At 39.1% G+C, this 72,089-nt stretch overlaps 2 protein-coding genes across 4 annotated transcripts; both read right to left on the reverse strand.

Moving 5' to 3' along the window:
• Positions 1–7,249: 7,249 nt before the first annotated feature.
• On the reverse strand, positions 7,250–29,238 carry npm1b (nucleophosmin 1b). The gene is made up of 11 exons (XM_066649299.1): positions 29,131–29,238; positions 28,534–28,616; positions 26,614–26,733; positions 23,810–23,903; positions 23,553–23,647; positions 22,639–22,718; positions 22,421–22,475; positions 18,533–18,616; positions 13,273–13,380; positions 11,380–11,454; positions 7,250–8,858 (listed from the first exon to the last, which is right to left on the reverse strand). The coding sequence occupies exons 1-11, from the start codon at positions 29,180–29,182 to the stop codon at positions 8,814–8,816; spliced, it is 891 nt and encodes a 296-aa protein (XP_066505396.1). The 5' UTR covers positions 29,183–29,238; the 3' UTR covers positions 7,250–8,813.
• A 7,525-nt stretch (positions 29,239–36,763) lies between these two features.
• tlx2 (T cell leukemia homeobox 2) lies at positions 36,764–55,570 on the reverse strand. 3 transcript variants are annotated; one of them, XM_066649383.1, is made up of 4 exons: positions 54,607–55,570; positions 44,813–45,050; positions 39,084–39,221; positions 36,764–38,446 (listed from the first exon to the last, which is right to left on the reverse strand). In XM_066649383.1, exons 1-4 carry the CDS (start codon positions 55,094–55,096, stop codon positions 38,389–38,391), a joined length of 924 nt encoding a protein of 307 aa, XP_066505480.1. In that variant the 5' UTR covers positions 55,097–55,570; the 3' UTR covers positions 36,764–38,388. The 3 variants fall into 3 exon arrangements, with proteins under 3 accessions (XP_066505480.1, XP_066505479.1, XP_066505481.1); XM_066649384.1 differs by having other exon boundaries at positions 36,766–38,446; positions 39,041–39,221; XM_066649382.1 differs by having other exon boundaries at positions 36,764–39,221.
• Between the last annotated feature and the right edge of the window lie 16,519 nt (positions 55,571–72,089).

Genomic DNA, 72,089 nt, shown 5'->3' on the forward strand with positions numbered 1-72,089 from the left:
CTCATTATAGATAACAATGATCCTCCTCTCCTGTGTTCACTAACTCAGTCTTATTATTAGCACAATAATGTAGCTACTTTGCCGTTCAATGGTGGCTGAAGTGACATTTTGATTAAGCTGAAATAACAACGTCGTACAAGCATCCAAACCTAAACATACAGACAAAGCACAGGGCAACTGAAACACGTTTAGCCCTCTGCTCTCTAACTTGTCACTGTGGCAATATTCACACAGTTAGAAAACAAGTAAACACATACGAACTACAAAATGAAATAAATATTCAATACATTAAAGTGGCCTAACGCTGCATATTTGTGTAGTTCCACTTAAAATGTTATATTTTTTAATAAGTTTCACAACTTCTTTAAAATTAAACTGGCTCTTTTTCTACTTTAAGACCTCGGTTCTGATTGGCCGGCCTATTTTGTGCCTTGTTTAAAAAGCAGCCCCTGCTGAAAAAGACTAAATTACTTTAACGTAAACAAGCTGAGCAAACATTTCCATGTTAATTTCCAAAAAAGGACTGTATGGATTGGAGAGTGGTAGCCTACACTTTGAAACTTTATCAGTGTTTACATAGCACATCAAATTCATTCATTTTAAAACGTGAAGTAATTTCAGTTTCCCAAAATATGGGCACTTATAGTCAGTATCTCACAGTTGTAACACAATTGCAGCTAATGGAGCTCAGTTGCAAACTTCACTGTGTTTAAGTTGCACCAAACAGAATGTGATCTTTTTAAACAGCAAAAAAATAAAAATCAGAAATTCTGGGTGGAGCTTTAACACCGTTTGGTAATATTTCCACATTTGAGCTCAAGTTGTGCATGTCATTAGTTTGGAAGTTACAAACTAAAAAATGTTTTACTGAACAACTCGGGTTTTGTAAATTTAAACAGTTCTCAACTTTGATGCTAATATTTGAATTTGATGTCAATGTGCAAAACGTTGGGGCAAGGGGAAAGAGTGAAAAATGTTTATAGAAAATCATGGCACGTTGTTTTGCCGCATTACACTCTAAGCACTATATTAAAGGTATAAAAGGAGCGTTCACTAAAAGCTCAGACATTGCAAGCAATAATAGGTCATCATTTTGTATCATGTACAGTTCCGGAATGATTGTTAAACAGTGTCATTAAAATGAAATGTGACGTAACAAAGAGGTAAACATATCTTTCCCAACTGCAAAATATCATAACATTTTAAATATGTGTATATTTACAAAACACATCAAGCTATTGGAGGGCGGCACGGTGGTGCAGCAGGTAGGTGTCGCAGTCACACAGCTCCAGGGTTCGATTCCCGCTCCGGGTGACTGACTGTGAGGAGTTGGTGTGTTCTCCCTGTGTCTGTGTGGGTTTCCTCCGGGTGACTGACTGTGAGGAGTTGGTGTGTTCTCCCTGTGTCCGTGTGGGTTTCCTCCGGGTGACTGTCTGTGAGGAGTGTGGTGTGTTCTCCCTGTGTCTGCGTGGGTTTCCTCCGGGTGACTGTCTGTGAGGAGTGTGGTGTGTTCTCCCTGTGTCTGCGTGGGTTTCCTCCGGGTGCTCCGGTTTCCTCCCACAGTCCAAAAACACACGTTGGTAGGTGGATTGGCGACTCAAAAGTGTCCGTAGGTGTGAGTGTGTGAGTGAATGTGTGTGTGTGTTGCCCTGTGAAGGACTGGCGCCCCCTCCAGGGTGTTTTCCTGCCTTGCGCCCAATGATTCCAGGTAGGCTCTGGACCCACCGCGACCCTGACTTGGATAAGCAGTTACCGATAATGAATGAATGAATGAATCAAGCTGTTGGAAAGCTTTTTTTTCTAACTTTTCAGTTAGAATTCTCTTAAATCACTCTCACTGGTGTGGCAAATGCTAAAATGACAGGTTTTACAGCATTCAACAATGGACATTATGTACAGAGGGTTAAATTAATCCAGTATTCTGTCCTTAAAATGTTCTGTCTTGTTCCATTCTTTTCAGAGCAGGACCTCTGCTTGTCTCAGGCTGAACTGAGCACTGATGAGCGAGCTGAGGGAGTTTTGTGGGTCGTGGAATGCAACTCACATCTTTGCCATAGCCAGCCGAGGAGGTAATGTGCTCGCGTGTTGGCACATGTCAGGGGAAGCGCACCTTCTCTCATATTAATAGAGGCAGCAGAGCCGTACCAGCACTCGGTGCTTATCTGTTTCAGCAGTTTGAGAGCGGACCCTGCACATCGCAACCTGCAATCAGTGCGCTACAGCTGTCCTACACTGATGTTTAGCTCATGATGACAGGGGATCTTTCAAAATATATCTTTTAAAATCATGTTTATTTTTTCTTTCTTTCTAGAGCCTGCTGTCTTAATGCGACTGAAATCTTGAGCTGTGTAACCGGGGGTCCTATACATCTTTCTAACAGATTAGAACAGGTTAGACTGTCAAAGAGCTGAGCCGTGAAAAAAGGAAAAAAAACCAAGAAGAAATCCCTGACAATGACAATGATGGCTTCCTCTCTGACTAATATAAACATACCAGCATGATCACTTCTTTCCCCCTCGGGCTGCGGTATTGTTCCACGTCCATTCTAAAAGCTCTCCACGAATGTTTGAAATGTGTCTTTGCTTTTTTTATTGCACTGCATTGAGGTGATGTGTTATGGTGTCAGTTTTGATGTACGTGACTGCTAACAGCTAAACACACAGAGCACACAGTGTCTGAAGAGAGAGAGATTATGCTCACACACACTTATTATACATTTACACAAACACACACAGGCAAAAGCATGCACTGCACTCTTAACAAGGACACATGGCTTGAAGCACTGAATAGCGCGCCTTGTTATGATTTCTTCCTGTATGTTCAATAACCATAATTTGTTTCTTTCTAATAAGACTTAGTATACATTCTTTAGCTTTTTTTTCCATTGACTTTGTACATGAGACATTTTTAACAATCACAAGGCTGGTTTTGTGTTGCCCAGTCCACAATGTTTTAACAAAATGGGTTTCCTCTCAGTAGCTGTAATATGATTAAGATCACACTCAGACAATTCTATGATTAATACATTTTAGGCTCTTTAAAATTAAATTCATTCATTATCTGTAAGCGCTTATCCAATTCAGGGTCGCGGTGGGTCCAGAGCCTACCTGGAATCATTGGGCGCAAGGCGGAAACACACCCTGGAGGGGGCGCCAGTCCTTCACAGGGCAACACAGACTCACACATTCACTCACACACTCACACCTACTGACACTTTTGAGTCACCAATCCACCTACCAATGTGTTTTTTTGGACTGTGGGAGGAAACCCACGCAGACACGGGGAGAACACACCAACTCCTCACAGACAGTCACCCGGAGCGGGAATCGAACCCACAACCTCCAGGTCCCTGGAGCTGTGTGACTGCGACACTACCTTTTAAAATTAAATATATACTTTAATTTATTTGTTTTTCCTCTGCTGGGTTTTTAATAATACTCCATTTTAAATGTGAATGTAAATATGTTCATTCATTATGTTACCCTTATCCAGTTCAGGGTCGCGGTGGGTCCAGAGCCTACCTGGAATCATTGGGCGCAAGGCGGGAACACACCCTGGAGGGGGCGCCAGTCCTTCACAGGGCAACACACACTCACACATTCACTCATAAATATGTAAATGTATAATAGAAATATTATAATATGTCAGTATGTGTCCCTTGGGACTTCAACAATTAATCACCGTGTGGTGAAATTAAGAACATTTGCAAAAGACTTAATCCAACTTCTGATTCTGTTAAACCATTAAACCCTAACAATAACCAGACTAAGACTGATATGAGATTCACTGCTAACTCTTGTTGGGTTGTGCTAGAGTGGGTTGCACACAGACATGAAAGATTCGCTTCAACGCTTTTGGGGCTGGTTGCCCAGACTGTGAAGAACAGTCTGAAAGCATATTCCACCTATGCCTCATATACTGCACGGCCTACTCCAGAAGCAACAAACGGGACCTTCACTAGGTCCATCGCTGCAACGTTGTGTTAATGTTGTGCAGCTGTTCAGCCAGTACTAGCTTTCCCACAGTCCTCTGCTGGGCCTGTGCTGGTGTGAAATCTCTCATGTAGCATGGGGCTGTGTAAGAGTGGATTGCATAATCCTTTCCCTGCCAGCAGAAAGTAAAAGAAAACTTGGAGAACGAGACGGATGGACTAATTATACTGTACATATTGCACTGGGAAGAGCACAGAGGCAAAGTTGGGTCAAGCTCTGCATCAAAAGGTTTGGAATCTTTACAAATCATGGCATCGATTCATCACTTCTTTTTTAGTTGTGAGGGGCGAATGGAAATTTGTTTCCAAGTAATTCGCATTAATATTCTCTGGAGTTCACCTGAGTGTAGCTAGGTTTTTAACTTGTTGCATGTGTTTACGGTTGTTGGATATTTGGTATAACTTCAGTCACCTTGAAAATAGCACTGTTCATGTTGTAGACCAAAATGAAATAAAATCTATGGAAGACTTTTGCCTGTTCCAATGCTCCAAGTATGACCAACATAAATGAAAGCGGCAATATATTGGACTAAACTTTGAAGGTGTTAGGAGCTGTAATAAAGATGCATCTATGGGAGTAAACTGTGCCCAATGTGCTAAAGGCCCATTGCTTTCTGGTCTGTCTCATGCAGCGTTCAAAGCCATTGCTGCACATAGTTCACATTTCACTCATTGCATGTCTATGGCCAGACAGGGTCTCAATGATGAGGCCGACTCCCTATTCACTCTATTAAACATGCCTACCTTGATGGTGAGCCTTGTAAAGGTGAAAATAGAGACTGCAGTTTGGGCATCAACAGTGGTCACAAGATGCTGTTGGCCGGATATTTTTTAGTTCTTTGACTGCTCTATAAGCCCAGCAGTGGCGATGAGGTGTTTACCACTCTAGTGTTTTATCCACTACTACCAGCACAACACACACACACCACATCAGCGCAGTAATGACAATGATTCACCATCCAAACTATGGCTGCTCAGTTTTGGTCCTAACCATTGAAGAGCAGGGTAAAGTATGCAGTATTGTCTGCAATTGCAAAACTACAAAGTACACCTACAGCAAATAGTAAGTGCAGCTGATAAAACGGCGATAAAATGTGAGAAAAATGTGGTTTTAATGTTATGGCTGGTTGGTGAACATCTCTGAGGTACGTTTATGGTTACAACATCCAGTCTTCTGAAGTAATGATCTTTCCACCTATGTCATTTACACATCAGTCATCATCAGACATACCTGATAGACAGTAAGACTTTAGAAAGTCTTATTAAACTCTAACCTGCTCCTTCAGGTGAGTCAGACTTCCAGCTTTGATGTTCAAATGTTATATGGTTCCTCAGTCCCAGGAGAGGAGGGAAATTCCACACACACCTTGCGGCCTCATAGAGATTCAAGTTCTCACACACACACGGGCACCATCTGCTGAGCTCACTTCCTGCACTTTGAGATACAGGAAATGGGTGTGTAGGCCCTGTTAACAGGACATTAGGCATATTAGGTAGAGACAGAAGGTATAGCCAGGTAAGGGTGATTAATTGTCCTTAAGCTACGTTGGGAATCATAAATCAAATCCCACCAACTTTACAAGCTATTACTGCCACCATGTGGTTACAACCAGATGAGGTATTGCATTTTAATTAGCCAGGCATTTCAAGAGGCCCTATTCGGGATGCATTTGAGAGCCTCAACACAGGGGTGGTTGGTTCATTAGGGCGACACACTACCAAAAGGGAAAGGGGGGTTTCCCCCCACCCCCCACTTTTCATTCTGCTACAGTTAAAAAAAAAAAATAGCTCTGTATTAACCAAGCTCTGCCTGACGGTTTGTCCCGCCTCACAGCCCAAACAACGTTAGGTTTTGTTCCGTACCGTCCCGCCTCTTTTTTGGGCAATTTCAAGATGGTGGAAAATTCCTCTCATAAACTCTCACGTTAAGAGTTTTTTCAAGTTGCAGAACCTTAAGTACATTCTCAGGGGATTCCAGGAAAGCTGGGCCCAACGTACTTTCTTCATATACAAGATGAGGGGTGTTCTAAATGGCCCCCTACTCTATTCCGTACATTATTATGTAGTGAAATATATAGTGAATAGGGCACTGATTAATTTTGGGCACAACCCTGTACGGATACCCGGAGCAGCCAGACCCGTGTAGCGAGAGCAGCTAGCGATCTGCTCAGTACGACTTCCGTAAACTTAACAATAATCTTTATTCTGGAACCCCTGCATCTAAAATAAAATATACGAAGACTTAAAAATGTATATAATATTGGTGGCATTTCTACATCAGGTGACCAAAACTCTTTAACATTAGACGACACGGTCGAGTTAGATTCCTGATTAATTTATACAGTGCAATGTGCAAGATGGCTAGCTCTTAGCAGTTATCAACAATTGCCCCCCTGAGAGATTTGGCAGGAACCACCACTGCGTAAACAACGTTAAGCAGATCAGCAAATATTCCATTTTATTTATTACAGGTCACAGACTTAGACTGTCTTAAATTATTTAAGATAAATAAATAAATATAAATTTTTCAAAATGTACAGAAAAGTATACAAAGTCACTCTGAGTGGCACGTTCCCCATTCCAAGGCAACTTTCAATCCATATTGGAACCAGCTGTCTCAAGTATCTGTACGGCTTCTTAAAGCCCCATACGTTAGAAATATGAAGCCTCAGAAACGTTTCTTGTGGTTTTGAAATAAAATGTTTTGACCAAACTATTTCTAGTCGTAGTGAAAAGATAAATGGAAGGTGTCAGATTTACCACTAGTTTGTCATTTTAAATTAAATATGTGTAGAGTTAAACCGAGTTTACGAATCAAAAAAATCTTTCCCTTTACCTTCAGTTTGAATCTGAATTTTCTGCACGGGGTAATTTTCCTCACTTTGTTAATGAATTTCATGATTGCACATGACAAATTATGCAATATAAGTATATACCAGCCTTAGGAGAACCCAGACAGGCTGTATTATAGCATGGTATAGACAGCACTTTCACGGTTTCATTTGAGTAATGAAATGTATATTTAGGCAAGTATATTTTAAAAGCTTTAAGCACATTAAGGAAGTAATCTTCATCCCAATCTGGATCAATCATCATGATTCTGAAAGAAGGTGTCTGTTGTGTGTGATGCACTTGGTCTGAGCCAGGTGCCAATGCAGAGAAAACGAGTGTGGTGAAGTGGCTGACTTTGCTCTATAAAACCCTGCTTTGTGCAAGACCCACATGGGGAAGACAAGTATGGCACTGAGTCTGGACTGGTTTCATTTTATTCCTTTCGTTCTTATGAAATATACATAAAAAAAACAAACAAACAGGCATGGATATGTAGAACAGCTGTTGCCTAATACAGTATCTACCATCAAATTCATATAATTCGAATCATTATTCACTCATCAAACTCAAAGCGTAATACATCTTACATGTACAATGCTGGAGCTACAGTTGAAGATGGTTTCTGAGATCAGTTTCACAGCACTGGCATTCATTCTGACATAACAGATAGTAGTCAGTCGTGACTAGAGCTTGTTTAAGCCATCTCTTAGACGGCATGCACCTGGACTCTAAGATTTTGTCCAGGTGTTTAGGTGAGTATGTGCATGTGCACATTCGTGAGAGCAATGGGAACTCATCAGGAAATGTATTAAAAATGATCTACCCTACATAGCTCTATAATTAGAAACACAAGCCACAATTCAATAGCTGGACCTGGGTATTTAAGTTTCTCAGGATGTTTCTGGACTATGAGCCACTTCATTCCCCCGTTACAAATACTTAAAACAAAAAAGCATTCATGTTTAAAATCCCTTTTGAAAGAACATGAGTATGTACTACAAAATAAAACAGACACAATTACGACCTGTTAAGGATTAAGGGAGCACGTTGAAAAATGATAGTATGGTTATTAAATGTTTCTATAATAACCTCATTATATATTTTAGATACAATTAGTTACTGACTGGAGTGCATTTTTTGTCACTTTTGTAGGATATTCCTGTAGTGCATTAATACAATTAAACACTACAAAATGCACACTGCCCAAAATCAAAGTATTATAGGAACAACCTAAATCAATAACCGTCTTTCACCGTCTTTTGCTGGCAATAAAAACAATCTAACCTCTTATATGATCACTTTATATGACTCCAGTGCCTCAGGCAGTGATTCTCAGCTCACCATCTTTTCCAACCTGCAGCGTACTAAAGACAGAGAGCTATGGAACTCCAGCCAGACGCCATCCTCACAGGTACAAGGCCCACTGTGAGCCAGACGGAATCCTCGGTCAGACGGAACATTTAAAGCCAGACGGAATGCTCAGGACCAGACAGAATCTTCAGCAATATTTCAGCTGCCATGTTTGCACATTAAAATGAATAGCACTATTTACAGAACATTACTATAATTCACAGGAGAAAAACAAGAAAAAAAAGGGGGTTAAAAAAAGTTGGACAGAAGCAAAAAGCTACCTGGGAGATAAATTCAGAAACACTTTTTGTTTGAATTTAACAAAAAAGCACCTTTGAGTCTTACTGATTTTCCAGTAAGTATTTCAACTGAAAAACTGCCCTTATTTTATAGCTGTCTTACCATGTTGACCACCTCTGCACAGTTCTTCAGTTGTAGATCAATTTAAAGTATGGCCATGATCTCCTTGTCACTATTCAACGTTTTTCTACTTTATACTGTCTCATTGTGGGCAGAATGGACGGATTCCATTTAAGTGGAAGAGGCCAGAATTCACAGCTGAAAGCAGTCATTGGATATCCTTAGTCTTCTGGTACATGAGGGGACGCAAAAGGAGGCGGGAGAGCTGCAAATGCTGTCATTACTTCTTTAGTGTTTGTACAAAGTTCCAAAGGTCTTTGATCACCTGCAAGAGAGAGGGAGAGAAAAAAACAGACAGAGAGGGAAAAAAAGGAGAAAAATGATGAGTTAGTGAGACTGAAAAAGGGTCCCTCTCATGTGGCGACTCATTAAGTTGCTTAATAATTAGATCAGCATGACTCAGTTTTGACTAAAATAAGTCCACATTAGTACATGCCCAGGGGATAATAGAGGCCAGGAGAGAGAGGAGGGGTGGGCAAGTAAGACTTGTACATACCAGAACGTATGACTAGTACCTCTCTTTGACAGACGTCTCATATCTCTGCCTGCTGCCTGGACCAAAGTGCTTCCAGAACTGGTCTCACACACTCTCACACACACACCACCCGTTCTCCATCAGAGAGTACACCTGCTCTACTGCAAGTTTGGAATGACAAGGTTCTGGTGCACTAATGGATGCTCTGTTACACTGAGGCCACAATGCATCATCACACAAACCTCATTATAGATGAAGCTGACTCAGTGTGTACCCCTCCTAGAACACATGCGCGCACACACACACATCAATAAATGCAAAACACTCACACACAACCAGATGAGTACTGAATCGATGTAACCAACTCAACACAAACAGGTCAAAACAAAAACAGATTCCAGCAGTTTCATATAAACAGGGATATTCTGACTAACTAGACTTTCCAAAAAAATACCCCTATAATAATAATAATGATGATAGCTGTTGCTGGGATTCATGCAATATGGAATTTAAAACAAACAGATCTACATAGTAACATTCTGTTGCATTCTACATTGTATATGAACGTAAAAATGTGGGTGGTTGATTCATAATTATGTAGTTAGCTAATCGGGCGCTTTAATCAGACAATTTGAGGTATGGGTATTTTACAAATGTAAAGTATTGTAGTAAAGTATTGAGAAAAAGGAGCTTTTTCATTTATGGTGATACTGGGTAATGTTTCCATTGGCTGCATTGCTGCACTGGATGACCTTTCTAGCGCACTTTGACGGCAGAAGCAGTCGGTAAAACAGGGTTGCTGAGAGAAAATATGCTCATAGCAACGTAAATTTAGCCAATCAATATCCTCGAATCTGACATCTCAAGGGCACTTCATCTATTGCCCCAAGCAGAGTCAATCATTGACTAAGGACATCTGATGGTTATTGGTGATCTCTCATGGCACAGGATCCAGCAGCCTACAAATTCAATAACATCTCTCTCTTCTTCAAAATGAGCTTGAGAGGATACACACACAGCCTAGTTTCCTTTGTATATAGATACACTATTATCTAGCACCATACAGCACAATACATTCCTAAGACTGTCGCATAGCTTTGGTGTCCTACAGTATTTTAAACTATGTTGGAATTGTTGAAACTGACTATGTAGCAGAAACAGCCCCAACGGTCATTTGGCCTCTCGAGTGAGTGCGTGTGTGTGTTAGTGTGTGGTTGGGGGGGCAATCAAGTGTGCGCAAATGTGTTTGGGCAGCCGGTGTCTGTGTGAGTGCGCACAGGTACGAGGAAATTGTTGCAAAGGAATTCAAAGTTAGTGACATCTTTTCACACCTTTGTCCCTTTAGGGGAACTGTACTAAATCATTTGAGAAGTTATATTATTTTATTATGCATTATAGAGAGAATATTATTATTATTATTTTGCTGAAATATGCAGGACAGCGTGGGTGGGAGCAGACGTTAACCTCTAAGCTGCGGGCGGAAGCGGGACAGAAGCTGTTGAGTTTTTGGCGGGAGCAGGCAGGTGAGGGACGAACTCTAGCGTAATTGGTCCCGCACAGACCTCTACTATCTTTAAGAACCGGTATTTAGACTCAACTTCAGATAGGTTGTGTCAGCTGGATAGTGATTTAAAAAAAGCTTGCTGCAAGTTTGTTAGAGAGCCATTGTTTGCACAAAAGAACCTCAACTTCCTGTATTCCAAATACTGATTATCTCTGATTTAGCAGTAAATCTGTGAGGCCTTTAAGTTGCTGACGTGCCTGGTACCAACAGCATACCTCCATTCGGTTCCTTCATTAAAGCAAAAGAACACTTTACAGAGAACAGAGATTAAGAGAGAGCGAGTGCGAGTGAGCGAGAGAGAGGCTAAATAATGAACAGAGATGTTAGTCTTGGCAACTCCCTCCTCCCTTCTTTCTGTGCTGTGAGAGGGGCAGCCTTGGGCATATTTCATCCACTGCTTCGTAGGCAGCGAGTTGCACTGGAGAAATGAAAAAAACAAAGAGAAAGGACAGAGGGAGGAACAGGCCCTGTCAGACGCTCTTTAGCTCATGGCCCCACTGACTGTGAAAAGTCAAGATGCTAATGCACTTGTTGCACTTTTGTTTGAGAGCCTACTCATCTTTAGTGTAGAAAGAAACTCGATCTTTTAAATGGAGCAAGTTAAGACATGCTTTATTTATAGACCTCTTTACACCTACAACAAACTCTTAATGTCAAATTTGTATGAGGAATACGTGTTTAACTTTGATAGTAAATACATTTAGGAACAGAACAATCCGTACAATATACAAGGACAACAAAACTTACTTGTTTGTCTGATATCTTGAAAGAGAATTTGGCATAGTTCTCAAACTTCTGTTCCGTCTTTGGAAATGGCTTACCCTGTCCAGAAAAAAAAAAACACATTTAACAAAAAGTTTAATTTTCAACACCACTGAACCTCCGCTGAGCTTTGAAATCTTGATGATTTTCAGCCAAGTCAACACTCTGCTGAAAAATAGGGTCAACTGCCGGCTGTTGGATTTCCCGTACTCAGTTCATATTCATGCTCTATCTAGTCTTACTCAGTGTTCTTTATCTATGACTGCTGACACAAACGTAAAACGTCCATATCTACACACACTTCCATCAACTCAATCTAATGCTGCATTTCAAATGAAAACATTTTCGTTGTTTATTACTGTTAAGATTTGTGGAATACGTGCACAGAAAATGAGAAAATGTTGAGTGAGCATATGTTCAAATAATTAGCTCACTTTCTGATAATCCCCAGAGTATTACACTGCGGGCAGATAAAATCAGCGTACAACTTTAGAGACAGGATTCCGTAATGCCTGACGAATTAGTTGGACTTTAGAGGGTCAAGGTGATAGTGAGGATGATTACGATGATTACAAAGATCTCAGTGCGCAGTTGTCATCGTCACCGTCACTTTGATCCTCTATGGAGACCACTTGGCCAGGGGCGTTAATGCCCTGCTCCATTTGAAAACTGAGTGGTAAGCGGTCATCAGAGGTCACTGCAAATTAGTTTGTGGGGGGTTGATTGAGGAAGTGACTTGGATGACCCATGCTAGTTAATCCCAAAGCAGGTCCGATGGAATGAAGCAATCTGAACAGCAAAACACAAGGTCTGGCTAATAGGAAGCTTTATTAACAGCAACTGACACTTCTGGAGAGCAAACTTATTTACATCAAGACAAAGTCAGAGCATAGTTCATGGCAAAATGTGGAAAAAAAGTCACAGAATCTTAGAAACCTAAAATCTGAACTCATTTTTTCCATCTCAGTAGATTCTAACACCTCTCATCTTTGTTCTGTACTTCTTCTGACTCTCATTTGCTCAGAGAAGGGATCATAACACATGATCAGAACCTCACAGTGAAATCTGATGTTTATACCTAAAAAATCTCTGTATGGAACTCTTAGTTTAACAAAAATGCCATTTTATAATGTTTAATATTGTGGCATGTTTTTAACATAGCAGCATTGTTATCTGGTGTGTCTTCTGTTAGGGGTTTTCCCTTGCACTGGAGAGCAGGTTGTGCTGCCTCTCTAAACCACCTTTCCATGCTGCAGTTGTGCTATCACAGCTGAGTAAAAAGTGAGTAATGCAACTTGCCAACAAAATACTTAACTACAACCACATGAAAAACTGCAATTGCTCTAATCTTTGTGACATAGTAGCAAGTGTGCAGGCCGTTAAACATGTCTGATGAGTAACTGATTTGCCATAATTGATGTACTTTAACACTAATGCCACAATTATGTCTTACTTATTATTGGCCAGCTTTAAATTTTTGACTAATTTTTGCATTTGGACAAGAACCGAAACTTGTAAATTGTTAAGTCTTTGGTTTCTCAGCAGAAGGGTGAAGAATGCTTTACAAACCCTTTTTAGCGCTACATTTTAATTGCTGATAATGAACTTAAAAACCAAGTTTGAAAATGTAAAAATATATGGAGTTGAAAAATCAAGACAGAAAAGATCAATCAGTAAATGCATTCTAAATCTAAACATTTATGATGACTATCATCAGTACTAAATAAATAAAATACAAACCCTACCAATAAGCTTTGAATCACAATCTTTCAGAGGAAATATCTTAAGGGGAACCAGTCATTGTTTACGTCTGTATTACAGGTGTATGCTGCCAGTACAGTCAGTGGAAGTGGATCATGAATTAGTGTATATGTGCACCTCCTTAGCTGCAGTTGCTAGTCTGTCCTTGACCTCACTTATGCTGGGTATGCTGGGAGATTTTCCAGAAGGCCCTGCTCCAGTCTTATCTTTCCCTTTCTCTGGAGCCTGCAAATAAAGAAACAATTTTAGGTTACATTTCATTGCATTGGATTTTCATGAAAAGCAAACAGCCCCAATGCAGTGGTGCATATTTGGTCAATCCTTCTTTATTTATTTTAGAATTGTAAAAAAATCAACAAATATTTAGGGAAAGTGAGATTACTGGACAATTCACCACTTTAATTAACCTTAAAATTTTACGTTTCTTTTTTTTAAATGGCTAATGTCCATTAAACTATATAACCATCATACAGACTAGCAGAACTTAAAAACTAATTATAAACGAGAAATAAATAAACACGAAAGTGACACTGCTGATCCATCAGTTGTGCTGTTCCATGCTTTGAAAACTTCACAGGAGAGATTGTATGTGTGGTGCTGCCAGGAATCAGTCATTAAAACCAAACTAAGTCTAAGAGCCATGCACTACTCAGTTCTATTAACTAATGGCCAAGTCAAACCCAGCAAGGGAACTGGAGTTGGATTAAAGAGAAAAAGGGGCACAGAATTCTCCACTAATGACATGACAGCACCTTCTGATAAATATGGCGGGGTACAAATTATCCTTTTATTACTTCCAAGCAGGAGAGAACAAGCCCAAACCATTCAGTGGCAGAGAAGGGAAGGGACTCTGCCAAGAAGAGGACTGAAAGGGTTGTTTTTCAGTGTCATCATCCTTGTTTCCCAACATCCCAGGTCAAGAGAGGTGACCTGGGGTGGTGAGAGACTCGATAAAAAAAATAAAAAAAAACCCCACACACAACCAGACCCCTGCGGAAACCATTAAATGTGCATATAATTGGAATGTTGTATCATTACAATATCATTTTTCCAGTAGAGAATGTTTATTTTTCTAGCAAAACAATTTAAGAAGAGGTGCTCTGCCTAACATCAAATAACTGTATGTCATCAATAATTACCTAGTAACAGGATGACCTAGCTTGAAAAGCAATAACTAAAAAAAAACATTGTTAGGAGAAAAACTTAGACTACACTGAACACACTGGTTGTTATTCTACGACCTGTTTGACAAACATTTTAGAAGTATTTACACTTAATATTGAGATGACTGAGAACACTGGCATTGCCCAGTTCCTACACACAAGCAAACATGCATATTTTGTGCATATGACAAATTTGACACTCGCTCGCTCACACACACACGCGCACACACACAAACACACACACACACACACAAACAGGGCTGTGTTTGACACAAGCAATAGCCTGTTCTTACATGCTACACAGCCTGGAATCCACTGATTGCAGGGTGATGGACAGAGCCTTGTTTTTCCAACAAGAAGATCAGGGGATTGAAAGAGAAAGAGCACGAGTATCGATTATGGGGAAGCAACTGGAACTTCTAATGTCCTGACTTGCTTTGCTAAACCAAAACATAAGCCACACAGTCTACACAGAGAAGTCTTAAACATAAAGGGTGAAGCAGAATCTTAAGTGACTAATGGCTGAGGATGGAAGGAGAGAGGAAAATGTCATCATCGTTGTCTATCCCTCATCTGAGAAAGAAATAATCCTCTTTCTCCTTTTAAGATAGACGCTTGTGTCAGATCAAAAGGTATCAAATTAAAGGACAAATGCACACATACACGCAGACACACATGCTCTCACAGTGCTGGCTATTGGCCACAGAGGCCCGGTGTGGTGTAGTCATTATAAAGCTTTTTTTTTTCCTTCTTAGAAAAGGACAGCTGTGGAGCAGAGACAGCTGATAGGCAGAGAGCAGCCAGCTTTTTAATCTGCGCCAGACGCTGATTACAGATGCCACAGGACAACACTTAATCACTAGCACGCCAGCATTTGATGTAATCGTCCATCCTCAGCACGCACACACACACACACACGACACGTCAGCATGTCCTCTTTGACACCGTTGCCAGTTTATGTAGGCTTTTTAGAGGATGTATCCGAGAGCACCACTCAGAGCCTAAACAACGGTTTCTTTACAAACCAAAATCTGTAACACTGACTGGAATAAGATTATGTGACTCTGCATATTTTAAGGGATGGGTAATTTTTAAACCTGCATCACACATTTCTGATTGAAACAACATTTTCAGAGATTTGCTCCCTGGTGCACAGTAACATAACCAAACATTAGAAGACTGTTTTGAAGCAAGCAAAAGTCAATGTTTAAGGCCTGTTTCTGATGTAATACATTTGGATTATCAGCCAGCTAAAGCCTACATGCGTTAGACATTCACAAATGCAGCAGAGTGGAACAGCAAGCTTAACCTGGAAATGTATACACCTGATTAATGTTAAGTTTTAATTACTGGACAATCAATATTTCATTAGATATTCGTTTTGCATGGTCAAACTGGGATTTATCCGCATTTTATTTAATCCATTAACATGTCGCTCGTGTGTGACCTGAAGAACACATTTTATTTCCAATATTTAGTTACAAGTTCTAATAGGCCAATAAGGATAATTTCACTTGACTGTCAGTGTAAATGACCCAAAAATGTCTCCTCATGACATGCAATGCGTTTTAACTACTACAGATCATGATAGACATAAGTAGTCTATATTTTATAGAGAGCACTATTGTTGTCTCAAAGTTAGGGGGGGAAGGAAAAAAAAAATGGCCTGCCAGTGACATTGGCTTCTGATCACAACTTATAATTAGCTCAAAATGTTGCAATCACAAGAGCACATGACATGCATTTTATGAGCCTACCACCTGTTCAGAAACAGAGACGTCATTCATCATCTGCTCTGCATCACCATCACCAAAACCATCCAAACCCAGATAGAGGCACAGTAAACCATGCTTTATGTTCTTAAAAATATGTTTCCCAGACTGTAGAAGTGCAGTATATTTCCAAACTGGTAGAGAGCATGTCATGCTTAAATATAGCACCTGCAGGACCCTACGCTTCACTGTTCATTGTACATTATTTGTGGAACATCATACAAACGATCTGCAATGGTCATGAAGCAGAGGGTGTTGAGTGTTAAGGAAAAGATTGTCTGTTGCTCTATAATCACAAAGCACTGCATTTCCGCTCTCCTCGGGGTTTGCAGAAACATCAAACACCCAGCCCTAATGAGGACTAATGGTAGAGGAGTGGCCAACCGGAAATGGGGAGGGGGTGTCTAAGGGTAAGAGTGTGAGTGTGTATGTTTGTACAAGCTTCAGATGTAAATGAATTTTCCCGTCACAGTTGTTTTAAAAACTACAACTTTTGTAAGACATTTTGAATAATACTACTGTTGTGATACAATGATCAAGCACGCCAAGTATAGGCTTTATAAGACGACAGTCAGAACTGTTATTAACACAGTCAACCTATCTTAGACTAACTTTATAAAAAATTCCAAAACAATATCACATCCTCAATTTGTTGTTGTTATTATTATTAGAACCAAACATTTTTCTTTCTATGATGCACTGCAGCATTTCACCACCATGTGAACGTGGAAGGAATTTCTGATTCTGTCGTGCTTCTCAACAGCTTTGTCAATCAAGAACTTAACGACAATACATATCAGACCTCTGCACTTTTATCAGTTCAATGATGATAATAAAATTAATTAAAACATAAATCAGTTAGAGTTCAGATTTGAACACTTCCCGTAATGTGTCCAACTCCATCGCCACAAAAAATAAAAATGGAACAAAAACGCAGAGCAAAATCTGTAAGAATTTTAACTTGAAATGTGAATCCCACTGTGAAAAACATTTGAAAAATGACAGTGAAACCCTTGACCACTTAGATCCCGTCAGGTCCGAACCAATATTTCAGGTTCCCATTTTAAAGAATAAATGGAAATAAAATGGTTAAACCTTAAATACCTATATAGTACATACATATACACTTTTCCTGTTTATAACCATTTATAAACAATTATAAATCTAATATTTCATACTTAGGATTCAAGTCAGTGACAGCACTTTACACAAGGCAGAATTGCAATATTTAATTGATCACAAAAAATATCAGCTGTGTAGAGGGACGACTGAATAATGCTGAATAATTTTCTGAATTCAGGTATCAGAATCATTACTGTGAAAAGACGGCCCCAGGCTTCACCAAGTAATTAGCACTCCTCACAACAAGGATCTAATAAGGTGCTTATTGTTAAGTCAAGTGAAGTGACACCAGAAGCAATATGAAACCAGATTAGGAGGAGTTTATTGCTGTGTACTTATGTTGTGTGGTCATGTGTGTACACAAACACATAAACAAAGTAGGTGTTAAAAGTGGTCTGAATGCCTCCAAGCAGATGTCAAGTCTGTCCTGAGGGAGTGACTTAAACAGGTCAGATCTGCTGATCTATGAGAGGAATTTATAGCCCTTTTTTGTGCGACAATCCTTAATTTCTACTTTCGTAAAGGATGTTAACTGCTTCATTGCAGGTAATTGGTGACCAGGTACCTTTAGCAGCTATAGGCTTGTTTAACATACAAAGCCTGATGGACATTTAGGCACCTTCTCACCTCTAAGGTCCTTAAAGAATTTTAAAGTCTTCATTACTATTGTGGAAATAATCTACTCCATCCTGCTATGTATATCCTCTAAAACAATGCTCATTCCTTATAGCATCCCCATCAACAACAGTTCATCCACACACCTAAATGTCTACTGGGAAAATGAAGTATAGCAAATGTATTTTAGATCCAGACAGTCAGTCATTCTGCCAAAGCTCTGGGGCTTGCAGACAAGTTTGTTTTAAAGAGCAGACCGCAAACGACCCTTTAAATTGGATGTTTTGGGATCTGAGCCACCAGCAGCTCTTTAGAACGTTTTGCGATTTCCTCGCCTGGGAAAAAAGTACAGGAGAGCCCCAGGTTTTTTCATGCACTCAAAGAACACTCTTTGTGCTGAAATGTCAAGACAGTTTCTGTATATTATAAATGATTATTAAAACTGTAGTTTGCTATTTTAAACACACGAAGAAAATGAACAACAAGTGGATTTGGGAACTCAATGTCCTGGAAGTCTCTGCTTGACGTTTGCTAATCAGTTTGAACACTGAATGCGGTTATTGTTTGTCAGTGGTATTTTTACTACTCTGATGTAGCTGCTGCTTTAGGGATTATTTTTGTGGCTAACATCTAACAGGCAATAAATTATTCCATATTGGTGAATCTCTATCTTCAAGAAACTGTAGTTTACAATATTCTACGCACCTGGCTTTGTGGCTTCCCTGGTTTGTTGTCTTTTTTCCCTGGTGAGCCATTCTGTTTACCTGCATCTTTGTTTTTCACTGGGTCCTGAGAAAAAATAGACAGCAGAAGACACGTCAATCTTTCTTTCCTGTGCTAAACATTTAACATGTGTCACACAGGGCTGAGTTAGTCGATAAATGTGTATTTGATTCTCGCAGATGGTCAGCTGTTTCCTCATTGCTTTTTAATATTTCTATTAGAGATGTTACAAGAACCGATACTACGGTTCTGAAAACAATACAGTTCTTGCTCCCTGTGGTACCGGAGGTACCGAAGATTTCACAGATCTCCCAGGCCACACGAGGTCACCATAAAAAGCTTACATTAAAATAACACCACCAACATGAAGAATGGCATTAGCAGAAGCCCACTGGCTGGGGGGGGGGGGGGTAAAATAAAATAAAATAAAAAAATTACATATGGAAATATTTAGCGTTTGAGTCCGAAGACCAAACAAAAGTGCTGTGTCACGAAGCCTGAAGAGCCCAGAAGTGACACTCACACAAAGCATGCCAGCACTTACGGCTGTTCCCTTCAAAACTAGACAAAATTTTTATCTTACCGGCAAACCATTCATTAGTAACACTCAAGTTTATGTAAAGATTACTGGCAAAAGGTTTACAAAAAGTAAAACAATAAGAATTATCCAGTGTAGCTTAGGCGCTCGGCTTTCCAGCGACACATCAACAAAGTCTGTAGACGAATCAGGGTCCAAGTTATGGCGATGCACACCCAAGGACAAATACAGACCCATGTTTCAGCAGAGCCTAACTAGGCAGCGCGAAAAACTAAAACCGGCAGCTAAAAGCTCAACAAACAATAATCAAGACAATAAATATGTTTTCAAAACTTAGATTTCTTTCACTAGCTGCCTTTCTGCCACTAAGACTATTTAAATACAGGGGGGATATGAGCGAAGTTGCCTCGCTCTACAGCTAATCAGGGTGAGGCTCCCACCTTCCAACACGTCTGACATTTAAAGGGGTAGAGTACTGTGTTAGAAAAAAAATTAATAAATTGCACCTTTTTTCCTGGAAAAAGACTTTTAAATAAAATAATTTATTTAATTGGGTTTTTTTTCTTGTGGTATCAAAGTTGGTCTCAAGAATCTTAGTGATTCTTGATAAATGTCTGGTATCGTGACATCCCTATTGTCTATGACACAGGTTACTGCCAACAGCTTGCAGTGCACTAAAGTAAACAGATCAAGCAATATGTCTCATTGCATGTAGTCACAACATACAAGAAGAAAATCACCTTTTGACAAAGCTTTGACAGACACTGATGCTGTGACAGGCAGAAGAGATGAGACTAAAACAAATTGTGATTAGTTGAGCAATCAAGAATAATCTATGGATTCACAGATAAAAAAACAACAACTGTAGTTTAAACACTGCAGCCTTTAAGTCTAAAATAAATAAGCCCCTCAGCTACAACACTTGTAGGTCAGAAAGAGCTTGTGACAGTGCCCTAATTTCCTGATGTTCTGTCTAACTTGTTCTTTATCTGTGTAACTAAACACTCTTTTATGATCTTTTAGGAAGGTTGTCGGTGAGGAGTGATAAAAGTGTTCAGTAATTTGTGAAGTGTGTAGCCTGTCGAGTCATGGCCTAGAGGGTCTATACACCACTGCCACTCCTCAGCCCTGTGGGGTAAGAAAGACTAAGAAAGGGATGGAGAGAAACTAACAGAAGACCAACACAAGGCATTCAGCAGAGAACAAGAAAATAACAATGGGGAAAAGAGCCAAAGAGGCATGCAAAAGACTAAATACGGGGAAATGGGGAGAAACAATTGGAGAGTGGAGAGTAAGATTATGGATTGAGGGATCAGAAAGAAATAAGATAAAGAATGGGTTAAATGAGTGTTAGACAGAGATGTTCAGCTGTCATTCCCCTAAGGGCAGGAATCAACACTCACAAAGCAGGTATGCACTTACAAGCCTTTGATCTCCTCTCTCTCTCTCACCCCCCCCCCCCCACACACACACACACACTTACCCCTAAACATTTATGTCAATTGTAAATCAGAAATATCCCTCTGAATTTAATTGAGGAACTAATTTGGAATAAATAAATTAATAAAACAACCCTATACAAATGCAGGACCAGAGCCATATATATGCCACACAAATTTGGTTCCTAGACTCCCCCCTACACAACCTAAACACAAAAGGCAGGTGCTGACTGAGACTTGGGGACAAGAGTGAATGTCTGGAAAGGTGGGAATGGATGAAGTGAGTGAGAGATGAGAGGAGAAGGTAAGAGAGGAGAGAAAAAAGGGTGTTGATAAGTCTCATGCCTTCTTAAGGTATAAGGTGCAGATACAGGCTGCATGTGTCTGGCTGGTCAATAGGCATTTAGCCAAATTACAGAGGACTCCGGTTGTTATGCTCCAGACAGCAGGCTTCCAGCTCAAAAACAGATGGGCACAGGGGCCAAATCTAAAGTCCTGCACCCCACTAAAATCACAGCCCTGATGATGCTTATAATGTTAAATGAACTGTACACTGATTAATTGCACAGTGCATTGTATTTAAGACAAACGAGCAAGAAAAAACATTCATAAAAACTGTGGTCTAATTAAGCATGTATAACATATCATTGTGGAAGTTATTTCTTGATAATTTGAGTTTACATTTTGTATATGCATATATTTTATATTAATCACATATTTTCTATACACTTAATACACATGTAATGCACACACACATATATATATATATATATATATATATATATATAAAAAATCATACTGCTCTGCTGTGTGAGAGCCTAGAGTAAGTAACAACTTGTGACAAAATATGTTGAGAAGCCTCACTGTAGTCTATAAGAAACCGATAGAAGAGCATGATGCAAAGAACATTTCCAGAACAAGGGCTCATATACAGTACTAGGGGGCGCCTGCTACGAGAGAATAGAGTTCAAGGCCAGACCTGAGTTTGGCCTTGAATTTAGCATTTAGAATTTAGCCTAACACTTAAAAAAAAATGCTACGTCCAGATTTGTAAATACTGGTAGATGTGTTAGGAATACAGTCACTGGTGACACAAATAATGAAGTAACACATAATCCAAGAAAACTATGGTGTTTTAATCTAAGATTGTTTTATGACCTAATATAAATCATGTGATTTGGGAATAATGGTGTATTGATCTAGGATTACTGTAGAGTTGGGATGGATAAGAAGGAGCCAGCTGTTGGCCATAAAGGGTTGAAAAATATGTGAACATTTCTGATGTGTTTAGTCATGCTTGGACAGTCTCAGGCCAAATCATGATTAGTTCTTTTTTGTTTGTTTTTTGAAAGGCTTATGTCTTTAAAAAAAAGTAATTTGTGACTTTTTACTGTCACTTCCTGGTGTTCCAAGTCTTGGGTTGCCAGGATTTTTCCAAAACATAAATGGTGCCATGACCCAGATATCACTGTGAACCTTGGGGACCACCACAACCCTCTGTGGCTTGAGCCTGGCACCATGGGCCCATAAGTTCTTTAAGTGTGCCTGGCCATGGCTGCCTGGTCTCTTGGGGACCCAGTGCTATCAAAACCAAAAGGAAGCATTCCATTTGAGCTGATAGCTTTTCAATGACAATGCTGAAAGTTGCTGTGAGAGGCATCATAAGGGCATAGAGATAAAAAAAAATTGTGTGTTAATGGAATAGCTGAGATTGTAAGGATTGTGTTTATTAAAATAAAAAAAAAAGTAAGAATGAGTATTTGAAACTCTTTTACATGTTCTCATACACTTTTTTTTGTCTAAAGCAGACACTGGCACCTACTGGCCACTCAAAATACTCATGTTCTCAAAGTAAAAAAAAAACAAAAAAAAACACAATAACAAAAAACTTACTTTCTTTGTGGATTTCAAAGGTTTCTTTGAAGCTGCTTTGTCATCTTCATCATCACTAAAATACACAAAATATTTTAGTATATGCAAGTGCTGAAGAGCATAATGAAAATAATATTTAGAAACCATAACAAATGCAGTGTAGTTAAATTGGATGTTTCATGTTCACAGCTATCAGCTATGCAAAATCTCTCTCAGTTAAATTCATAAACATATCTCACTCATCAGTGTCATCATCTTCACTGTCATCATCGTCGTCGTCGTCATCATCATCTTCATCTGATTCCATTTTAAGCTTTTTCTGTAGAAAGGAAGAAGTAATTACTACAAAAATGACTTAATTTTAAAATCTTCAACAAATGAATGTGCTGGCCCCTAATCACTGGTGAAGAAAAAAAACTCAGTGGTAATACTGGGCTTAGAAAGAAGAAACTATTTGACGTTGTTCACCACATGCCTTTAAAAAACATGCAGATTGTTGGACAATTCTTTCCTATACTTTTACCATCCTTGGAATTAACAGTTTTCATGATGCACTCTTGATAAAAGCGCACATGCTTTTATTGTAATACACTCATATAGTAATGTCTCTGCTTTTATTTACTGACATACAAGTCCGTTGACTCTGAACACCAATTCCTGCTGCGGCTCCTGCATACGTTTAATCATGTTTAAAATTTTGACCCTCAAGGTGACAACTGAGACAAGTCAGGGTGAAAGAATCCGAACTTTTGGAGATGACTCTCAATCACTACATTCATTTTACTGCAAGTTTAGTGCCACAAAATCATGTTTTCTTGGAGAGTCCACTGAGATCAAATTTATTTATCCAGTGTTCACTGCTAAATTAGCATCTCTCAGCTCACAATATTTTAAAAAATGTAACCATAGCTAACTTTATTCCTCAATATCATGGTTTTAAAAATTAAAACAAGCAGAAATTCACTTTCTGTACCCTTTTTTGTAAACTCAGCTAAACTCAGCTGTTTTGTTGCCAATTGCTTGTTCTCAGATTTAAAAATAGCTGGTTGTGGATATCCTTAAAACAACGTGAATGTTTGCTGTTTATCTGCGATAAACACAGTACAACTAACCAACATTATTTAGTCACACACGCAAACACACACTTGTTTACCTGTGGCACTTTCCCAGGCGCCATGCTGGATGGTCTCTTCACCGGGGATGTGTTATTCTCCTCTTCTTCTTCCTCATCATCAGATTCCTTCACACCTAATAATGATAAAGGTCACACCATGCTAATGTACACTTACAAAATGCAAGTTACACGATATATCAGTCAAATCATGACATATTTAAACTACCACTTAAAATATAATAAGCATGAAGCATATAAACATTAACTGTTCAATGTAGTAGCGAAACACAACTTACTAACAAAATGTTGCCCGCTGATGTAGACTGGGCCAGCACCAGACTGCAATCGAAATGAAACAGGAGGCGTGACTTCAAATCCCCCTAAACTTAACTGGAGAAAAAAAAACCTTGTTAACCAAATACAACATAATGTCTCATGTTCACAACCATAAGCACACCTTTTAAATTCAGCAAAGCAGAAATATCAGCAAAAAGGCATTCGTGAAATGAATGAAACAGAAGACACAAATAGAAGTGTTGGCTTCATAGGATCCACAAGGCATCAATTAAAACAAAGTGAAAAACCTTAGCATCCTTAAATGTGTCAGTATATTTATCCAGCAGTAACTCTTCAAATATTCAAAGAATCAACTGACGTTTGTTTATCTAAAGATACCAAGAACACATTTTAAAATCCTGAGCGTATCAAAAATAAGACTATTGGTCTTGGTGCATTCTCATTATAACATACCAGCAATTCTCAGACACACAGAGCAAACAAACTGTTCCTCAGAACAATGTTGAGCAATCCTGGAATTTCAAGGCGAAGCCAGATTGTGAATGAACATACCGCAGTGTCAAGTATGAGTATTTGTTTCCATAGCAACTGGATGTAAACAGCTGATGGCATGTGAGGATGTTCTGGCTAATGTTAATATGATAGCTATGTAATTACATAAAATGGTAAGACACCCAGTGCATTCCTCCAAAATCAGCACATAACTGTTTCGGTACAAAGGAACTAATTGTTTTCTGATTACAAGGCGTGTAATTAAAGTTTATTAAATTCAAATTATTTTTTTACCAAGTATATTTAAAAGAGGTGTTTCTCTATATAGTGAGATATACTGGCTCTTACTGTGAGGGGTTATACAACACTGTGCAAAAGCCTGCAAAAAATCTGCAATCCAACTAAAAGGTTTCTGCTCTTCTCAAACCAGTGGACAGGCCAACACATATTTCCCAATATAAATAAATAAATAAATACGCAAGCAGAATACACTAGTACACTACATAATGAAAAGGTTGGTATTATTAATGCATTAATGCATCGTTTTCTGTTAAATTAACTTTTTTTTTTAAAGAGTTAAATTAAATTGACATTTTTGAAAACTTTGCTCACTGAACAATGACCGGTCCACACACTCCCACATAAGTATGTAAACTCTGATTTCTGTCAGTGCACAAACATAAGGCATAGCATTCTTTCCTATTATGTATTCAGATGTTCGCGTTAGCTGATGTTAATGACGTCATGGAGAGTGTTCACTTCTGCCCTTATGATGCCCTGAAATGATCTGTCAATCATGACTCGACCAGCTTCAGCAGAGCAGGAATTTTTATGAGGCACATTCTTCCAGCATCATAAAATGCATTTCTCAACAAGCAGACATGGCTTTGTGAAAACAAAAGTGGTCATCTGCAACAGGGCCAGATCTATGTGGTTTAACGTCAGATCATGTTTAACAGTTAACGTGTTAACCATTAAAATAACAGCTGTGTTGCCACCACCCACAATCTAGAGTCTGTAGGTAGAATTTTCATTAAGGAATTTTAAGGCTGCCCCCTACAGGGTGTGTTCCTCCCTTGCGCCCAGTGATTCTGGGTAGAATCCTCCTAACCCACCACAACCCTGAAATGGACAAGAGGTCACAGACAATGAATGAATGAATGAACGAATGAATTAATTAATTAATTTTAAGGCTGCTCCTAGTTTTTTGTTTCATGGATTTAAGTTTTGGACAAATGTGTAGATGTGAGTGACAGATGACAGATTTGGCATTTTGAAAATATTTACTGGTATAACGATAAGTTATGCTACAAACTGGGCACAGCCATGGCCTAATGGAAGCCTAAAGGTTAAAGGAGCAGGTTTGGGACCGGACATTTGCTGATTCGATCCCCACGGCTGACAGGAAAATTGTGAGTGAGGCAAGGCACCCAACCTCCAACTACTCCATAGGTGCTGGGGATGACTGCCCACTGCTCAGAGTGAGTGTTCATTGCCACTAGTGCACTAGTGAGTGTGTGTGCATGATGGAGTGAATGTGTTCACTTCCACAGATGGGTTTATGTGGAAGACATTTTGTGTTGTACTTTGTACAATGAGCAGTAATTTCACATTTCATTTTATTTCAATGACCAGTAGTTTCACATTTAATTTAATTTTATGAATATTGTGAGTACTTTAACACCCCAACCAACTGCATGTTTCATTTTAGAAAGTGCATATTTAGGCCTGTATACCCGAATGGTGCAGTTCACCTCTTAAACGCTAATAAAAATAAATGCATTGTTGAGTTTCACAGTGTTTACAGCTGGTTACAGCATGGCCCAAGCAGTCCATGTCAGAAACACTACATATGAATACGAATATACATAAATACATCAATTATCTAATTTTGCTCTGTTGCCAATCACTACAGACGAGGAAGTACAAATTACCTCAGTTTAAATAAAAAAAAAAATCAATTTCAAGACCTAAGAGTCTTTTTTTTGCCTTTTATTCTTTAATGTAAACTCAGTCACACATCATACACTCATTGTGCCATATTTTACAACCCCATTTTCCTATAAGGACAGCAAAGCTGCAAGGTGTTGCAGTTTTTAAACTTATGCACCATTATGCGCAAATAATGTGGCTGAAACTAAATTTGTAACAGTTTAGCACGTCATGAATAACTTACAACAATAATTACTTAACTAATTTTAAAACCATTCAAACAGAAGCTACACAATATCCACAGAAAGATAAAATTAAAAAGAATCAAGTTTTATTTAGCATGCACTAAATTGATGCACCAGCAGTAAATATCACTTACAGAAGGCAGAATAGATGGCTTCAGCACAGCAAGAGGGATTTTGGTTGTCTTGCCATCATACGTGACTCCCTCTATCTCCACTGTATGGAACTTATCCTCTGCTTCTGCACCAAGGCACACCTGAGATAACAAATATGCATTGGAATTACATAATGCAAAATAGTCAAAAATAGGTAAAAGCACACTTTAGACACAGTGTTATGGCATATCGTGACCCACAATTTTAATGCCATGAAAATTAAGCAGCTAAAGAATGTAAATTAACCAAAAAAATAATTATTTTGCTGTCCATACATACACAAACACACACACATATATATATATATATATACACACACACACACATACATACATACATACACATACACATACACACACGGGTTGGACAATGAAACTGAAACACCTGTCATTTTAGTGTGGGCGGTTTCATGGCTAAATTGGACCAGACTGGTGGCCAGTCTTCATTAATTGCACATTGCACCAGTAAGAGCAGAGTGTGAAGGTTCAATTAGCAGAGGGTAAGAGCACAGTTTTGCTCAAAAAATTGCAATGCACACAACAGTATGGGTGACATACCAGAGTTCAAAAGAGGACAAATTGTTGATGCATGTCTTGCTGGCGCATTATGTCTTTGTGATGTATCAAGAGCCACGGTATCCAGGGTAATGTCAGCACACCACCAAGAAGGACGAAACACATCCAACAGGATTAACTGTGGATGCAAGAGGAAGCTGTCTGAGAGGGATGTTCGGGTGCTGACCCGGATTGTATCCAAAAAACATAAAACCACGGCTGCCCAAATCACGGCAGAATTAAACGTGCACCTCAACTCTCCTGTTTCCACCAGAACTGTCCGTCGGGAGCTCCACAGGGTCAATATACACGGCCGGACTGCTGTAGCCAAACCTTTGGTCACTCATGCCAATGCCAAACGTCGATTTCAATGGTGCAAGGAGCGCAAATCTTGGGCTGTGGACAATGTGAAACGTATTGTTCTCTGATGAGTCCACCTTTACTGTTTTCCCCACATCCGGGAGAGTTACGGTGTGGAGAAGTCCCAAAAAAGCGTACCACCCAGACTGTTGCATGCCCAGAGTGAAGCATGGGGGTGGATGAGTGATGGTTTGGGCTGCCGTATCATGGCATTCCCTTGGCCCAATACTTGTACTAGATGCCATGTACTGAACCACTGCCAAGTACTGAACCATTCTGGAGGACCATGTGCATCCAATGGTTCAAACATTGTGTCCTGAAGGCGGTGCCGTGTATCAGAACGACAAGGCACCAATACACACAGCAAGACTGGTGAAAGATTGGTTTGATGAACATGAAAGTGAAGTTGAACATCTCCCATAGCCTGCACAGTCACCAGATCTAAATATTATTCAGCCACTTTGGGGTGTTTTGGAGGAGCGAGTCAGGAAACGTTTTCCTCCACCAGCATCACGTAGAGACCTGGCCACTATCCTGCAAGAAGAATGGCTTAAAATCCCTCTGACCACTGTGCAGGACGTGTGTATGTCATTCCCAAGACGAACTGACACTGTATCGGCCGCAAAAGGAGGCCCTACACCATACTAATAAATGATTGTGGTCTAAAACCAGGTGTTTCAGTTTCATTGTCCAACTCCTGTGTAAACACACACACAGGGAGAGAGATTAAGAAAATTCTTTACAGAAATATAAAATTAGAAATGGGGTGACTTTATCTTATAGAAGACCTAGGCTTACACACAAAGTACAGTACAGACAAGTGTCCACTAAGCTGCTCAATTCTGACACCCATACGACTAAAACAGTGATACATATTTGTATTCAATAAATATTCTTTATTCCGCAGGAATATACATAACCAACCCTGACCATACAATTACAGGTTTAGAATACAGTTATGTAAAGAAAAGATAAAGTTCGAGATACCGATTTGAGTGACAGCTGGTGGTCAGCTTCATCATCATCTAGTTCCACTTTGTACTCCTTCTTATCAGACTTCAGAACACAACCTATTACAACGAAAACAGAACAAGAGAAAATAATAAACTTAAATATAAAATCAAGCACAGCCACGTAAGGACTATGGCCCATATCTGTCTGTTTTAATGTTTTGTTTCACACTGAATGTTTCGTTGTTCTCCTAATAGGCTGTGGGTATAATAATCCATAACGTCAGTTTTCTTTAATAACCACATTCTACCTCATTCCACAAAGTAGTATTTCAGAATTAACTGATAACTTTTGATAACTAACTGTTACTTATCGCTCATTTTAGACAGGCTTCATCCTTAGCTAATAACATCTGCTTAAATCCTCGGTGGTAGACCCCTCTGGTCAAAACAGTACACAAAGGCCCACTGGAATAATACGATACCTAGCATGCTAGCTAGCAACAACACTAAGAAGTTACATTTCTCTCCAAATATCCTTAAGGCATAACACCGGCTCCTATACTGGTGAAACAGGAATGATACATAGCATCATACGGTTATGCTAATAATAATGTATGTAACGCGCTCTCACCAAACAAAAACATCTGAGGTCTGCTGAGGTCTGGGATGCTGTCTTCTGCCATTTTTGCGCCAGAAACGATGACTTAAAAAACGTCATGGCTGCTATTGTGATTGCAAGCTCCATCAACCAATCAACAGGCAGGACAACATGCCTCAAAGATATATTGTCCAATAGAATTGTGCCTCTGGTATAGGACCCGCCTATGTAACTTATATTTTATTTATTTTAACACATACGATTACAAAGATACACTTCAAAACCTTACAGATATATACATGTACCGTTACCACCCGTCATCAAATCATCATATTCACCGTCATATGTTGAAAACATGTCTGTTGAAAACAAGAATAATAAAATGTAAGTTTACAGAATAAACTATGCTTTACCAAAGAATGCACGATCCTGCCCAAGATTATTGTTAATGTTTTAATGTCTATTTAAAAAATGGGTAAATATTCTATCTATGAGTGTTATCATTTTGGTTTTTCTTGGGTCACAGGTAAAACGGGTGTCCACCAGGTGGCGGCAGTAAAATACAGATGTTTCTCCCGCGTCCTGCAGTTTCTCCACCATTCAAAGACAAGCGCAGTGGACATACTTTGTTCTGTAGATTCATTTGCTGTTTTAGATGTTCTCTGTAACTGTGTAATGTGGAACAGATTGTGGTCCCCACAACGTGAGTGAAACACACATGTACCCATCACATATACCTAATTGTTTGGAGGCTTACCATTAACTTTTCCATATGTACTACTAGCCTAAATTTAACTCAGCCTTAAAACATGCATTCACCTTGTAGTATAATGAATTTTATTGCAGGGAGAAGTTACTTACACTATAATTACACACAGGCGCGGGCTCGTTTGTTTCTATTAGTTGAGGGACATTATTAACTTGATTAATTAGCCCCAAACTTATTCTCACATTTTAGCTTTTAAAATTTTAACATCCCCCCAGAAGCAAATCCACACAACACGAGGGTGTAAAGAGTCCCAAAACACGGCTTTAGTGCTTTAAAAGGAGCATTTTGATTTGCTGAATATCATTCTCCTGCTGATGTGAGCCTGCACATGTGTCCATATTAGAACTGGCAGAAAAGTTTCGTCACATAATTGATTATGAAGATTTGCCATTATTTGTCATGAATGATATATTCAGCTTGTTGTTTAAAGAAAACACATATCGATATTTTTGTGAGAGGATCATCCCTGACTATGCTGGGGTTGTAGTGTGTGAAAGATTCGAAAGAGCTCTTCATGCTTGACCTGCAGATCCACAGACCTGTTTGTGCAGGTGAAGAGAAACACACGTAAACAACCAAACACTTCTGTATGTGAAGCATAGAAGGTGTGTCTTGTGTGTGTGTGTGTGTGTGTGTGTGTGTGTGTGTGTGTGTGTGTGTGTGTGTGTGTGTATATGTGTGGGCATGTTTCTGTGTGTCTCTGTGTATGAGGGACAAACTGACTCTGACCATATGAAGGAGGTAAATGTGTTGGGTATAGTAGCATGTGAACTCAATTACTCAATGACTTACAATACCATACAAGGGTTAAGTTCTACCATGATAGAGAAATCTAATTCCACAGACTAAGAAATATCAGCAGAGAACGTAGACTGTTGTTGGATGGGAAGAGACGCCTATAGACACCTGTCGTTCGGTGGAAGGAGACGCATGTAGACTGTCATTCGGAGGGAAGAGACGTGTGTGGACTCTCATTCAGTGGGAAGAAACGTATGTAGACTCATTTGGTGAAAGGAGACGCTTGTAGACTGACGTTCGGTGGAAGGAGACGCGTGTAGACCGTCGTTTGATGGAAGGAGACCATGTAGACCATTGTTCAGTGGAAGGAGATGCATGTAGACCGTAATTTGATGGAAGGAGATGCATGTAGACCATTGTTCAGTGGAAGGAGACGCGTGTAGACTGTCGTTTGATGGAAGGAGACGCATGTAGACCATTGTTCAGTGGAAGGAGATGCATGTAAGCCGTCATTTGATGGAAGGATATGCATGTAGACCATTGTTCAGTGGAAGTAGACGCGTGTAGACTGTCGTTTGATGGAAGGAGATGCATGTAGACCATTGTTCAGTGGAAGGAGACGCGTGTAGACTGTCGTTTGATGGAAGGAGACACATGTAGACCATTGTTCAGTGGAAGGAGACGCGTGTAGACTGTCGTTTGATGGAAGGAGACGCATGTAGACTGTCGTTTGATGGAAGGACGCATGTAGACCATTGTTCAGTGGAAGGAGACGCGTGTAGACCGTCATTTGGTGGAAAGAGCAATGATGAATGATGATTGTTATGCAACATATTTCTCACAAAATATATTCTCTACTATGAATGCAGTTTTATAGTTATATATTCATATATAAATATATATAACACCAATATTCATAGTTACATAACATTTACATAAAATTAAAAACTGAGGTAATGCTGTCAGAGACATTAGTGTTGCATGCCTAAAATAGTACTTTTGTATGTCATGTGTTGTAGGTATGGTGTACATGTGAACAGTTGTTAAAAATAAATAAAAATTATTAATGACAGATTGGCCAAAAACAATAAAATAGTAGTTTTATTTGACAGGCAGATTATATGTCCTTTGATGCCTGGATTGTCCTCTTAAGACAGTATCAATTCATGTTTGTGTGTTGTGTATGGGGTCTGTGCTTATAAACCATCTATGTCCTTATTAACACTGCATAAGGTTGTAAAATGTCAGGGATGTGATTTTATCATTAGAAGGTTTTTAAAATGTTTTTGGAGTTACTTGCACATTCCAGTGGTGTCCCTTGCAAGTATTGAGTCAGGTGTCCCCATATCCCATAGTTACCAGTATATATATATATATATATGTGTGTGTGTGTTTTCAGTAACAGATTTAAAAAAACATATTCCAAGTACTTTTGGAGCATTTCTACTGGTCTGTAAAGGAAATAAAAGAGAAAGTAAAAAAAAAAAATAATAAATTCCAACAAAATTATGGGCCAAAATATTATATATTAAAAGGTTAATCAAATTGCAATGAATATTATACTGAACCACAAAAGATACAGAAAGGAACAAAACATGTGTTGATTATTAAGATGCCCTGGAACACAGTGATATCTCACAGTTATAAATAATATTTTCTCTCTCTGTCTCTCTCTGTTATCCAATTTAATTTTTCTTTTTTTAACTTTCATATGAAGTGTTCAGCTTTATCTCTGGCTGGAACAACACAACCTACAAATCTCTTCAGACATCTCTTTACTTCAGAATGAGTATCTGTGACTGGATCAGACAGGGACAGCAAAACACAGAATTTTACCTTCTTATTTCAGGCCCAAATCTCAGCATCTTTTTATTGATAAAATAAAGCACTGTATAAAGCACATTGTAAATATAACACAACTTAAAGAACTGTTGTAAAACTTGCTAAAAAAATGTAAGTGATATAGTTACATTTTTTCAAACCACATTAAGAAGATATGTAAAATAATTTAAATGAGGAATAAAAGAACAGCTCAATAAGATTATTAAAATATATATTATGTCAACCCTCCCAAGTTAGGTCAAATATACGAATATTTATTTGAATACCTATAGGGTTCATTATATTAGATCATAATATATTTATGTTAAAAGGAAATGTTTCACAAAGGCACAGCATACAACACATTATGCTGAGCATGATATACATTTAATTGAAATTCCACCTGTTTGTGTTTAGAAAACAATTTTAATTCAATCACTGAGATATCAATCACATCTGTCAAGTTAACACAGTTCTCTGGTGTCATAATATAATTTATATGATATTTGTCGGTCAAAAAAAATAAATAAAACAACATCTTCACACTGCGTAAACAGCCCTGTTTTGAACGACCAGTTTAAGATACTGATCTTTTAAATAAGAACAAGCCACAGCTCACTTCAAGATGAGCGCACCGCAGTTAGGAGTGAGGACCAAAAGTTCTGGTTTTTAGATTTTTCATATGTGTTTTTGCTTTCTCCATATTTACAGTTTTTCTCTGTCGCTTTGGAGCATTTCTCAGATCAGAATTGAATTTCTCAAAATTACTTGTTCAAACACCACATCATCCAGTTACATGTGTGCCTCATAAAAGCCATTTCTCAAACAGCACATGCTTTGGTTAATCATGTAAATGATTGTGTACAGCTGTCTGCAATTTCTTACATTCATTCAATCATTCATTGTCACAGTGTAATACACATTCACACCTATGGACACTTTTTGAACCGCCAATCCACCTACCAACGGGTTTTTGGATTGTAGGAGGAAATCGGAGCGCCTGGAGGAAACCCCAGCGGACACAGGGAGAACACACCAAACTCCTCACAGAGCGGGACTAGGCTTTCGTACATTTTCAATTGATTTGATAACATTGATCAGAATGTATTAGACTGGTTCTCTATTGAACAGTTTAACTTCCCAGAACATTCAGGTACTAGTCCATTGTCTATGTAAGCACACTTGGAAATGTTGATCCAGTCCAAATCATGACTTTCATTAATAAAGGGGAGCTTTTGAAGCATTGGATCCATTAATGATCCACCTGTACCTCAAAACAGCTCATAGGTGTATCTCATGAACCTTCAATTATTAAATATATATAAACAGAGAGTACAACACAGTGTTACAATTTCTACCAATGGAATCACTATGCGCAAGGCAGAAACACACCCCAGAGCGGCGCCAGTCCTTCACAGGGCGACACTCACACATTCGACATAAAAAAAAAAAATGAGCTAAGGATTTTGAGCAAGTTACAGGCATTTGCTATTTGTAGGAAAGGTTTTGAGAAAATCACACAATGTGAAAATATATATGATGATTTGAGAAATGCTACAAAGCGACTGAGAAAAACTAGTCTGTACCCTTATTTCTCCACATTTCTCATGTTTGTTTTGCTCCTATCAACCTTGTCCTTTTGCTTTTACATAAATGTAGGTCCAGTGTTTAGATTAGTGAGATGCAGGACAGGGACAAGGAAGCAGGACAAATGTATAGTCTCTGCACACTGTGTAAATCGAAAAACCTGTGTAAAACCCAGAATCTTAGTGACTTGTTATTCCCATGTTTTCAGACGTAGTAGTAGTACTTTAGGTAGCACACAAAAACTGACTGGGTTGCTTTAATATCACAGTGCATGTGTTGGAATGCTCCAGATGTACTCAAAATATATTTTTTCCATAATACATCCTCATTAACTACATATTCTTGTAAGTACTATAAGAATTTAAGTCAGTGTAGTTAACTGACACTGGGGGCGGCACCGTGATGCAGCAGGTAGTGTCGCAGTCACACAGCTCAGGGACCTGGAGGTTGTGGGTTCAAGTCCCACTCCGGGTGACTGTCTGTGAGGAGTGTGGTGTGTTCTCCTTGTGTCTGTGTGGGTTTCCTCCGGGTGACTGTCTGTGAGGAGTGTGGTGTGTTCTCCCTGTGTCTGTGTGGGTTTCCTCCGGGTGACTGTCTGTGAGGAGAGTGGTGTGATCTCCCTGTGTCTGCGTGGGTTTCCTCTGGGTGACTGTCTGTGAGGAGTGTGGTGTGTTCTCCCTGTGTCTGTGTGGGTTTCCTCCGGTGACTGTCTGTGAGGAGAGTGGTGTGATCTCCCTGTGTCTGCGTGGGTTTCCTCCGGGTAACTGTCTGTGAGGAGTGTGGTGTGTTCTCCCTGTGTCTGTGTGGGTTTCCTCCGGGTGACTGTCTGTGAGGAGTGTGGTGTGTTCTCCCTGTGTCTGTGTGGGTTTCCTCCAGGTGACTGTCTGTGAAGAGAGTGGTGTGAGCTCCCTGTGTCTGTGTGGGTTTCCTCTGAGTGACTGTCTGTGAGGAGTGTAGTGTGTTCTCTCTGTGTCTGCGTGGGTTTCCTCTGGGTGACTGTCTGTGAGGAGTGTGGTGTGTTCTCCCTGTGTCTGGGTGGGTTTCCTCCGGGTGACTGTCAGTGAGGAGAGTGGTGTGATCTCCCTGTGTCTGCGTGAGTTTCCTCCGTTTGACTGTCTGTGAGGAGTGTGGTGTGTTCTCACTGTGTCTGCGTGAGTTTCCTCCGGGTGACTGTCTGTGAAGAGAGTGGTGTGATCTCCCTGTGTCTGTGTGGGTTTCCTCTGAGTGACTGTCTGTGAGGAGTGTGGTGTGTTCTCCCTGTGTCTGCGTGGGTTTCCTCCGGGTGACTATTGTGGTGTGTTCTCCGCATGTCCGCTGGCTCCCTTTACGGGGTGTGTTCCCGCCTTATGCCCTGTGATTCCGGGTGGGCTCCGGACCCACCATGACCCTGAACTGGATGTATGAAATGAAAAAAAAATGAAAGAACGAATGAATAACAAACACTGAGGAAACAAGAAAAGCTATAGTTTACAATGTCACTAAGCTTAAGGATAACTAGGTTAATCTCGCTAGAGGAATCTTACTGCACAGCCCTTTTGGAGCTATGGTCTATTGCAACTATGTTCTGCATATACGTGTAGGCCATAATCTGTTCGTTTATGCATGAGTTTTTGTTCAATATGCTAACAGTTCACTGAACCCTGACTGCCTTGTGTGGGTTGTTTGTTTGTGTAAAATGTTTTACGTTCTTTTCTGTTTTTCATTGCCTCTATAAGTCTTGAAGGAAACAAGGTAAAGTTTGGTTGAACACCTGATGAAAGGCACCTCACACATACCCATCAGGAGGAGTGCAGAAGGCTGGACTGATATACTCTCGCCAGGCGATAAACACTGGAGTCTGTCTGCAAACATAAAGTCAGATAGGAAGTGTGATACAAGCTCACTTTAAACTTTCAGCTTCTTGTGTGGTGACAGTTTATGGGAAAATGTGGCAGGCCCTCAGGTAGGCTGTTGAAAAAAAAACAAGTGTAAGAAGGGGAAAAAAATGAGTGCGTTGCTTAAGAAGCTCATATCACCTGTAGCCAAACACAATACCAGGTTTTGAAAACAGTGGGCAGGAGGAATTTTAGTAAAAGCAGCCAAGTCACGTCTGCGTGCCAGCAGAGACTGCGAGATGAAAGCCATTTGAGGACTGGCTGAGGAAATAGGGGTGAAGGAGGCGTCACTGGGCCAACCAGCCTATACTGACAGGATCTAAACCAGGCGAGGTACTGTCAAACTTGACTAATCCAACAAGGAGTAAAGGTAAATTTAAAGTTAGGCAAATGCTTTGTATTCAGCTATAAAAATCAGCCAAGTGTATAACATCGTAAACACACACTGATTGGAAATAGACAGCTGTGGAAAAGGAATCTAGAAAGCTACTGTCGTTGTTGTTGTGCCGGAATACTGTCATCAAAAACAGGTGCAAGTCAGAACTAATATTACTTAGAAACAATTCATACATTACTACAATGAGTGTAGTTTCAGTTAATGCATGCAGCACTGTTAAAACAGGGATTTGATGCAATAAGTAGCTGTCCTAAAACACAGTTTTCAGTACCTGCTAACACACTTTAGTAATATATGCCCCAAGTGCTGAGCCTACTGATAAATACATCATCAAAAACACTATAGTTTTCAGTTCAATGGGGTAATTCTGCTAGAAAACATTTGCCATGGGTTGTATTGAGAGATATTTAGAATACAATTTTTTAAATTTTTTTAATAGTTACTCCTGGTTAAAGAGCCTTGACTTACATTTGTCTCAGATTGTAATTTTGTCCCTGAAGCTTTCAGGATTTAAAAAGAAATCAGTGAAATTGAACATGAATTAATTTTTACCTTTGTAAATGACACCTAACTTAATGACAGTGTAAAATTACAGGTAGCACCCTGCCCATTTTTCACTAGTTGTATTTTCCCAGAAACACTTTGCTGTACACGTAACCTTGGACAAATTTGGGATAAAGAATTAAAGAATTATAAAACATAACTATACTGACATCTACTGGCTAGGACATATTAAAAATACAGTGTTAAACCAAATTTAAACATGGCTACCACTATGTGGATGACCCACTTCATGGAACATAAAAGGGTTCTTTCAATGGCAACAAATTATTTATACAACAAATTATTAATAACGATTATTGCACTGAAAAAAAAAACCCTAATGTTTTTTCACATTCATAAATGTAGTTTACTGTTTTTGGTAGTAAATAATAATAATAATATTCAGTTGACAGAACAAAAGACACAGGTACTTGTTCTGTCCGTTTATTGTTAGAAGGTCAATTAAATTACCTTTTTTGATATCACTTTTTATTTTACATTGTGGAAACATTTCTGTTTAAAGAAGCATATATCCCACCTCAAACCACAGCTTACGATTTATACTGTTGTGGATTGTCTCTTGGGGCCAAGGAGCTGCAGAGCACACACTGCTCTAATCAGTTTACTTCTTCAGCATTTCCTGGGAGAGGCAGCCATGTGTACTGAGGAGTGTGAAGGCTCATTTAGTGCGGAGAACAGAGCCGTGCGTCTACACCACTGCACTAGAGATTAACCCCGATAGTGCTGTGCTGCGGCATCCACTGAGAACAGTTTTTGTTTTGACTTGTCTTTTTTTTTTTTTAACCTGGGATGATAATAACGCTTGTTTACACACCTACAGTGTCTGGATGGGCATAGGTCAAGAACAACAACAAAATATCCTGACATATGACTAGTCTTTATACCAGTCCCATTCAAAGCCTTCCAACTAAAGGCAATGCACCGATTGTGGAACTGATTTGGCCTAAAAAATGTATATATATATATATATATATAACTGTTAAATTCAACAAAACAGTAACTGCACCAAAGTGTGTAGAAATGTGTTGTCTGTAAAATTGTGCACTTATTATCACTGTCAAATGTTTGCAGAGGACCGTGTAGTTGGTTTCAGTAATTCTTTTTCATTTTCATTGATCAGTTTTTAGCACATTGTGGTCTGGGACACCAGAGTACAAAAACAAAACAAAAAAAAATAGGATCCAGCATGATTTTGTTAGAAGTCACAATCATGTTTAATATAAAACGGCTTTAAATGTCATGTCATGAAGGAATACAATAGAAGCGTGTCCGCAATTGCTTGCAAAAGTTCAGATGAACGAGGAGAAGGAAGAGGTGGAAGAAGAGAAGGACTCCGGCTGGATAAAACCAACAAAGTCTTCAGTCCCTGCGTCCTCGCAGGGGGACGCGGTCAACATGCATCACAAACACATCTTACAGAGTTCAAAGAAAAAAGAAAAAAAAAAAAAAACAACAAGAGCAAATGAGTCAGTGGCAGCACCGCTTCTTGCCCGATGCCAAATGGCACGTAGACAAACAGCCGTCTTGACGGGTGAAATTCATCATTTCCATCCACTCTGGAAAGGGACAACGTGGTCCCGCCCTCCGTTAGACAGGTAGCTGAAGGAAGAGGAGTGAAAACGGAGGGTAAGGGATGAAACAAATGACCGGATTCAGGTGGGAACAACAGAATTTATCAGCAAAAAGCAGTGTGCTTGTTTTTTATCATTTGTTTCTTTCTCTGTTACAGTCCATTTGGGAATTAGGAAATGCACAACATACCCATTTGTCACTGACCTCCCCCACAATCCTCCCCAGCCAGTATTATCTTATTACAAAGAGGAAGCTGAATTCACACCATCATTGCCTTCTCTATGACTAAATCTTTTCCATATATATATATATATATATATATATGAAAAAAGACAAGACACAAAGATGGCAGTATGAAGACTGCTTTAAGTGATCTGTTTTAGAGTGTCACATTGAGAAATAAATATTTAAAATATGTTTAACTTATGGCTTGGGATAGGGGTTCCTGAAACCAGTCCAAATGAGAGTGTCTGAGATCCACCCAAAATGCCCCCCAAACATGTAACTGCTGTTCTATAATCATATTAAACCCTGACAATATGTTTTTTTCCTTTCTCATTAACCAACATAAACAGCAGGTGTGGGTCAGACCACGGATGCGACAGAGGTGACGGAGGTCACCTTGTTGTCCTCTGCCCATGGCTGTAAGTTCTGCAATGCGTACAGGGATGAGTTGTGAAGGCAGAGGGGGTCTGGCTGGAGGGGCTGGCTCAGGGTCTTCTGGAAAGCCTCCTGCTGAAGCTGGAGCATTAAGCGGTTCGCCTGCTGCCTCTCAGCCTCGCGCTCCTCAGCCGTCTGTCTCCTGAGTGCAGAGAGCAAAAGACAAAATGAATACAACGTTTAGGACTGTGGATAGTTGGCCTGAAGCCTAAGAAATACATTGTCACGTCAGTAGTGTTTCACCCTTTACAGACCATATGAAGTAGCAATGAGTCAATTTTACCAGCAAAATATAACAAACAGTATAAAGTCATTTAGTTTTTTGTCCAAATACTCTTTTCAAAACTGTCATAAAACTGTCCATGACATAGTATTTTATTTGTGATCATTTCAGCTTAGATTTTAGAGGTATTTAAAACTTCAGAAGTCTGGTTTCCAACACCAACACTGTCATGGTGACACCAAATTTGGTAAGAGTCTCTAACATTTCATTTATTCAGCCATTTTGGAAAAATCAGTGTCATTCTTTAAAGGTCTGTGATCTTTACCATTTTATTTCAAATAAGGGGTGTTGGTAAAACATTATTTGTAAAAACAATGATCAAAATTACAGTATAATGAGCTGCTTGAGAAAAGAGAGAGCTAATAATCATTGGCAAAACTTTAAATACAGTATTTGTTACACCTTAAAACAGGATTCTTTAAAACCTAGAAATAAGTGCAGTGTCAAATGCCATGTTAATACGACTCACACTGTTAGTCAAAAATTCCTTTATTATGAAAGCATTAGCACACATCAAATATTCCACTCTATTTTTCTCTCCACACAAATGGATCAGTATGTGGAAGGTGTGCATTGAACACATGCAACAGACCGTTCGGTGTAAAATCGTTTTTTCATTGTTTGTTTGTTTAAAATCCAGTTTGTACAAGTTCTGGAGGCACGGCTGAGTCCTGAGGATGTTTTTATGTGGTAATCCCCAAAGAAATACAGACCATACATGGAATTAACCATTAAAAATACTGAGGAATAAATCCGCATTAACAACATATCTTCCAGAAACTTCCTGGGAAAAGTCACAAATGATAACAAATTAAATGAGGAACACTTTACTGTATGTCATTGTTCATAAGGCTAAGTAAGACTCCATAAGGCTGTAAAGATATCTGACATAAACCTACATCAACATCCATAAAGGTTTATTTCAACAGGCATCAGCTATAAAGGGTACATTACTCAAGTTCACTCTGAAGTTTTGTAACAGCTGATGTTTGCTGGAAAAACTTGTAAGGGTGTTTATGTAGGTTAATGTAAGCTGTCATTAAAGTCTAATGTAAATGGCATGTGGCCTTATGAGCTATGACATGCAGAAATAGAACTATTGATGCATGTCACCAGTATTCGTCTCCAGCTAACTCTTATACATGAGAAAACCTTTTTACGTGAGAAAACACACTTAACTTTGAATGGAATTTAATGAAGCCAAATTGTTTCTGAGAATGCAGCATTTCTATTGGTCTGCCCATCATAAAAGTTAAACACAATTTATTAGACAGTTTTCATTTTCCAGTTCTATAAAAAGAAACAAATAAATGACAAATACAGGGATACACGGTGAATGAAAGTTAGCCTTGTTGGTTTAGAATACATACCATTCCTGTCTGCCTTTCCTTGCCATTGCCTATGCCCATTAGGCACCCATTAAAGCTAACTACATCACAGTAATATGATTGCTTACTGCTCATTTGATGACATGCTTGTTCATACAGTACATTAATGGATGCTTTATTTTCATTGTTTACTACACAGGTAAGGCCAAACGACTGTTATTTTTATTTCCAACAAAAAGTAGATTTATTACCAAAAATAAAGAGTACAATGATATTTATCACATTTTGATGTTTTGCTTCATCATAATTTGTAGTTATTTCCATGTAAGGGTCCTGAAGATTTCTCAACAACATGGCTGTTTTTATGTAAACCATTAGCTATAAGCCTCAGAGCCAGAGAAATTGGGAGGAGGACAGAGAGGTTATAGTTTGCTTGTCAAATACAAAACTGTGGCATCTTTTTCCAGCTTTTTATTCAAAACAGCACAAACCTCTTTCTTGAAAATTGTGACCAGTTGTTTATATTTATCTATGATTATTCATATTTATATCTGTATATCCATATTTGTCATTTTTATATCAACTTTAAAGGGTTTTACAATAAAATATTGGTAACAGGGAGTGTTTTGTCAAAATACAGAACAAAAACAAAAGATCAAGGCATATCATGGAAAATTATATGAGATATAAAATGGTTTGATTGGTAAACATAATTACATTTTTCAGAACGTATCCCTCATTCCAAAGTCCATAAAGTTCATATGGAAACAGCAGAAACGGCCCGTTTCAAAGTTATCGTTTTATTTCATATGTCTATGGATTCAGCCTAAATCAACAGCCCCATCCACTCTTACTAAAGTTATAAGGAGTGTTTCATCAACTATTTTTTGAATCAAGCACAACACAATGGACTCGGTCACAACAGAAGAAATTTACATATAATCTTAACTGCACAATGTAGTTCTAAGGATTCCAAAACTTAAAATAAATTAATCAAGACAAATGTTTAATAAGACCTCATACCATAAAAGAAATAAAATGGAAGACAAATACATGTGCTTATTAGTTTTCATTGACTTGCATAACTAATTAATATTACTAATCTCAGGCAACCAACAACTCATGCCACTCACAGTTTAACGAGGTATAAAAGGAGATGTTTCTAAGAGGACACATCAAAATGACCGTAATCAATTTAAATTCCTTAAAGGCCATGACTCAGCTTCATTATAAATACATCAACTTCAGCAGCAACACTTCTGCCCACTGCAGCTCACTGATAAAAACCCAGGTAAGTAAGCCTGCCCTTAATTAGATTGCACGCTCATTTGTTCTAAAAGAGCCAACAGCAACAGGTAGATTGGATTAAAGAGAAAGGATGGACATGCACTCAATTATTCAGACCTATGGGCTCCATAATGCACTAGAAAGCAAGTTCAGACACAAGCTTTTAAAAGCTGCAGCACTTCTGCTTGCTCAAGGAAATTGGTGTCCAAAGAGAATGAAGGAAAAAATATTTAGCAGAGCTCAGCAAAGCCAAAGTGGTGTTTTACCAGGAGGCACAGGATGCCCTCCTCAATGAATCCACTCCTGGATGAGTTAGGAGCAAAACTACAAACATTTACTGCCAACAGGAGATCAATCTGATAGATCCCAAAATTTAACAAATGTCTGCAATCTAAAAGCTCTGATTCTTTATCGTTCTCGTGACAGACTGGATTTGTGTCCTGCAAGCCTGTTTTCATGTGTTAGATTAAATTTTAAAGAAGCACTTTGCTGGTTTTGTAGTGATTTTGCTAGCATCAACTTAATGCTACTCTGAATGACCTGCCAACCAGAGGAGCCCAGGGAGGGTTTGGATTTCCAAAGAAATCACAGATTCATTTACAGCTTCATGAACATCAATAAAAGGAAAGGATCTGCAGCTGACTATATAATGGAAAACATTGTACTTATCAGTCTTATTACAAATCACGTGCAGTGGCCACTTTGCCACTTTCGTAATCACTGATTGAGCCTTATACAAGTATAAATAAATAACTATTATAAGCAAAAGACCAGTGATATTGCCTAACTGATTTCATCCTTAATATGTTAATGGTATGGTAGATGGGGTGAAGCATGAGACTGGAAATTACTGGTGGACTTAGGTCAAAATCTGTATTGTGTAAACTACACTGAGGCCAGACATGGTGCTGTACTCTGGAAATAAACTAATAGTTTATTTCAAAGAGTTAACAGTTCCATTTGAGGATGCAGTTGATGAAGCATTTAAAAGGAAAAAGCTGAAGTACACAGACTTGGCGGCTGAGGTGAGGGAACACGGATGGCAGGCATATGTAAGACCGGAGGAGATACGTGTTAGGGGATTTGTAGCCAAGTCTGCCACATCCCTGCTTGTGCAGTTCGGCATTAGGGGCCGGAAACTAAGAGCAGCTGTGAAGGCGTTTTCAGAAACAGCTGAAAGGTCTAGTCAGTGGTTGTGGATAAGGAGAACACAGACTAGTTGGGGAAATGCACTGTAGCGGTGCTATTGTGGTGGTTGGTGATGTAGCATGTAAAGATCACATGGAACTGTGCATGCATTAACGGTGCCAGTAGGGCTAGGTACAGCCTTAGTCACCACGGAGGACAGTGTGGATTTACGTTTGTTGATGGTTAAGGGTAAGGTAGGATTGTAAAGCTGGCTTAGAGGGGGGTGGGTCTGAGACGCTAGACTTCACTGTTGAGCCTTTTGGAGGTGTCCTAAGCATAATTCAGTGAAACACTGATGAGGGGAGGTTCTACCTGATGACCTCTGTGAAGAGCTAGTGATACAGTAGATGGTTTGGGTACTCATGTGATGGGCTCAATTATTATCCGTAGATGTTAAGGGTAGCTGGCTGCTGATCGAATCATAAATGGCCACAGCAACTGTAGCTGTAGGATTGTAACAATAGAAATTGTGTGGCTGCCGTTAGGAAGTGAGTGGGGTGGGCCCTATGAGAAGTTCTAATGAATTGACATAGGATATTTTACATCTGTCTTGTGTATGATTATTATATGAAAAGTAATAAATATTTACAAATCCATGAAAATACTTCGCAGATTATGACAATGGTGATGCTGAAGTTAGATAATGCCAGTGTTGTGTATTCACAGCTAAATTAATAAATCTCAAAAAATTAGACATAAATCTCAACCGTGACTTATAAAAAAAAGAAACTGAATTTTTAAATGTATTCCTTATGTTCTGCATTGAAAAAAACCCAAAATTTTAAAAAGTTGTTTTTTCTGTTTCATATAATTTAAGTATTAATATGCATAACTTAATTCAATGTAACAAACATTTACATAATAACACTAAGTGAGTTCAGAGTTGTTTATTTTTCTTTCAGTGTGTCTTGTGATTCAATGGTTGGAAAAACGAATGTATTCTATAATAAACTCAATGAAAATAAAACGTTGGGTGAATATTCATTTTGAATAATTATAGACTGCTGTAGATGCTCAGTCTGTTTTAACTAGGATTGTTTAAAAAATCACTGCTAAAGGTTGAGTTACATATAAATATTAACCAAAATAATATTTAAAAAAGAAATATCTGTAAATCCTTATGTATGAAAGTATGAAAGCATCAGAATAACCTGCGGCCATCAGTTTGTGCTTAGGTTATGGTAAGGATCCTTAATTATTCTCTTCTAATGTAAATTCTAAACTAACTTTCCCATTAAAGACAGGAAAAAATAACTAAAATAATTCAGTTTATGAGAATTATACTGAAATAAATAGGAGTCAGATAAAACATGAACAGCCCTCAGCGGTTCTCTTATATGTATATGTTTATTATATTTAAATAACTTTTAAAAATGCGGTTTTTTTTCTTGTTTTATTTTACATTTTTATTCAAATTCGTCCCACAATTTTTTTTAAATTAGATAATCTATTACGCCTCCATTAACTGAGATGTCGTGATGTTTAATATAGTTTCATGGTATTTTTAGACTTAACAGTGAATATACACTTTATAGGAATAATAGCAAAAAATAATAATAAAATGTAACATTCATAACCATATTTCAATATTACATATTTATTTGTGTACGACATCATCCCTGTAATGAACCTTGCTGAGTTCCTCACCTCCATTTTGTCCTCCTGTTCTGGAACCAGGTCTTCACCTGCGCGTCCGTCATCTTCAGCGCTTTGGCGAGGGTCGCGCGCTCCGCCGACGCCAGGTATTTCTGCCGGTGGAAGCGCTTTTCGAGCTCGCAGATCTGCACTCGGCTGAAGGACGTGCGCGGCTTCTTCCTCTTGGGCGGAGTGCGGTTCTGATACGGGTGACCGATCCGCCGCGTGACCGAGAACGGAGAGAGAGCGGCTGAAACAACAACAACAACAACACTGTGAATGACCGTTGACCTTCTCTCAGCTCTCACACTGTTTCAGTAAATCCTATTCTACGTTAAATATAAATCCTATATCTACGTTTTTATCTTTATTTCTCAGTAAAATAAATCAACACACATTCTCCAGAGCACACTTTTGATCACGGTAATGAACAGCTACAGCACTGCGTTTGCTCCACAGATAAAGCTTGATTTGCCTGGTCCCACGTTCTACTGATTTTCTGAGTGTAAAGTGTACATTAAAGTTTGTATAGAAAATATAACATTTAAGTTAAAATACACAAGTAATTCAGTACATTAATTAATCGATAAAATAAACAGCACAATATAAACGTATCATTATACTGGGATGTGAATTACATTAATATAAACATTTTCATAAAATGTCGCTGAACAGATTAACCCAATAACATCAAAATAGAAATTAGAATTCGTGCAGAAAATAAATGGTATTGATTTGGTTTGTTTAATCGGTTTAGTTATTAATTTTACGTTGTTATAATACTTAAAAAAGACAAACAAGCCTGGTATGCACTTTGACACCGGATAGAATAAAAGTCAACTCAAAGAAATTTTAAGCACATAATATAGCAAGTAGTTTTGATCTTATTTTCTAAATAAAAGTATATAAACACACACTAATTACAAACAGTCTGTTACTTGAACACTTTGTTTGAAAAAAATAATATTTTCCAAACCATAATTCACATGTATTCCCCTGACGCCACTTATCCCATTAAAAACCTAGATGGCTTTAATTTTGAAAAAAATGTCTATAGCTTCTGCAGTAGCTGGATTTGACGTATATAAGAATAAATATATTATAAAATATTAAAACAACAACAACTACTACTATTATATTTATAATAATAATAATAACAATAATAATAATAATAAAAATAATAAAAACGTTTTTTAAATATGTGTAAATATTAAATATTACATAAAACTTAATATTTTTAGCTTTGAGCTTAGAATATTTGTAGTAAGTCAGTGTGTGTTGCAGGGTGCTATATGATCAAAGGTGGATAAACCTATGCTTTTTGAAAGAACTAGCAATGATTCAGATAAACACGTGGTTTATCGGTTACATCAATTAGACTCAATTATATCCATCAGTACACTCTCAGAAAAAGGTATGGTAGACAATAATTCTATATATATATATATATATATTCAATATTTCAATAAACATTATTTAAACCATCTGTCACTGACTGAAGTTCAAAGGGCACTGTCTCAGTTCAGCACTCAATTTAAAGTTTAGTTTAAAAATATTCATATTGATAAAGCCTATAGGTTTATGTCTGACAGTGTTTCTTGTTTGTTCTTTGAGGTTTTTCAGTTGAATTTATACTGTTCATATTGATATTGGAATTGTAAAGGTATTGACCAAAATTAAGAATTATATTGTGATATATATTTTGGCCATATCCACCAGCTCTGTGTGGCCGTGGTATATTATTGTCACTAAGCTTACAAACTTAGAAAAGTACATTTAAAGGTACAGTAGTTTTTAAAGTCCATTTCCCCCTAAAGGTACATAACATTCTCTTCTCCAGGAGAAGAGTTGAATGTTTGTAAGATTTCATTGTAGAACTGTGTAAATTAAAGCAACCTAATATAAATCCTAGAGATGAAATTGTGCGAATGAAATCAACACTATTTTTAAAAACTACAATTTTAATAGAATAAGGTACAAGTATGTTCCCTAATTAAAGGTACAGAATACATTCCCCTATCACCACAATGACAGTGAAGAGTACCACCACAGTGACGATTTAGAACATTCCTTAAAATGTGTGACACCACTGAAGTTGTTTTGGTCAAAGGGAGAAAGCTTGAATTCTCTTCTATGAAAAAATATCCATGCAAGACTTTCCAAACCTTCAACGTGGCTAAATGTTTAAATCCTTCTGAAATCAAGGCTATAAGTGCAATGTTTTCCTGTCTGTACTCAATTAAGGAACACGTCTTTGAACATTTTTGTTAATTATTTAATGGCAGCAGCTTTTGTGAAGTCAGATACTGATAATGGTTGATAAGCTTTGGATCCACCGCTCCCACCCCATCCTGAAGGTACTGGATGAAGCTTCATCACTCCAGGGAAAGCTGTGGAATTTTATGTCCCTAACCAACCCCTAGTACTGGGCATGGTGATTTTAGGCTTGTGCTGCTGCTCCAGAATGTCCTGTTTTATAATATGCATCTTTTCCACAATGGGTGCACCTTAATGTAGCTGAATTCAATAATCAGGACTAAATGAACAAACATCAATTATCCTCTTCAGTGGCCACTAGATAAAGTTCATTGCCACATTAGTGTGTTTGGCCAAGCTACTGTTGGAGTCTGCAGAGACTTGCAGCAGAGCAGCAGACATCAGCAGGCTTCCTGTTTTGCATGTTTGTGTGTGTGTGTGTTTGTGTGTGTGTGTGTGTGTGTGTGCACTGCATAAAAAGAATGATATTCTAGCAAGTGGACTGAACTTGTATTAGTGAGTATCAGTGATTGTATTGATTTTTTTCAGGCGGTAATGCTTAAAATAAATTAAACAAACTGCTGATGGAATTAAACACTTTCTCTGGACAAAATCCAGCAAAACTCTCTCTGAAAAATAAGTGTGTTCATCTGATAATGGGAATGTTTAATATGTTGGCTACACTGAAGCTGTATTCCTTTAATATTTTCACACATTCACACAGTTATTGTAGTGTGTGTGTGTGTGTGTGTGTTCTGTTGTGTAGTCTGATAAAGGCTAAGGGAGGGCACATGCTTAGTGCTGTTCACTGGAGCAATCGAGGGTAACTGATATGAGTTTAACTACACACCTCAACCCTGTGTCCTGTTCACACTGTTCTACATTTGGTGCAGTGTGTGTGTGTGTGTGTGTGTGTGTGTGTGTGTGTGTGTGTGTGTGTGTGTGTGTGTGTGTGTGTGTAAATATTATCAAGGATGTATTGCATTTGCAAACTAAACTTTGATTTCTGCCGTCACATTAATTGGATTCCATCAGCAGCACTTTTGATTCTATTTATCAGAGTCTTGATAAGAGCAGGAAGTTAGAAATAAGAGTCCCTCTGCCAACAGTAGTTAGGAAATGGTCAAAGCAACACATTATGAATGTAATGATGTTCTATTACATTGTATTGTCCAAATAAATAGTTTTTAAATATTATTTTAATCTTTAATTAAGTAAGGCTTTCCTCTAACTGTTTTTGAGCTTGTTTTTTAAGATGCATTAAGGAGCCTGTGTCTATGTCCACATCTAAATGGAGTAATCTAAGTAATGAGTCATTTTAAAGCACGCTTTTCTTTCTGGCAAATGTCCACATTTTATGAAAATGATTTGAATACTGACAAACAGATTTAGAGAATTCAAATACATGACAAATCACGCTAATCACCAAGATACTGCAGAAGAGCTTGCTAAGAAAGTAACAGTGGGCTAGCTGTACCAGGAGTTATATAATACCGCTAAGTGACATATCCAGATGTAGCCTGGAAATGAAAAATATCTCTCAGACCGACCAGGATGAGGGCCTATATCATGAAACAAAGCTCCGAGGTTTAGTAACTCGAGTCCAGCTGACCTGACAGTGCCAGCTAACCATGTGGAGAGAGATAGAGTGTCTGCTTTGGTCCCACTGGCCTACGAGTGTACAAATAATACCATGTCTGACTTCTGTAAGAGTCTTTTCATGGATACACTGAAGGATCCTCTACATTCAGACACGCTCCTCTGTAACACTAGTTCAGCTTGAGGCAGCCAGAGGAACTCAAAGGGACCTTTCGCATGTTCATGCTGGTCATTTTAGGCAGAAGGACAGAGGGGCAGTCACTGGATCTGTTTTAGTCAGAAGGAGGAACTGAGTCAGGTGGCCACTACATTTTCAGTCTGGTCTTGGAGTGTTGCATTAAATCCAGATTCAAGGAGACAAACAAACCCAGCCCACCTCCCAAAAAAAAAAAATGAAATCATGCTTTCTGTAATCACGTTATTCTCTGAAACCTGGTGCGTCTTGACTGAGCTTTTACTTCCATCAGAACATCAGAGCATCCTCATTAGTCCATTGTCCACCTTAATGGAAAGGCAAGCCAACAGCTCTGTGATGTGATTAAAGACACAGTCGCTTCATTCCTGTGCATAATTGCATCTGATTGCTTTTAATTAAAGCTCTGAGCTTGACTGACAGGCTGTCAAGGTCATGACATTATCAATCTGATATGAGTCTAATGCCTTATTGCACTGAGGGAGGACTCCACAGCTGAGCTGAGAACATCGTTTACTAAAGCTAATATAAAGGTGATGATCTAAGATTAATGTCTGATCCTGGCACCACACCGTAATCTTTTTTTAGTTATTATTTACTTGTTCCCCTAGAGTAATGTTGTTAATATTCCACACACACACACACACACACACACACATACACAATCTAAAGTAATAAACGGATCTGTAATCCCAAAGCTTTTAATGACAACTACAACAGAAGTCATTCTGACGTCATAAACATGATACAAATTTCGAGATACTGATATTTCTTGTATACAACCTACTCCAAAAACACAAGTTACTAACAAACCAATGATTCATAATCTTCTGTGTTTTGAAATTAACCTCTTCACAGAGAACAAAGCGTGTAATACGCACATTCGTACGTCTAGGTGTCGCATTTATCGTCACTAAATGCAACGCTGAGTCTAAATCCTAACATTACAACTAAACCAAACCCCAACCCTAACCTTAACCTTCCCTAATTCTAACTCCAGCCCTAGATCACTAACGTAATGTGCATTTAATGTTTTATTGTCCCAGAAACCATTAACCATTACGTTTACTAAACAATAAAAAACATTTTCAGGTTACACTGTAAACACGAAGAAAAAAAAACACTGAACCTTCTGCGGAAAACATATAACTTAAATTGTAAGATAAATATTGATTAAACAAACAAATAAACCAAACGTGATCTCAGATTATCTGCTCTGAAAAAAAAAATTACCAAAAAAATGTTGATAAATCTTCCAAATCCCCCATCCTCCTCACATTTGTTACCCGTGCATAGATGATCCGAAAAGAAAAAGCGCGAGCCCGCCCGAGCCAGCAGGGACCATTCTAAATCACATGTCGCTGTAATAGAATTTAGCGCGAGCACATCAAAAAATCAGCCCCTGCCTCAGAGAATATGCGGACAGCAATAAAATCATTTATACGTGATTCTACCTTCATATGACGGTGGCTGCCTTCCCCCCGCTGCGAATATTACCTTTGTTGCAATCTAATAAATATACATATAATGGATCCAGCGGAGGGGGGATATTGAAATATAACATGGGCATTTATCGCTATTTATGCTCGCTGAGGCAAAACAGAATGCGCTTTTAAATTTCCCCTTCAGACCCGGGAACTGAAATATCGAATCAAATCCAATCATTGTCAGGGAGGGAAGAGGCATAAAGCGTCCGCGAGCGCAGCGGTGTCGCCATGACTACGCGGCTCGCTCTGCCCTTCACCAGCATTTGTATTTATGGCTGAGGAAGATGATTATTGTCGTTTCAGATGGAGCGCCGTCCACATGCGGTTTCATTTCCCTCCATTTCTCCCTCCCTCGCATGCGCGCTCTCTGCTCTCGGATTCAACCGCTGATTTCTTGGGCCACCACCAGCACAGCGACATGCGGCAAAATTCACCATTCATTTACGGATGGAAACGTAGCTCGTGTTACCGATGCAAAGCGGCCAGTGTATAAACAAAGCGAAAAGCCGCCGAGCAGGTGGTGACCGTGGGAAATGTGAGGTGGAAAGTGCTGGGCCCCCTCGCATCGCGCGTTTCGAGCTGCTTTTATTTAAAGACGTGTAGAGGGTCCGGGCATTTTACACCGCGCAGTGGAGAATATAAGTACGCTTGGGCTTATTGACTGGAACAGGGACGGACCTGTTTATGCGTTTCTTTATACTGTAATACACTCGCGATCTGCCGAGGAGTCAATTAACAAACAAAAGAATGCTCGCGCGGTGCTGCGTTTCAGCCTTTGCAGCGCGTGCAGCCCTGACCACAGTGGACCGCGGAACACTGCAGGGAAAAAAAATGCTTTGGCGTCCTAAATAACTGAAAACACCCTCCACTTTAACTGGAGACCTAGTGGAGGAAGAAACAACAGCTCTGAAAGGGGAAAAAACGTTTGTAATTCTACAATTAATGAAAACATATTGTAGGTTTAATAATGTTACAAGTCTCTACAGGAAACACACCATAGACCAAAGAAACGAACGTTCTCAGTAACAGTAACACAGGTGAAAACTTACAATATAGTATTCAAATAATCAAACACACACACACACACACACACGTTACTCAAATTATATCTGTGTAATTATATATTTAATTTAAGTTCAGTGTAAAAATATCATATATTGCATCATATATATATATATATAATATTTACACACTGAAAAATTCTACATCTACATTCAGAGATATAATTTGAGTATCATCAAAATGTATATCTGAATTTAATTATTTAGTCTCATGCATCTGTTTGTTGTTAATATATATATATATATATATATATATATATTGTGTCACTTTTTTTTTAGTGGGGTAAATCCTATAGGGGACATTACTGTGTATACATGCACCTAAACATCACTGTAGAATAAAGATAGCCCATGAGCAGTCCAAATAAATAAAAACAAAACTCCCTGAGCGAAAATATTCCCGGGCACTGTATATGTTTTTGATGAGATTTAGGCCTAAGAGCCTTTAATATTACATTTCAAAGTTAAACGAATGTCCAGAAGCTGCGGCCTGCTCAGGCGTTTATCCGGAGGACACTCACAATGGCAAATTAGTGGCAAAGCAAGGCATTAATGAAACAGTGATGTACCATAAATCACATATGATACCAATACGATATTAGATTAATAAAGGTGCAAGCATTGTGCTGGGTTATATATTGGAAAATTGTAAAATTATACACACACACACACTCACACACACATTATAGTTTTTTTTTTAAACTAGACAATGCTACAGGAATAACTGTCTTTTAATAATAAAGTTACTTAGCGTATTAGCGTCATTGTTACGGTATTAAACAACACAGAAATCTATTTCTTAATACTTTAAGAGATTTCCTCGTAAGAGAATAATAAAGAACAGCTGTATCACTGAGAGAGTAAGAATGAATGTACAAATGCAAGTATTTTTATTTGGAAAGTTAGAACTGTTCATTAATGGGCTGAAGCTAAGTCTATTACCAGACAAAAGGATGTTGCACCAAACGAAAAGACACGAGTCATCTTTAAAATTATGTAATCAAACAGGAGAAAAACTAAATGTTCCACGTCACAAACAGCAGCAATGAAACCCCTGCATCCACTGCGCAACTGCCTTAAGACACACGGCGAAGATAAAGCATATTAAACGAGTGGCCCAAAGTGACTATGAGTAAAATTGATAAGCATATTTACAAAAGAGCTTTTCCAGTTGACATATCCTTTTCTCATTTGAATAATTAATGAGAATGGAGCGGCTTTGTGAATATTTAATGTGGAGAAATCCATATTGCTCTTCATGTTCATCTTAATATGGGTGACGTCATTGCTGAGGTGAAGCCGTGTGCTGAACAAATGAAGACCAATAAAAGCAGATTCTTTTTAGCTCTAAACTGTGGTTGTATTTATTCATATTGTGGATCTAAACAACATTGAGTTTTACTATTGCTGCTATTATTTTTGTATTATTGTTAATAGCCTATTAATATTTTCACGACGTCTAGGCCTAGTTTGGGAATGGAGGCCCACAGGTTTGGATCCTGTTTTAAACCCAAAGCAAAGCTTCAAATGCATCTCCTTTAGAACAAAAATACAAATCTGTACTAATAGGTGGTATTTAGGCAAATTAATAATCCAGTTAGTCTGATTAAACTATAGACTGAAGAAATAAGTTACGCCATTTCTCAGTAAACAAACAGTTCACGACTTTACGAATGTTATCAAAAATAATCTGAACCTAATATTTTGTTTTATTTTATTTGTTATCGTTATAAAGAATAAAAAAGAATTATTATCATTAATTGTATAATTATTATTATTATTATTTGCGATATCGATTGGCCAATATAATGCTTTAGATATAAAATGATAAGTAATAATGAACGGATTACAAAGCCATATTTTTATTTGTTTATTATATATTATCATAAATATATTAATTGCTTTTTAATTATTTGTATTTTTTTTTTTACAGTTGCTGTTGTAGTTGGTTTCATTGTTGTTGTTGTTTTCAGTCAGAGTCATATATGAGACTGTGCTGGCTGCAGTTATCACTAAGCATCCTGAAGCATTCCATCTCGTCAGTGAACTGCATTTTATTTAAATAAATGCGCAGGTATATACAGAGTAAAACCTGCCAGGGCAGAGGGTTTAATTCTGACAGAGTGTAACGCTCTATTACGGCTCTAGGCTACAACTCATCAACCACCAGCCACATAATCAGGTCCCACTCGCAGAGAAATCTGGGAGGAGATTTTCTTTGAAGGTCATTTTTAATGGAGAAATATAATGGGAATATAATTGGGCGAAGATCGCTGTTGTTAAATATTGGATTGCAAAAAGAGAAAAGGATCATTACCAAATAAAACGAGGCTTATTTTATAATAGAATCGATTAGTCAAAACTCTGCGTTTAAAATGGCCCCTGAACATGGAACGTTAGGTCATTATTTAAACTTCTATTTCAAACAGGCGTTTATTGGAACGTCATAATGCAGTGACAATTCAAATGCCATCCCTTTAAATCAAACGCAATCGTCAAATTCTTCGGAAAGATTATTTAGACTCTGCTTAAATTAAGTTAGTGCGAAAATTATACTTTCATTTCTTCAAACCCGCATGTAGTTACTTTCAGTATCAGGCAACGGTTATTACATTATCATTAATATGCGGAAATATTTACAGAAAATGAATTGATGAATGAGTGAATGAATATTATTTATTAGTAGTATTAGTAGATGGTAGTAGCAGTAGTAGTGGCAGTGTAGTACCTATTATCAATAATTATCAATATTATTGTTTTTATGGACATTACTGACTTTGTTTTGTCGTTTCAACAAAAATCCTTCTTTAAATTTTAACAGTACACTGAAACCTGTCTAGCTGCCATACAAAGCAATTCTAGAAAGAACCATAACAACAGTATTTTTAACGGAGGATGATAATTGAGCCTGATTGTTTACACACGGCCCTTCGGCTACCTCTGTGTTTTAAACCGATGTATTTAGTAATTTACTAATTGTTTTCTTTGTTGTTGCTTTTGTTGTGATTGTTTTCACTTTAATGATTGTTTGTTATTATTGTTGCCGTTGTTACTCTTTTGGTCGACATAATTTCTGTTATTATGTTATTATTATTCTTATTATTATATTATTATTATTTTGCAGACTTTAAAGACTCCTTTAAACCAAACAAACCTTTACAGCACGAGTTCGCCCACAAGAGATAAAGACTACACGAGTTGAGCTCTTACCCGTGAGTCTGTCTTTAGCGAATCTCCTGCTGCTCTCCATCCAAGGGAAGGTGAAGCTGGACGGGTTGCCCATACCGGGCATGTTGGACACGCTGGAAACGGAGGTCAGTCCTGGATGTGCTACGGGGGGTGGATGGAGCGCGGGGGGCGGGTGAGGCCTGTGCGCGGGCACTCGGATCACTCCGCCCGCGCCCCCCGAACTCACGTTCACGTTCATGTTCATGTTCACGTTCATGTTCATGTTTACGTTGTAGGAGCCCGGCAGGCCCGGAGCCATGGAGCACGCGGGGCTGTACACGCCGCCGTAGCCGCTCGAGTACACTCCTGAGGCGGACAGCGGGAAGTCCGTCTCTCCTCCGCGACTTGGGGCCATGCAGCTGCTCGGCTGCTCCGCGCCATTCAGGATCTGATCTATCCCGAAGCTAATGGGCTCATGCTGAGGGTGCGTCTGATTCACCTCTTCGATGCCTGTGTGCTCCATTGTCCGCATGCGGCTCTCTGTCCACGCAGCGCAAACGCAAAACAACAAATAAAGCCTGAGGGGGTCTTTCTTGCCTTCAGGTTAATCCTCGTTGTTTTATCAGACCACTGTCAGCAAATAGTTTTCCTCGCGAGCCTCAGAACGCGCGTGGCAGCCATTGGAAAGAATCTGGACTCGGAGTGAAGGGGGACTGGGACCCGACAACAATCACAGCAAATCCATCTCCACGAGCCTTTCAGCTAATTATCCACCACCTTCATGCATGTCGTCTCGCGTGCCTTTCAAAGCCTCCCTGGCGCTGGAAAACAAACAAGAGAGCGGAGAACCAGCGATTCTCCAGCAGGGTTAAATCCGAGATGAGCGGCTAAATCAGCGGAACACGGCCCTGGAGCAGCACAGAACGGCGCATGGCGCACCTCAGCGCGGCCTCATCACCCAAAGTGAACTGCTGCCCGAGTGCGCGCGCAGTAATTGCGTAAAGCAGCAGTGTCCTACGCTGAAGTGATTTTCTGCAGGTGAGATTCGCTTCGTGCCCAAACTGTCCTGCGCGCGCGCTCATTGGCTCCCGCACTGCTCCGCGGCCCGCGCCCTTCTCTTAAAGGAGCCGCTACCGTGTATTTACCCCGGTGTGGCGACAGTTTAAACACGGTCTCTGTTCAGTAGCTGGTTGCAAGGAGGTTGAACTGGACATTTCTATTTCTCAGATATCTGTGTTAAAATGAATTAACTAACACATCTATTCACAGCCTGATGACTTACAGCTACACCTCACTGAACAGGACTGCAAAGGAACCGAAGGACATTGTCTGGAATCACTCTCCGGGTTTGTGTTTGGAAAATAAACCCAGTATATAATTTAAATTTACACAATACCAACAGCAACAATAATATCGACAATTAGATTTCATTAGGTTTAATATTCTGTGTTGGTTTGAGAGAGAAATTCTTGGAGATTTCACCTCCAGCCAGTTACTAGATCGATATTTTAGTTCCATTCCCCAGACACTTAACAAAATTGAAGACTGATAAGCCCACGCAGGTGTTGAGTTAATAATATTGATAAAATAAATAATAATAAAATATTTGTGTTTATATATATATATATATATTTCCACTGCTTTCAACTGCTTTTTTTCTAAGCGAACAAACATCCCAGTAAACAATTAGCCGTTGATTCAACGTTGAAATAACGTAATGACTGCCGTCTAATCAACGTTCTCTTAAGGTTGAAAATGAAAGTTGAAAAGACGTCCAAACACAGACATTAAAAAGACGACTATTAGACGTATTTTGGACGTTAATTGACGTTACTAATTGGTCCCGAAATAAATTACTTGTATAAAACGCGTTTTGGACGTCCACTGACGTTATCGATTGGTCACCACTTAACTAACTTATTAAGATGGATTTTGGACGTCCATTGACGTTTAAAATATGTCCTTGACGGACAGACTACTTTTAGACCTATTTTGAACGTCCAGGGACGTTCCTTGTTTACTGGGATGACATTTTCACATCCTGTAAAATATTATTCTCAATCCCTAAGTCTAAACCTTAACCCTAATTTTAACACTAGAGACATCCACCTGTATCTTAGCACTAACACCATATTAACTTTAAGCCTAACCATAAACCTATACGTTTCACGCGTTAATAGCCCATAAACATGGCACTTGCAAACGTGTGTTTCTCACGCGTTATGCACGATACCGAGCTACATCAGTGATGATAGAACACTGGCTTCAAATAAGCATGGTCTCTGAAAAAAAGGAGAAACACATACGCTACATATGATAAGTTTTGACAGTGGCGACGAAATGATTCTGAGGAAATCATTGGGATTATTCACCTTCAGTAAAATACGGGACCCCGTTTCCCCCGTGGCGCGCGACTGTGAGCTGAGATGGAAGTGAACGGTGCTGATGTATGCAGTGGCCTATGGGCTGTAAAGTGAAGGCTAAAGCTCGAGCGCAGCCTCCGTGGCCTTCAGTGATGCACGCGCTGATTGGCACAAATAATTTAACCTTTCTGCGCCTCAAGCCACGCGGAGGATCCTCCGCTTTCAATTCAATAAAAATGAAAAATGACGCATAATAAAAGCTCAACACGGGGGAAACGAATTTAATATATCATCGTTTTATTACGCACTTATTTCAGCTTTCGCGCGAATAAAAATATTTCTCCGGCGCACAAACTGGCTAGGGGGAAGCATAAAAATCAATTTTGTGAATTCTGGGCTGTATCAATAATAAGCGTTCCTGTGTGTCTCAATAGAAAGAGAACATACTGGACCATCAGAGAGACAGAATGGGGGACAACTGTGCCTCAACACTGTGCTATATTTTGCCTCTGCACACCAGGGCCCCTGAATAACACACACACACACGTGTGTACGTGTGTGTGTGTGTTCTATTTAAATGAGATAACCACATGTACATATTGCCGTATACGCACGGCTCTTGAATTTGGCTGAATCTCCATCTGCTTCTGTTTACACACATTAAGAGCCTGCTTCACACACTGCTTGGTTTAGTTGTTTTTCACTGGAAACCATGATGTCTGATTGTCTAATCAGCGCGCGTGATGTTTACCAGAATCTGCTTTTGATGCTTGATATTCACCTATAGGCGCTTGCGTAACGGAACACCTAATTCCCATCTCAATTAGCCTATTATTATTAACAGTGTTTCAGCAGCCCCTTCCCTTCCCTTCCCTCCTGCTCGTTGTATTTTAACTCAATTATTATCCGACTAAATGAAATGCAGAATACAAGCTCGAGCTCCATTTGAATCACTCTGTCTTTCTCTCTCTCTCTCTCTCTCTCTCGCTCTGTTATTGACTTGAATTCAATTTCAGCAGAACTGTGCACCACGTTCTGGAGATGTTTTCGACATCAGTGGATGCTAAATACAATCCATTTTTTCTCATGGAGCCAAATGGTATCGACTAATTCGTTTATGCTGCAATTATTTTGAACACTAAGGAGGGCTCCCATTATTGAAAGTGACAATTCGCGCCTACCTACCGTGTTTCATTTCATTAGGAGACGTGCTCCGAACAGTCTGCTCTAAAAATCTAACTAATTACTACGCTGTTTAGACAGGAAGTGGAGCGCTGCGCGAATCGGGATTGTTTGAGGTGTAGCGTGGTGAGAGTGGGGACGTTCATTTTTTTTGAATGTTAATGCACTATACTGCAAACCTACCTCTTTATGAAGCTCTCCGAACCCGCTTCTCTCTGCGTATTCACACACCCACTCGGAGTTTTTATGTCTTCAATAACCCACCCCCTTCCCTCTTAAAGTACCCTCTGAAATCTGGGCGTAAAGCCTGGGGCTGGGAGCCGCGCGCCCGCGGGTGCTGGAGAGCGAGTGATGGATGTGTCACTCCGGGCTCGAGGCTCGTCTGTGTAATAAAATGTGGGCAAAGCAGAGTCCCAGCTCCTTCACTGTCCGTTCCTCACACATCTGGGATCTAGAGCTGGGATTTTTTTTTTACTCAGAGCGAATCACAAAGAGTAACGTCTAACGCCGCGGAAACACGGCAAATAGTGCGCCCTGCGCGGAGAGAATAACAGCAGCCTCAGAGATGGACACCTGCGCAGAGGACCCTCTAAGCACTAGTAGCAGTCCCTCAGCTTCAGCGCCGTCATTTATCTCACATTTCCACAAAGAAACTCATGCTGGTTTCAAACATAAACTGCGACTGGACAATACACATTTATGTTTCTTATGATTATAATTAACTTTATTGTTATTATTACTGTATCCACTCAGGAGAACTCTGTTAATAATACAGTTCACACATTAACAGCACCATTAACCTAACGGTAGCTCTGGATATCTCTTTAATGATAATATATCTGTTTGATTATTAGTAATATTAATGTTATTATTATTATTAATATTAGTAGTAGTAGTTGCAGTAGTAGAGCGTATCATCATCACTTATTATAATAGAAGAGAGAGAGCAATAGTTAGGTTAAAAGAATTATATATTACTATTTATAAATAGTATTTATATATAATAACAATAATAATTATAATTATTATTATTTTACTATCATTAATTATTATTATTGTTATTACTACTGTTATTATTAATAGTATATTTTGTAATAGATAATATTAGTGATGTATTATATGTTTTAATGTTAATTACCTATTTAATAATTATTGTATACATTATGTTTAATATTATACATCCATATTAAATATTGCATTTAAAAAAACGTGATTTTACTGGGCTATGACTCATACTATTAATAATGTCACTTGTGGGTGTATAGTTATTGCTGTTGTTGATGATAGTCTTCCAGTTGTAGGAGCAGTGGTAGTAAGAGGACGAGGAGCTGTAGTAGGAGCAGATTCCTAATAGAAGACAGAAAGAATATTAATATTGAGCTTGTTTACAGTCTGTGGATTTCATTGTATTTACCAAATGCAAGCCAGTGTTTGGCAGACAGAGGAAAGACTAAATGATTCCTCCTCTTGTCCTTCTTGTCACCACTCATCCAACAATTCATCCATCCTTCCATCCACCCATCTACCCATCCACCATCCTCTACCTCCCGCATTTCCTTCTGTGTGTCTGCCGAGGAAGCTGCTCGGCCTCGTGCGCCTGTGTGTGTGTGTGTGAGAGAGAGAGAGGGAGTGAGTGAATGATGTGGATAACGCTGATGAGCCTGTCAAGCCCCGCCACCCCCCCACTCCCCCCACCCCCAGCCTGTTGTGCTTTCTCCTGTAATTAGGTTGAATTCAGAGCAGATTGAATTACTGTATTTTGCAGCGCTCGCTGCAGTCCTTGACTCTGGCGCTCCCGCGGGAAGAGCTGGCGCCTCCGCGGCCCACCAGCCGGACCGAGAGACACCAGAGAGTGAGACAGCGAGAGTGAGACACTGAGACAAAGAGAAAGTGAGAAAGAGAAGGTGCGCGGGAGATTGCAGGACAGTGAGATACAGAGAGTGACACTTCGAGAGAGTCAGGAAGAAAATGAGATACTGAGACAGTGAGACGATGGGTGTGTGTCAGGCGCTGAGAGTGAGACCGTGAGAGTGAAGTACTTCAGGGTAAGACAGAGAGGAGGTCAGGCAAGACATGGATTGTGCAAGTGAGACTGAGAAATCAAGATGGAGAGAGTGAAACAAATGAGACCCTCAGGAAGTTCGATGAGATTCTGAGACTGTTGCAGTGAAACAACGAGAGAGCGATATACTGACAGAACGAGACAAGAGGATGAGGCACTGAGACAGTGAAACAGTGAGGCAAAGAGGGTGAGGCAAGGAGACAGTGGGAAGCTGAAACAGTGAGACAATGTGACAGTGAGAAGTTGAAAAGTGAGACAATGAGAAAATAGACAATAAGAAGGTGAAACAATGTGAAAATCTGAAACAGTGTTGTTAAGTTTAAAAGAAACAGTGAGGGAATGAGAAAGGAATACGGCGAGAAAAGACGGTAAGTTAATAAGACAATAAAGGTGAAACAGTGAGGCAATGACAGGCTGAGATAATGACACAATATAAGGTGATACCGTGAGAAAATGAGACAGTTAGGGGCGAGAAAATAAGAGGGTGAGATAGAAGCCATGAGACTCATCCGCTGCGTCTTTAAAGTTGTCTAAGTGGAAGGTGTGTACGGGTAAAAAAGACAGGTGTGTGTGTGTGTGAGAGAGAGAGAGAGAGAGAGCGGCTGAGCTGCGACTGCTGAAAGATAAAATGCTGGATTTTAATGAATTGTTTTATTCAGTTTGTCGATATAAATTTCACTCACACAGAACTCGACTGGGGAAAAGAGGGTGGGGAGAAAAGCAGAATGAAAACGGTCACTAATGACGTCACAATGATTGATTCAGGTCTTCTATACTTACAAGTGATTTCAATTATTAGAGCGAGTGTTTTATTGTTTATTATTATTATTGTTGTTGTTGTTGTTGTTGATTTATAAAGCAGTAATCATTCTGGACCACACTGGGGTTTGATATATTTGCTGTCTGTTGTTTCACAAAAAGGGATTTTCGGATCTAGAGTATAAATTTGTTACGGATTATAATCATTTATGGTGGATTTCTATAATTAACCGTAGACGCAAATTAATAATAAAGTAATAGAATTGGTAATTAACATATAGGAATAAATACATATTTAAAATGAATGAATAAATAAATAAATCGAAGGATGCAGCAGTAGAAGAATGACCTTCAGCAACCGTCTGTTGTAGCTGTTGTTGTGAAAAGTTCCGTCTGAGCCCCGTGGCCAAGTTCTTCTTCGGTCTCTCATCACACATCTGTCTACATCTGTCTACAGCGCCCTGTCAGCGGCGCGCGGCGCAGCGCACAACTGCAGACCATCTAAACCGAGTCTCAGTCAGTCCAAACAGTCCCAACAGTCCAAACACCCCAGACACTCGGAACACGGCAAATCCAGCAGCACAGCCGCGAACAAAGCCTGGGCACATTAGCGTGCACGTGATGGATGGAAGACTGGTGGTAGCGCCTGCGCATGTGGGACTCGTTTGTTTCCCTTTGTAATCTTCCTTTATTCCGCACTCGCCGTTTCCATAAAGCGCCGTTATTGAGAGGAGCTGGATTATTGGCTGCTCATTGTTCTCCATCGTCTCTCTTAGCGCCGCTCGTGCTGCAGTGTCAGTAGTGTAATTAAGCGTGTCATTGGCTTTGTGTTGTGTACAAACCGTGCAGCGCGAGCGCTAATTTAATTTCCTCGAGCGCCGGGAGCGGGCCACCAGCTTGCGGAGCCGGGGGTCCACAAACACCTGCGGGACAGCTCGCGCCCCCGGGGCACGGGGGCAACAGCACCTACACAACAGGGGGAGGGGAAAAGGGAGGGGGCAGCTTTTATTCTAGATCTGAGACCTGTTTAGAATTACAAAGAGCAAAGACCAAATACTTACCATGTCTAATACTTAAGAAAAGTCCTGTGAAAGAACAATTTAAACAAATACACAAGTAAATAAACAGACAAACTGTTATACAGATGGATGGATAGACAGATACATGATGCAGAAAGGATTTGACTCTAATTTCTGTCATTGGTTCCTTTGTTACACTACACTACTCTATCTCATTCTGTTTCTCTAAACACGCACACACACACACACACACGTGCACAAGCACACATTTATATTTATGTGTATGTATATTCCCCCTTTGTAGAGAATCTCAGGACTTTGACTGAGTGGCCCCAATAAGAATATGTAATAATAATAATTCAGTATATTAATGCTCTTTTAAATGTAGAGTTAAGGCCTGGTTAGTACTTGGATGGGAGACCGCCTGGGAATACCAGGTGCTGTAAGCTTTTCCAACCTGGCCCAGGGTGCACTTCTTGCCTTCCTTCCTCTTTCTTATTCTTTTTCACTGCCTACTCACACATTTACACTCCCATCTCTTTTACACACATTGTTCACTTCACACAACTTTCATTGCCCTTACTTTATATTCACTCTTTGCTTCTATTCACGACGACTGCCACTCACGCTCCACTGCAATCAAAGTCACGCTTATCCGTATATCATACATATAGCCATTCTGCTTTCACTCACTGGTTATTACAGGCTTTTACTGAGAGAGAGAGAGAGAGAGAGAGAGAGAGAGAGAGAGAGAGAGAGAGAGAGAGAGAGAGAAAATGATAGAGCTCAGCCTGAGGGCACATTATTATTACCAAAACCCATCTCTTGTCTTTGGGTGTGCTCTCTCTCGCTCTCTCTCTCTCTCTCTGTCTCTCTCTCTCTCTCTCTCTCTCTCTCTCTCTCTCTCTCTCTCTCTCTCTCTCTCTCTCTCTCTCTCTCTCTCTGTCTCTCTCTCTGTCTCTCTCTGCACAGTCTCAGATTAGACAGACTATTTGAAGGTGAAGAGGAGGAGGGGTAGAATGGGGTCTGGGCCAAAATCAGGGAGCACCAGGCCCTAATTGATGACTCCCTTTGGGTGAGAAACACCAGGCTGGATTGATGGTTGTGCAATTTAGAGCTTTTGGAATGGATCCTAGCAGCAGCCATTAGCTCAATAAAATGTCTCCCAAACTAAGACTAAAGCCTGCAAATGACAGCAGAACTAATTGTATGATTAGAACAAACAATTACAAGGAGTTGGTAACGTCTGGAAAACAATGAACACTATATCAGTGTATAAAAACACAAACCCCCAGCAATGTTGTGTAATTGAAGTTGTTGCTATATATTTAGTATATGCTGAAAATATAGAGCTGGTTACGTATATTCACAGTGGCATTTAAAATGCTGCTGTCAGTTTTATTAATGATGAGGATTATGATGATGCTTCTTCTTCTTGTTCTTCTTCTTCTTGTTCTTGTTGTTGTTCTTCTTCTTCTTTTTCTTATTGTTATTATTATTATTATTATTCATTCATTCATTCATTCATTATCTGAAACCAGTTCAGGGTCACGGTGGCTCCGGAGCCTACCTGGAATCACTGAGTGGGAACACACCCTGGAGGGGGCACCTGTCCTTTCGCAGGGTATTATTATTATTATCATTATTATTATTATTATTATTGCTGTTGTTGTAGAGGCAACAAGGATGAACTGTTAATGTATTTTTCTTGTTCCACTTTGATAATATGGTTTTGGGGCAATCTATTGATCTGAGAAGTCAACTGTTTCTAAAAGAACAGCTGACTTCTTAAAGCATTGTGTCATCTGGCATTTATTCTTTAAATATGCCTTAATTCATTAACATTAAAAACTGAATTTATAATGAAGAATCACCCCTGTATTTGTTTTAACGGGTTGAAAATGATTTTATATTTCTGCAGTAATTTCTTGACCTAATATCTAACGTAACGTTATTATTTCTGCTTTATTTATGTAAATTTCCTATTCATTCTCTGATCAGTAAACACTAGCAAAGCCTGAATACAGTAATGTTTTTTACTATAGAATATGATTCGGTGGAAATGTAGAATTTCACATAGATAAGAAGGGTTTAAAGTTTGTCTCAAATGTGCCGTTCAAAAGAAGGCACCAATCTCCTTTTAGGCTGAGTGTGTGGGCTACAGTACATCTGAAATGGCACTTTTTATAGAAGACATTTCATTGCGGTGAATTTAATTTTATCGGCTATCAAAACGTTCCCCTGGAGGGGCAAAGAGAAATTTCTCTATCAGTCCTTTTCATGTATGTTTGATTAAAAAGGTGTGCGGATCAATAATGTATATTAGCCCAAAGATCTTTAGCAGCATCCTCACAGGAAATTTTGTTATCCAGAGAAATGGGCAGTCTGATAACATTTATTAAAGCTCACTGCACGACCTCCAGGCTTAGTCTTCATTTTCAGAGAGTAACAAGTTCTTTAGTTGTCTCTACCTTATTTAACTCTATAAAGATACACAGTGCGAGGACTTCATTATGGCCCAGCAAAAACATAGCCAAATCGATCTGGTCAGCCTTTCAATGACCACATCCATCTTAGTGTGGGGAAAAACCCAATCAAACCCTAGCTGTTTGTGTTCAGGTTGTGTTTTTGCCCTCCAGGAGCAGTTGAGACAGATTCATTTCTGACAAAGAGTCCCCTCAGTAATTAAGAGGGTCCAGAAAAACTCTATGGTAGCCCTGCAGTATAACAGTGAGTAAGAAATGAATTAAAGACTAATGAGAAAATGATTGCACTTCTCAAGACTATGATGGATACATTTAAAGCTGTAGCTGACTTTTTCTTTTATTCTCAGCTACCTCAGTCAGGTGTGTGTGCACGGGTTAATGCAAAGTTTTGTGCACTCCGGGCCAAATTACATCATGGTTTTTTATTGCTTTTGAAGTGATGAGACGTAAACACAATCTCTACAGTGAAGTATGAAAAAAGTAAAGTCTCAGAACCTAATGAACTTTTTAACATTTATTTTTACAGGCAAGTCAAGAATTGTTCAATAATTAGATCCACAGCGTGAAAAATTCTTATGACTCATAATGACTTTAAAATGTTATCTAAACTGAGAATGAAACTTTGAAAATAGATAGACTCTACAACAACAACACACTGTTTCCATCTCCCAATTCCCACTGCCTGAATAGTCATTAGAAACGGCAGTCAACTGGAATATAAATAAATATATATGTATATGTGTGTGTGTGTGTGTGTGTGTGTGTGTTTGTGCAAAGTGGCCATCACTCAGTTAAAAGGTGTCAGCATAAATATCTAGCTGCCGATGAACCTTGAGAAACTGTAGCTATGTTGCAAGCCTCTGATGAGTGATGATCAAGAAGACGTTTCAACAGAGCACAGAATCAAATGCAGTTAAAGGATGAGCCTGAGTCATCCAGCTCAAACGCTCCACTTCTCAACACAAATATTCGTTACACAGAAATGTGTGCTGCCAGAACATCTCAAGTCAACACACTGGCCTGGGTCAACCTGAGAAGGAACTATTGGAATGGTACATATTCGTCCAGGCTTCTGAAGGAGCACGTTACATGTACAGTGTTTGATATCTGATTTCATGACACTGATTTAATGACCAAAATATGAATACACTCTAAACACTTACGTGTCATAAACACTAAGCACTAAACTATGCCGCCTTGTGGAGGCTCATATTTGTTAAATATGAGTGAGTGAGTGAGTGAATGTGTGAATGAGAGAGTTAGAAGCCAGATCTGTGAAGTGCTTTGCATCCAAAACTGCTTGAGTATTTTTCCAAACAACGTCTGGCTATTTTAATGTGTCAATCTCAGTAGGTGAATTGGCTTCTGTCTGATAACTTTCCTGCTGTGTGAGTGAATGAGTGTGTATGTGTGAGTGAATGTGTATGCGCCCAGATATGGATTGGCACTCTGTCCTGGGTGAAATCCTAGTGCCCGATGCAGTCCTTCAGGTGGACAGTCGTTCCTGGTCGAGAGTACGCTGTGCGCGTTTGGCTGCCGCTTCGCACCAGTGTGTGGATTGAGTGTTCTGAGCAGTGTGGATTGTAAAGCGTCCTTGGGTATCTAGAAAGGCGCTATATAAGTGTAACGATGAATAGATGGATAGATAGATAGATAGATAGATAGTTAGTTGGTTGGTTGGTTAGTAAGTAACGAAGTAACTAAGTAACTAACTGTGGAGACAATGTAGGAATAAAACATGCTTCTCCTCCACTGCTGCCTTTTGCTGCTTCAGAAATGGATATAAGAATGTTCACATTGTATCCCTCATTACAATGCCCCAGATTAGTAACTTTTCATTATAAAAGACTAGGTTTACTATGGTGTTGAACAAACAGAGGAATATAAATCCCAAACTAAATGCCATGGTAACCTTTATAAACAGATAAAATCTGACAAAATTTTCTTAATGAATTAAGAGCATTTGTAGCATTTGGTTCAAGCAACCCAGAAAATTTCTTTTCCCTCAGAATATTCACATGTGCATATGTCATCAGTGATGGAAGTCTTTCATCAAAGTGTTTGACATCCCATAAACAGGCTCCTTGTTTAGTGTTGTAAGCTTTCCTTCCATTTTTTAAAACAGTGACCTCCCTTATAATGTCTCTGTAGACCCAGCCATTGTGTCATTTTGTATATAACCAAGGACAAGTCTGAGGGAGTGTCGCCTGGCACAAGCAGTTTCTCACCTATGCCTAGCCTCCTGTTACCCTTTTCTGCAGTGGGCCTTTCCATGGTGGTGCAGTATTAACCCAAAACAATACTAGGCTCGTTCACTTTACATCTGTTCAGATCATATTAAGATTTCACTTGACCGCATGGAAAGTAAACACACCAAAGGCCATCACAGTTTTCTGTCAGTGTTGGGCAGAATTGCAAGAAGCACAATGAAATATTCCATTAGCCATGGGGCTTTTGTTGCATCAGGGAACATTGCTGTGGGTTGGGTTTAGCATGAGCAGTTTTACCTATGATAAAAATAACTGGCTTTTCTAGCTATACTATAGTCAAAGGACAGCAGTTGGTCTTTCATCTAAAATGCAAGGGACTCACTCTGTGGAACCTACACGATGGTAGTAGAATTAGCAGCATCTTTTAGATCCATGGTGTAGCACTTAGCTCTGTTCTAGGACCAGAATGGTATATCTTTAATAACCCAATTTTATATCTCTTAGCCTAATAATCTGAGTGATATACTGCCAGCACCAATCTCACTGCTGTTTTTTTCTAAAGAGTTTTTCCTTCACTTGTTAGAGAAAGTAAAATGTAAAGGGGTTGATGTGGAGTAATTGAAGGGAAATATGTCAATCATTATTTAACAAATAGTCAATTGGCTTGACTGTAAAGGTGTGTTTAAAAAGAGGTGGGTCAAAGATGTGAAATAAGATTCAAGGCAGATTTCAATTGTGCAATCAAAATCTTTCTCATGTAGTACTATAATTAAATGACAGCACTCTTAGAACCTTTACTGTGTAATGTTTTGAGAAAACTGTATTATTTAGGGTAATTGGCTGAAGCAGTACTTGAGCTGCTTAAATAGATCCTCTCCTGTGGCCAACACACAAGTCAGCTTATAATATGGAGTTATCTATTGTCTACTGAAAGAAGAAACAAAACCAAACACAAACAAAATATTGCTGTCACAATATTGTCCAAAGAATTCATTATTTTATCATTTACAATGCAGTGTCCTCACTTGTAAGCCATGAAAATCTCATAAGCTGATGGCAGTCCAAACAAGTTAACTTTCTGTTATGAATTGGCCAGTGTTTATACCTGTACTCTCCTCAGCAATGAATGACAGCCCATGAAGCCTTTGAGTTGCTGGTGATGAAAGGTTTTGACTATGGAGATGAAAGTTTGTGAATTCCACACTACAGCACTATCTCACGTTACAAAAAGAGGTCAATCCACTTGTCCTGACTACACCGGAGTGGCGCGACTTCAACTGTGAGATCACACTTGCCAAGGGGATTGTCGGTTTGCTCGGCTATGGCGTTAGGCAGCCATGTTTAAACACAGAGAATTGAAAGGGACCATACTGTAATCTTCAAAATCCATAATCAGTCTATGTGACTAACCTCTGGCAGTGCTACCCACACTCCAGGAAGATAAATATGTGTCATCATGGCATGGCCCATTGTGTCATTTGGCTTATGGAAAGTTTTGGTGCCTTCTTCCACTCAGAACATTTGTAGAGACTTGCAGCCAGTGTAGCGTCAGCCTCACCTGAAACTTGAGCTGCCACATCTGTGCTTTTACTCCATGCTCAGATTCCTGGCTACTGTAGCAAGAGGTCTGTTTTGTTCCACTGTAATGCAACTTCAATACTCTTCTGCCCAGCCCTTCCATAAAAATGTCAAGGAAGAAATATCTGGATTAAGCCTGAGTGCAGTGGCGTCCGTTTTCAACACGTTTTGCGTGAAGGTGGCTGGTCTGCCAGCCATAGCTTTGGTCCAGGAGGAAAATGCATTAGTTGTGAAAAGCAAAAAAGGCTTGGAGCATGCCTCAGTAACCAGATACAGAATAAAGGCAGAGACTTTGATATAAAGCTACTAGATTTATGTGCGGGTTTAAATTTGGCAAGTTCATTAGTCTCATGTTGTTGAAAGAGATGTCACAAATCCTCACAGGTGTTGTTGGACACTGCTGGCATTCTTCTGCTAGAGCCTTTTCTCTCATACAGCTGCCAGAAAACTCCACTGAGGGGAGATTAGATGTTTAAACCTTCTAACATGAGGACATAGTCCTTTGACTAAAGGTTCTGACATAGCAAAGTCTCCATTACTAACTAAATAATATGACAGCAAACACTTCAGTGGATGTAGATATTGTTGCTACAACAATATTTACTGATGGTCACACAAGTTTATTCTATGAAGTTGCAGAATGTAGGATTCAGCTAGCTGTGTTATATGTTTCGTCTTTATGCCATTACTTCTGAAGACCAGTAAGATTAAAACAAGCCTCTTGAAATGGACAGGCCCCCTCTGGCCTTCAGAAAAGACATAATTGGTTCCATTACATTTTGATTCACAGTGGAAGGGTCCAATTTTGTGAGGAAAGAAGCATAAAAATTAACATTATCCATAATGAGTTATGATATTTCTGTCTCAAACCAAAGGCCCAGCTTTAACAGTCACAGTTCACCACCAACGAAAACCAAATAAAGAAGGTGGCTGACACTGGACACTGTTCTGTTGACCTTTGCCTTTTGCAGTATGAACTGTTTCGCCTTGGCTCTTTCATCCAGCTCAACCCTTGAATGGTCTTGTCGCCATAAAGATTTAGTCCACCATTTTCCTTCCATCCCTCCAACCTCTTTGTATTCCTTTTTTCCACCTGTCATGCCACAAAGTCCCCCCAGGCTTTACTGATGACAGCAAACACGACTGCTCTCCAGCCGGTTCTCTCTCTCTCTCTCTCTCTCTCTCTCCGTCTCTCTCTGTGTATGTGAGTTTGTGTTGGTCTGTCTGGCAGTGTGGGGCTGGGGGGAGGTATATTTATGTGTTTGGGACTATAATGTTTCTTTGTGATTTCAGAAGAAAGCAAGGATGACAGATAGTAGTAGAGTAATGAATTGCTCTTCAGTTTGCCCTATAAGCTTTTACCTTTTAAATTACTATCGTACAAAAAGCTTGTAAGACATCAAGGCAGAGCTATTATTTGTGCTTGTGCAAAATAGCCTCTTAATATTTATATCTTAATAAATAGTATCTTAATATTCACAATGCTTTAGTTTTTATCTAAAGCCTCTAATCAATTCAGCATTGCTTGCCTCTGACAGAAAGTTGCAGGGGTATCAGACATTTTTTTTTATTAATAGTTGAATCATGCTGAAACTTTCATACCCTGCCTCAGAATAAAGCCAAAAGCGTGTGTTACTGCAATTTTGGGCACAGTGCAAAGCTTTCATAAAACGACAGTCAATATAAAATATTGTAAAATACACTGGTGTTCAATTAATACATGTATTTATTTGCAAAAAAAAAAAGCATTCACAATAAACTGTTTTCTGCCACCCAATGTAGTCCATTAAGAGTTAGCACTGTTGCTTGGTAACATGAGTGTGAAGCTCTAACTGTATTAATGTTGCATGAAACAAACTGTTCATGTTTATTCAAGATTTTAAATTAATTTAGTCCTCTTTCTGATCGGACCCTTACTCTAAAGGAGAAGTTGCAGGAAGTAGAAATGCTTTAAGTGGCAATGTATGGCGCTGTATTTCTGTCCTGATATCACACTGTTTGGGGAGTAATAGAATAAAACTGAGTGGGTTGCATTAACATGGAACTCAGATGGTGTGAGTTGGTCATAGATGTGCATATACTGTGGATTTTGCTATGGATTCGAATGCGGCTCAGCCAGTCAGATTTTAGCACCAGAATGATCCATTTTACAAATAAGGATTGGGAACAATGATACCAGTTTGAAGACCAGGATGTTGAACTGAGAGATAATTGGAAGCTATGGTGCTTTGTTTACGTGATACCAAAGTCAATGTGGGAAAAAAGTGCATAACCCGAGAGGACAACAAAAACAGAACCTTGATTCAAACAGGCGAAAACGTTAGAGCTAGTATTCTTGTGGTTATAAACCACTTGTATTTGTATTGAAAATGCAACCAAATCTAAATTGTTTAATGTTGGTTTACTGTTACCATCCTAACAATGAAAAATGAATAATCCATCTTTAATGGCTTTACTGAGGGAGAACGAAATGGTCTCTGACATCTGCACAGTATAATACACGTAGTGATATATTAAAAGTAACACACGCTCTTATTGAGTCATTTAAGCAGTTAATATGAGTCAAATAAAGGAATGTAAACATGCTTTGAAGTTTGACAGTGATTTAAAAGCCTCTGAATTTGTCACCTACGCCTTTTCACTCAAGACATGGCTTTCATTGTTGTATGATGTGGGAGATACTATATCAAACACCTTGTTGCTGTACGAACCCTTGAAAACTATTATTGAAGGTAGCAATCATGGGGTAGACCTTAAATCAAGGATATTGTTGTGTGACAGGAGGGGGTCACTATCTCTCAGTATTTATCCCCTCAACCGTAAAGTCTTTCCTCACAAGTTTAATCAGGTCTCACCCTGATTGTACATACTCCAAACCATTAAGCAATAATAAATTCAAAGACATTTCAACACACAAGAGAGTGAGACATGACCAGCGTGCCGCAGTTCCACTAAAGTGAGAATCTTTGTCTGTCCCTCATTAGTTACTTAGGAAATGGCTCGATGCACATCTCCACTTCATCACACAGGATGTGAGCAACCCTCAGCCACCATCAGGACAAAGCTGATAGATGAGGCCTGGCTTGTGCTGTGTTTTTAACTCTCCACACAGCTTCACACACCTGAGCCTGAGGGCAGCTAACAGACATCTAAACACCACCATCATGGCTCTGTTTCACTGTGCTGGTTCTTAGCCACTCTGCTTCTCTCGTATCTCCGTGCCATCTTCAGCTGTTTGTTAAGGTTGAGTTAGATTACCTGCACCCCCTTTGATGCTATTAAAGATATCACGTTTAAACAGATCGTTCCCACTGATCCATTATGATCCTCTTTCCTGTTCATTAATCCCAGGTAACACCCTGAAAAAACGAGGAAGACAACATGAATGTTGTGAGATTTGCAGGTAGACAGAAGGATTCTCAATGAAACCAGCCATGTTTACTCAGCGTAACTCAACTGCACTTATAGCTGAATTAGCCGACACTACCTGTTGCTCCACTCTGCTGCCCTGAATTTTGTATTAACACACAATATTATGAAAAACTATTGTGCTGTTCAGTAAGTAGTCTTTCACTGCTATGTTGTTTGGCAAACATAGCCTAACATTAGTGTTCTATACTTAACCACAGTGGCTCATTTCACTTGGAAGGGCATTCAGGGCAAAATAATCAGAATAATAGGAAAATCGTTCCAGGGCTTTAAGTGTTGTAAACAGCTAAACACACGTCTTATTATGATTACCCCGAAGGTAGGAAGGACAACTATATGTGCTCTGCAGAAGATACAAGCAGGTGGGTGGCTGATTTATATATTTTATTTTTCGTGTTAACTGGTTAATATTAATACACAAGGGAGCCATATTCGCA

This window comes from Hoplias malabaricus, chromosome 17, assembly GCF_029633855.1.
Source record: "Hoplias malabaricus isolate fHopMal1 chromosome 17, fHopMal1.hap1, whole genome shotgun sequence".
Lineage (NCBI taxonomy): Eukaryota > Metazoa > Chordata > Actinopteri > Characiformes > Erythrinidae > Hoplias > Hoplias malabaricus.

What these genes read in the sequence shown, in the direction of transcription:
- npm1b (XM_066649299.1), bottom strand. Translation starts at nt 29,182, where the DNA reads ATGGCAGAAGACAGCATCCCAGACCTCAGCAGACCTCAGATGTTTTTG. An exon ending in ACCAGCTGTCACTCAAATCG is followed by an intron (nt 26,734 to 28,533) that starts GTATCTCGAACT and finishes TTGTTATCTCAG; the next exon opens with GTGTGCCTTGGTGCAGAAGC. An exon ending in CGCCTGGGAAAGTGCCACAG is followed by an intron (nt 22,719 to 23,552) that starts GTAAACAAGTGT and finishes TCCTTTCTACAG; the next exon opens with AAAAAGCTTAAAATGGAATC.
- tlx2 (XM_066649382.1), bottom strand. Translation starts at nt 55,096, where the DNA reads ATGCGGACAATGGAGCACACAGGCATCGAAGAGGTGAATCAGACGCAC. An exon ending in CGCTAAAGACAGACTCACGG is followed by an intron (nt 45,051 to 54,606) that starts GTAAGAGCTCAA and finishes TTGTTGTTTCAG; the next exon opens with CCGCTCTCTCTCCGTTCTCG. An exon ending in AACAGGAGGACAAAATGGAG is followed by an intron (nt 39,222 to 44,812) that starts GTGAGGAACTCA and finishes CTCTGCACTCAG; the next exon opens with GAGACAGACGGCTGAGGAGC.